This window comes from Spodoptera frugiperda, chromosome 31 (assembly GCF_023101765.2).
Source record: "Spodoptera frugiperda isolate SF20-4 chromosome 31, AGI-APGP_CSIRO_Sfru_2.0, whole genome shotgun sequence".
Taxonomy (NCBI): domain Eukaryota; kingdom Metazoa; phylum Arthropoda; class Insecta; order Lepidoptera; family Noctuidae; genus Spodoptera; species Spodoptera frugiperda.
The window spans coordinates 11293217-11354164 of NC_064242.1; the positions used below are offsets into that span (position 1 = coordinate 11293217).

Below are 60948 nucleotides of genomic sequence, written 5' to 3' on the forward strand. Positions count from 1 at the left end.
TTTAATCAAATCATACTGCTCTATGCTCCCTTTGCTAGATACTTTTATGCTTAGCTATTGTGCAGTTAATATGTGATGTAGGATAGAGTTTTATTATTATTGATGAGAATAGCAAGCTTGGTTTTTATTTTTTAATCGGCTTGTATTGATTTCAAGTGAATCGATCGAAAATCGCTGCACAAAAGTCTAGGGAAATCAATATTCTGTTTAGTATTCATCAACAATTGTCTGTGGACAACTAGTGGTTCGCAGAAGACAAAAAATGGTTCGCAAAATGAAAAACTAATACACATAACTATATTACCTGTGTCCTGTAAATACCATGGCTAAAGCTCAAGTTTACTTATCAAAGCAGACAACTGAGAGGAGCAACTGATTTCAATAATTCCAAAATCACAATTGTTGAGTGAAAAACTGATAGTAATAGTGGTCCCCAACATACCAAAAAATATAAAAGTGGTCCTTGACAGGAAATAATTGGGAACCCCTGATCTAAGTGAATTACTCTCATTTATAGAACGTAAAAATATCACACCTATCAGGTAAACACCAAAAGAAGGAGGCAGAACAATACATGATTTATTATTACAAAGTTCAATGTTCTTCTAAAGCCAATGTTCAGTTAGAAGACATTAGATAAGTTATATCTGCCAGCGAATTCCACCAAAAACTAATGGGAGCAAAGAATTTCTAGAAAATATTAGTGTCCCTATAAATTCTATGTGCACAAAGTCGTTGGCCAGCGTTCTCGTATAAAATTGCAGTTACATTGTATGAAGAAGCAATTTGTGAAGCCATGGAGCAATTCTTACCAACAAATGAGAAATAATTGCATCTTTAAATTTTTAAAATGGTTTCTTATGAGAGTTGTAGGTGTTTGAAAAACCAACCATATTATATCTTTGGTTTTTCATTTCGTTTCATGATTTTCATGGTGGTTCTCGAAACAGAGTTTATTAATAAGATTACTCATTAATTTCGATTGCAAATCTCGAAACTAGGACACCTAAAAACACTTTTCATAATCATCATCATTATAAGTTGGACTCGGACACCTAAAAATACTTTTCATAATAATCATCATTTTAAGCTTGTAAAACTTGTGTTTCAGGTAAAACAATATTCACCAAAGGAACTCAACAATCTGGCTCGGACAGAACTTCTATCAACTCTCAAAACTAAAAATGAACAAACCAGTGTAACGCAATCAATTAAAGTCAGTGATGACAATGACGAAGATATTGATGAAGATGAGGATGAGGATGAAGAACATCCTACAATGACTACCAGGAGCAATGTGGATACGTTGAAGGATTTGGAGGAAGAACCAGTTGGAACGCCAAGACCTAATGTACCAGAAAATTATGTCGTCGTTGTGACTACAGCTCCTACAACCACGTAAGTAGATTCTAAAGAAGGATAAGAATATTGACATCTTAGAACATAAATTGGAAACTAAATAATATATCAATACTTAAGATGGCACGAATGGGCCATATGAAACAACGCTTGTTTTCATTGTGTTTCATTATGACTGTGAGTGAAGTTACCGGAGGCCCAATTACTCCCCTACCCAAATTTCCCAATCCCTGATTCCCTAACCACCTTTTAAATTCCTAACCCCTAAAAGACCGCCAACGCACTTGTAACGCCTCTGGTGTTTCCATTCAAATGTCCATGAGTTGCAGCGATTGCTTACTTGCATCAATTCCAGAACCCTATTTTAATATCTTTCTTTATATATCACAGAACAACAGAGAAGGAATTCGAAGGTGAACTCAAGAGTATGGACGACGTTGTACTAGCAGTTGCTCATGGTAGAAAACTGGGTCTGCACAAACATCTACCTAGACATTTTAGATCCCGACTTCATCATGCAGTCAACAGGATACAACGTAAGTTATAATTTATTTTACAAGCCCTTGAGAAACTAATAGGGATGATGACGAGATATGAAAATTTTAATTCTATTTAGTTCGTCAGTTAAGTAACGATAAAATATTAGACACATACTTTTTTAAATTTTCATATAAGATAATAACAATACTCAGATAAAACGAATCAAAGTTAAGGAGAGCAAATACGTCATTTCTACGTATAAAACGTACCTAGAAGTAACGTAACGCGATATTTCAAATATATCTTCGAAAGTATTTGTTTCCGTAAGAAAAAATACGTGTCTAATATTTTTAAATAATCAACCCTATTGCAACCACTTTGTTAGAAATTTTGTCATCGTCAGTACCTACTTAGTTGGGGTAGTTAGAAATCGTAGCCATAACATGATCTTTACAGTCCACAAGGGATAGCACACCACATTTGATTTATCCATTGTGAGACTATTTGGAACTCTAAGTACTCACAACTATTGTCGTAATTCGTGTTTTATGTGCTCTGAGAATAAGGATTGATTTACTACTAACACCGGTAATCTACTGAACTGAACACTAGAATATAACAGATTTAATTTATAGGTAATCTTCTTTTCCTTCTGCGAAAAAATGAAGAAATTATTTGGACCTATTTATTTATTTATTTATCATTATCACTACATAGTATAGAACAAAGTCACTATTTTTTTCTGTTTGTCTGTATGCTTAAATCTTTAAAATTACGCAACGGATTTTGATGCGGTTTTTTGTAATAGATAGAGTGATTCAAGAGGAAGGTTTATATGTATAATACATCCATAGTATATCACCACCACTGCACCCATGCGAAGCTGGGGCGGGTCTCTAGTAAATTATAATAAAAGAAATACAACATTGATCAAAAAACCGGTTTAGCTAGACCTAGATCTATCAGTGCACAGAAAAGGACAGATGATGATGTCAATCTTCTGCGTTTCTTTGTCTGTAATTTCTATTTAACATACTTTTTTTCGACTGTTTCCAGCTAACGACTGCCTCGTCTCAGAATGGAGTGATTGGTCCCCATGCTCAGTCACGTGTGGCTTTGGCGAACAACGTCGATCCAGGAGCGTGGTACGTGAAAAGAAGGAAGGTGGTCGCGACTGTCCCACACTGACTGATAGAAAACACTGCGGCAACGTCAACTCCTGCGCACATATCGATTATTTTGAATGGTAGACTGATGATTGAATAAATTTTGTGATTTGTAGTTTTATTTTTATGTTATGAGTTATTTTTTTAATCCCCGAAGGGGTAGGCAGGGGTGCACGTTATGGCGCATAATGCCAATGTACACCCACATTTCACAATTTATGTTATAAGTCCCATGTCCAGACTCCGTGCTACCACTGAGAAATTTTCGAAAAACCGAAAAAAGCCCAGTAATACTTTGCCCGACCCGGGAATCGAACCCGAGACCCCTTGTCCGGTAGTTGCACTTGCAACCACTCGGCCAACGAGGCAGTCTATATTGGTACATAAAGTAAGTAAAGCACTGCACAGGGAACTATCAGATACCCACCTTAACTCACAACTGTTTGACTAAAGAATTAAGGAATTTCATTCTTTACTCAAACAAAATGAGTTCCTACCTACCGAGTCCTTTGTCAACAGCATACCTTTGTGAATTAGCAAAAATTCTACCACACACAACTAGCTTAATTCCCTTTGAAGGTCTTTCATTATTAAATAATTAATTTTAATCAAATAAAACTGTGCAAAAAGTTTTAGTTCGCTTGTTGTCGTAAAGGGGAGAAACTTTATAGAGGTCTGGCCGTGTCAATAAAAGACGAAACGCTGTATTGCGAGATTACAATATAAAATATTTAATGGTACACTGACCGGAGAAATATTTACAGCATTTCTCAGGTGACACTACATCGCTACGTTTAATTAAAAGTTTTGTTATAGAAAACTTTTAAAGGAATTGCACCCCAGACAGGACCAGTTAACAAAGTAGCTGAATTAATTTCATCTGGCTGATAGTACAGAGAACGAAAGGGAAAATGGGAGTTTGCTTTCATTCTAATATTATTTGTGTATCTTTATTGTTTAACTTTTAACTGTAAAGTCAATAATAGAGTCTAGACTTGTAATAAATGTTTGGTTATATGTTTAAACCCATTATCACCAATACTGAATAGTTAGGACTATTCAGTATTGGTGATAATGGGTATTTTAAATACATTTGAATACTTCTTCTAGAAACATGATTAGTGTTATGTGATTTTTACATAGTCTATGTATTTGTATATGGTGCTTAATAATCAATTAAGATACACATAATTCATATTTCACCTTATTATTAACAAAAAACAGAATATTTTTTTATAGCTACCCAGTAACCGCATTTTAAGAATTTAATATAGTTTTAAATGCTTAAGAAGTGCGGTCGTAAAGCGGTAGATGGTGTAAGCTTGCCTCTATGAAATACTCTCGCTATGGGGCAAGTCGTAAATTGTGGAACGAGAACTTAACTTTTTATTTTATACCTTTTATGGGCCAAATCCCCTGTGTTTATTGTGATTAGCATACACATATAAAACCGTCACTCTTTAATAAGTAGACCTTTGTGAGGTATATTGAGTTAACTTATATGAAGAAAATAATACCTATGACTGATGTATTTGCGTCTGTTTGCTTCTCATTTAAGGTAAGTCTTAAAGAGGACTGGCACGTACACGTAACCACATTCAATGCTAAAGCTCAAAAAGTTCAATAATACTTTTCCTGAACGAACAATCAAACTTCACATCACAATTGACAATTTCACCGTTAAAGCAATATAACGTAATAACATGATCACACTAAGACTTGCAAAACCAATAATACAAAAAGAAAATTATAACCCAACGAAGACCAAACATAGAAAAAAGAATATCCTTTTACAAGACGTAAAGAAATAGCCAATAGCACGTGCGGTGTTCAAAATTGCGTACATCTCAGATTATGAGGTAGAGGGCGCGCGCGGCAGTAAAGTGTTACTACCCTCCGTTCAAAGTGACGCCATGTCATTGGTATTCCGATTGTGATCTCCTCAAAATCAAGGAGTATGTGATTCGATTTCTATACAGCTGATGTAAGTTTATGGAGCTGTTGAAACCCTTTCCTTTTTAGAACACCATTGGAATTTTGTTAAGAATACGTTATGAGCTTGTATGTTAGAAATTATTACTTTTTTCATTTTATTTTGTTAGGTAAGTTTTATATTTTATCTTGAATTTATTACATTAAAGGCCACTAATTATTTTAAGAGGCATTAGATAACCTGCACAAATTCGCTGTTTCAGCGTAGTGTCTTGTTTTCCGATATACAGGGTGACTTTGAATTCGACGTATTCCTCTCGGGAGGTGATAATACAACTAATTTCCTACAAAAATAGCCCTGAGGTCCTTGGGCGGAAAGTGGCTAGTTTCTGAGATATTCAACATTTTTGGTTTTGGTAAAAATATCCCGAATTGATTACAAAAACATCAATAAATAAAAAAATACTGGTTGGATTTTAGTTATTTTAGTTTTAATCAGTTGCCAATACATCAGTTATCTATAATATAAAAATAAGTCGGGTTTTCCTTCCTGACGCTATAACTCCAGAACGCACGAACCGATTTCCACGGTTTTGCATTCGATGGAAAGGTAACGGGTTCCGTGATGTTTATAGCAAAGCAAAATTAAAAAAAAAACGAGAAAAGAGCAGATGGCGAAACGGAGTTCGCTGGGTTTGCTAGTCATTTATAAATACTAATAATGGCAGAGATATCATTCGTTTTAAAATAGCAAGTAATTTCCTATGAAATTTTGTTTTGTTTCACTAATTTGGTCAATAGATAACTGGATTTATTTCGAAAAAAATATATGACACTAAGCGTACAAACTATTAGAAAAACTTCCTTGGTTTATTAGCTACCCAGAAACGTAAAATTATTTACAATATTCCCAAAAACAAATGAATTAATTGATGATAAGTAGAGTGTAAAGAGAAAAGCGCAATTTCAAAAACATCTTAATTTGCAAAATTTTGTTCAAAATGATCTTCCCTACGACGAATACATGCCCGAACACACTTCCTTATCTCTATGACGTTCACTCTTGGGCTGAATATGCGTTTTATTTCGTCACTATGTTTTGGAGAAGAATTTCGATACACGACCAATTCCGTCTGTATAAACAAGGGACTTCATGTAAAAATCAACCAGCGTTAGATTCTGGTCACCGCGCTTACCATGTAGTTGGACGCCCATGCCAATATAACGCCTGGGAACTAAGGTATCCAACCATTGCCCCACAGTAGTTCGATAGTGCGCTGGATAAATTATCACAATATCCATTTTTAGCCACAAAAAAGTCAACAAAATCCGAAAAAAGTAAACCATCGTTAGCGCAGCGTTTGCAGGGGTATCATAAATAATAATTATTTGATTGGGCCCTACTTTTCATCCAACTATTTAAATGGTGAGAATTATGAAGAATTTTTAAGGAATGAGCTAGGGTCATTGTTTTAAATTTGAATTTAGAAACAAGATGAATGAACTTATTCTACTTATTGAATTAATTTATTAATTTGATTGACGAATTTATTTCACACGACGATTGTCAAGTGCATTATCGAACTACTGTGCGGCAATGATCAAAAACATTGATTCTCCGGCATAGGATTAGTAGGGCGGTTCAACTACATGGCATGCACAGTGACCAGAATCTAACGCTGGTTGATTTTTACATGAAGTCTCTTGTTTATACAGACGGAATTGGTCGTGTATCGAAATTCTTCTCCAAAACATAGTGACGAAATAAAACGCATATTCAGCCCAAGAGTGAACGTCATAGGGATAAGGAAGTGTGTTCGGGCATGTATTCGTCGTAGGGAAGATCATTTTGAACAAAATTTTGCAAATTAAGATGTTTTTGAAATTGCGCTTTTCTCTTTACACTCTACTTATCATCAACTAATTCATTTGTTTTTGGGAATATTGTAAATAATTTTACGTTTCTGGGTAGCTAATAAACCAAGAAAGTTTTTCTAATAGTTTGTACGCTTAGTGTCATATATTTTTTTCGAAATAAATCCAGTTATCTATTGACCAAATTAGTGAAACAAAACAAAATTTCATAGGAAATTACTTGCTATTTTAAAACGAATGATATTTCTGCCATTATTAGTATTTATAAATGATAACTGATGTATTGGCAACTGATTAAAACTAAAATAACTAAAATCCAACCAGTATTTTTTTATTTATTGATGTTTTTGTAATCAATTCGGGATATTTTTACCAAAACCAAAAATGTTGAATATCTCAGAAACTAGCCACTTTCCGCCCAAGGACCTCAGGGCTATTTTTGTAGGAAATTAGTTGTATTATCACCTCCCGAGAGGAATACGTCGAATTCAAAGTCACCCTGTATAACAAAGTTTTTTCTATACGACACACTACCAACTGCAACTTTTCTTATTTATTGTAACAGGCAACTATAATTAACTACACTCACTAACCAAAACTCATTGTTTTACCAACTCTATGTAGATAATGTGTTCACTCAATCGGAAACATCAATAGAGTGTCTCATCGCGACTGACATACTAAACACGAGTCCCTTCGCTAACACTGCATTGTCTTGTCATAACAAACCACCTATTTATGATAGTTATAAGTGCCTGTGACCACTATCATCGAATTTCTTATTGGATAGTCTTAATGCCAAAGATTTTCCTCATTGTACTGTTGATACTAAAGGATGCGTGTCAATATTACATATTCTTATTATGAAGAATATTAAATAGAGTTAGCGATTCTTCTATTACGTTTAACTTAACATTCTTCATGCCAACGCCATTTGAAATTCCTCAAAAATAAGTTTTATTATATACTGGTTTACGGACAGACATAGAACTAGTATAAAACATTTACCTATTACTTATTGCTGTTTCACAGGTCTTGTATTTTAATAATTAGTACAAAAGTATGCAAATCTTTTCAGCCTTTTCAGAGACTCATAATACATTATTTTCTAAATGAATGCTAATTTGAATTGGTGTGTCTGCTTGTAACATTTAAATACTTAAATGCTTTTTACTTTTACTACACACATATAAATAGGTACACATATGATACATACACCAAAAAAATATTTTTACAATTTTTGTCTGTTTATCTGTTTGTTCTAGCTAATCTCTGAAATTACTGGTACTGGACAGGTAGCTGATGTACGAAGGAGTAACATAAGCAAATTTTATTAGTCACAAATCCATAATCCACGTGAGCAAAGTCTGGGGCATCAGTTAGTATATTATACCATGTACCTACATTACATATTTTATTCAGTTTATTAAGATAAGAAATAGTTTGATTAAACATACTACCTACCATTTATCAGCTTTAGCAAAACAAATGTGGGATATGTCTGAAAAAAAGCAATATACAACGGCAAAATTAATTTAGTAAGAAAAGTATTTTGGATGGATGCCTGTACAGTTTTTGTGGTGCCGACAGAATAACAACGAAATGCCTCATTTTAGGGGTAAACAATTTCATTCTGCGAGGCGTGTGAATACAAATTAAGTTCTGATTAAAACGTCAAAGAGATAATGTAATACCAATATTTCAAAGCTGAATATTCGCACGTGGAATCGTGATTTTGTGTACCTTTTCTGCCACTAAAATCAATACTTATTTACGGTTGTCGACACCCTTCTGATTACTCTATTATAGTATATGGTATAAGCCGGTAAACAAGCAGACGGATCACCTGATGGTAAGCAATCACCGCCGCTCATGGTCACCTGAAACACCAGAGGCGTTACATAAGTGCGTTGCAAGTCTTTTGGGGGTTAGACATTTATGGGTTGTTGGGGAATCCGAGATTGGGAAGATTGGGATTGGTAATTGGGCCTTCGGTAACCTCACTCACACAACACAAGCGTTGTTCTCCCACACAGTATGTATTACGCCCACCATAGCATTAAATGTTTGTTAAACCTTTTTGATCTTTCGTAAAACTCAATAGGTACTTGTTGACTTTTAAATAAATCACCTTTTCATACCAGAGGCGTAGGTTGCAATGTATAGAAGAAAAACAAAAGTTTACTTAATGTAGGTAAGTAAGTAGGTAGTGATTGTCTACCCACGCCATTTTATCCAAAAATATCTAATAGACTTAGTGCCACCAATAAAAATATCGAAATACTATAATATGCATTACTTTGAGGCGGTGAAAATAATCAGTTTTTCTGTCTTTTCTTTCTTTCTTTCAAAATAGGACAGGAGCAGTTATTGTCACCGAATTACTAAATAAAATAAATCTCCGAAATGTTAAAATCTTACACAACACAAACTCAATTTTAAGTCACCACCTCTCAGTATTAATCTAAATAAAAATAAATTCAGCCCACGACATAATCAGCTTGCGACTCCAAACAAAAATAAAAGCACGTTGAAAGTTCAATTTTCCAATACATTAGGATTTTGCCGTTTGCGAGTTGTAGTGATTGATTCACGGTCCGTGCAAGCAATCCCGGTGATGGATATCTGAACGATGTGTTTCGTGTACAATGAAGTGCGGTCTACCTATACATATACCACTATAGTACTCAAATATGTACCCAAAAAATCAGTCTTTTTAGAGGGGGAACAATCATCCAATGACTTCTCCCGCCTTGGGCGAGGCGAGAGGGAGTGTCAGACTCTTACTGCCACACTCAGAGTCATTTAATGGTTACTTAGCCCAGTCCTTAACAATTGTTTTCTATACAAAATCGTTACTAAGGAATGGTTTAAGTAACCATTAAATGACTCTGAGTGTGGCAGTTACTGACTAAAAACCACCCCGTTCCTTCTCCTGCTTTTCGAGCTGGAGCCCCGATAAACCTGCTAGGTAGTCCGCAGTTAATAAATTAGCCTAAACATGTATTAGCGTAAACAGCGATTAGAATATTGTTATGAATAATTCAATGTGTTTTTGTAATTTTGTAATTGCGTAATAAACAAATACTTAGGTATGTAAGAGGCTTACTAAATTTTGGGTAAATTATCGACATTGAGCAATCTTTATAAATGTTTTTTGTATGCAAAATTGCGTTTTCAATTTCTACATTGACTCTTAATTTCTAGTTGATAAAGAAGTAAGTACTGGCTTCCATGTGCTGTATCTGCAGTGCAGGCATGTCTTCAGTTTTTTTTTTTATAATAAGCCCTGACATGCGATACCGCAAAATATCAATAGATATAACGCGGTCCCCTTTCGCGCAAAGAACACAATAACTGATTTGAATATACTCCGATTGAATACAAATCAATTCATAATGGACCCGGCGAGGGTAGACAAACAAAAATTTTATGGAAATACAAATTCCTTCGATTATTGTCTTTTTTCTATGCGACCAGATTGTTAAAGTTTTACTAGGACTTGGGCGGAATATTTAAGTGAACGTCGTATCCGTTTTTTGCGATTATTTTCTGGCACCGAACTCGACCTTTGGTAAAAACATTTTTTTTGCCAACCACTAACCTATATTCCAGTTTTCCACCGGTATAATATCTGTACCTTTGGCAAAGTCTTTCTTATTAACCAAAAACGAGATCAGACTAATAAAAATATGAATTTCATAATGACCTTTCAGACAAATGTAAATAGGCAACCAGGAATTATAAAAAAACACTGACGTCCCCTCCCTTTATTTAAACCTAGAACAGAAAAACGAAAACAATATTGCCGTTCTTTTCTTTCATCACTAAAGACTAATTAGCCCAAAAAATATCCATATCAAAATCACCTTTAAAAATTACAGACTCTCTTTCCATCAACCCTGTACCCAGTGATTGGCCAACTAATACCACTGTCAGCTAAATTTCCCCGTCACGCACAACACGATGGGGCAGCCAATTCTTCAACGTCGTGTTGCATTATTTCCATGTTTGTGAAGAAATGGGGAGATTGAAACGCTACAGCTGTTTGTTTCCCATAGTGAAGACTATTGCGTGTTCTCTACATACCATCAGCATGGCTATAAGGATGTTAGCACTGTATGTAGCTATGGTGTAGTATTGCGGCATATTTATGTGCATTGCTATGAAAGTTATTGTTGTTTTTGTACGGCATCCACACCTTACTAAATAATCCTGTAATCGTAAGAGATAATTATGAAACTGCACGATAGGCTGTAGTGACTGAGCGACCGATATCAGCAGCTGTAGAACATATCATAGATCCTAAATGTTTCTGTGTGTTATTAAGATTTGTGTTATTAAGGACTTAATTTAATACTGTATTCATCTACTACTCGCTTACTATTTTATCCCCAAGTGAAGTGAAATTCAAAATACAAACTTGCTTTAACCACAGTGCAATTATTTACATGACCAAAATACAACAAATTGTGGTTAGCATTTATCTACTCTATGTTCTATGTCGCAAACCGCACATTACTTAGTCCTTTGATCACACAAAGTATAACGTTCAACACAAAAACTTTTACCAACATAACATCAAAAACATGGGTCACCATTTCGGTCCCCATCTACTCTTTTCTACTTATCTTCACGCTCATTAGCTTTTCCCGTGTAAGCAGAACGGTCCGTTTAATATGGTGGGGTAAATAACAAGAATAGGTACCTACAGTAAAATATGTGAAAGATATAGGTATACATGCTGTGTTAATATACGAGAAAGATTAAACACAGGGTGTTGAATTTGTTATCTCATAAGGAAATCCGCTGCCTGTTAAACCAAGGGACGTTGCTTGGCCGAAAGTACGGTTGACAAAAATGGTGCAATAAAAGAGCCTACGTAAGTGACTCTAAACATTCATCCGGCTCTTAACAGGACTTACCGTATTTTCCTGTTGACAAATATTGGATAAGCTAACTAAGAAGTAACCTTGGCCTTAAAACCAAATTGGCCATTCAGAAAAAGTACCGACATAGAACTAATAGGGGATGAGTCTATTGCCACATACCGGGTACGATTCCAGACTCCCTGCTACTACAAAGAAATTTACGAAAAATCGAATAAAGCCCAGTTATACTTAACCCAACCCGGGAATCGAACCCGAGACCCCTTCGCACTTGTGATCGCTCGACCAACGAGGCAGCCATAGAAACAATAAATCTGAAAATACGACAACGAACGCACATTAATGACAACAATCGATTAAGTCATTAATATGCAATATCTTAGAAAAACCAATATCGTTACGTAACATAACAAATCACACACATTACCTAGACTCTAGTACATTCTCCATCGACAAGACTCATTCGTCATAACGATTTTATTATGTAATACGTCCTCCGTATTGGATTCTATCAAATATTAATATAGCATTTGATTTATTTGCTTCATATAGTCTGTATTTAATCAAAGTTGCGAAGTCACTTTTATTTAGTTTCTGAGAGCAATAAAACTTGAATAAATAACATGTTGTCTGTTGACGCTATCTCTTTGATCACGATTGATATAAAATGGCGGACGACAATTTTATCACCGTCCATGTCAATTGAGGGGAGGAAAAAACAGCTGTGCTGTGACAAGTGTCTTGCAATAACTCACCCATTAAAATATAACGTTCTGTAAAATGAGGAAAGATTATGCACATATTTATAGTAAGTAAACGCACTCACAATACACGTTTCTAGGACACACATGAGAGTTACACAGAGAACAATCACTTAGTTTAATATCAAACATTAAACGGTGCCCCACAAAAAGATATCAGCCATTTTATTTATTCCTGGCTCACGTCTCGAAGACGCACCAAATCTTATTCTCCTGAAGTTTTTTTTTTCCATCCAAGTACTGGTTTTACTGTCGGGCACATCGTATCCGGGCCGACCTTTCTTTTTATTCCGTTCCGGTCTTGTCCCATTTCGCTTTATGTGGTTCCTATGCGGAACTACAAAATTCTGAGTGTCTCCCCCACTCTCCTAGGGTCGAGTGTTAAAAGTTTTACAGCCCATTTTAACAGTACGGATGGATGGATTGACAAATTGTGCGCGCTACTCTTTTGTCAAGCGAGAAATTGTGAACAGAATGAATAGTAGGCTGCTGGGCGATCTTTAATCTTTATAGGCAGTTTTATTTCGTTTTAGCTTAAGCCGTTTTATTTGAAGGATGGTGGAAAATTAGGGAGAAAAGCCGTAATGTACTGTAGTTTTTTATTTAACTTTCTATATCACATCACAAGCCTGTAGTTATGTAATTCGAAAAGAAACTGATTTATTTTAAAATAAATACGCATTACCTAAACTAGGACGACCTAAAAAGAAAATAAAACTGTATACCACAATCATCTCAGTACACTGAGTCCAATTTGCAGCGAAATAGACACTTGTGTTCGGGCGAAATATGTGAGATAGGCACTCGTGAAAACCCTTTTCAATAAATTGTGTTCAGAAATAAATAACAAAGCAAACCTCTGCTATGTCGAATACAACTCACAAACATATGAAACACATCTAACCCTATAACTGCGCGCGTGTATTATTGAATGTTTATGACGAAGAAATGTCTCCAATGAGTCACAAAAGCGAAGTCTTGTCATTTTACGAACTTTTTATATCATGAAGCCACTTGATTACCTACTTTCTTTTGACGCACTTGGAAATTCGCCAATCGCAATATCAGATTCTATGGGAACGACTTCGAAGTGAGTATTTACATCAAAGGAGCTGAGTCGTGTCGTGACATAATTTTGACAACAGCGATATTATTCGTACCATTCATAATATTATTGACTTCAGTAGAATAAAAACAGAATAAGGGAAAGGTACTTGTACTACGTGATTAGATTACATTAATGTCTCGTTAATGTACAACACAAAATATTTTGCTGAGAAAAATAAAATCCGCAATTTTGTTCAAAATTATTTCGTACCTACTAAGAAAATTTTGTTGAGTCTTATTTTTAGATGATTTTAGTAATTTCCGCTACAATGAATAATGAATCCAACATCACCTAGTCTGTCAGAAGTAAATGAAGGACCAGACGAAACAGTAATAGAAAATTCTTTGTTACGAAACGGAATGATAAATCGTTTATCAAACAAAAATGAGTTTTTCACAAAAAAATATTACTTTTTTTTGTAAAAAGCAAGCTTATCTTGTATTTATTCACATAGAAACCGACTGAAATACGTGGCATACATAAAAAACGTCTGCTAGCCACCAAATATTTTAAATGCTATCTGAAATATCTAAACTAGATCAGACCACTGGTCATAAATCAATCTGCTGTGTGTTGGAGGGTTAGAAAAAACATCGGCGTATACACGGCTGCGGCGAAAAATTGCGGTCGAAAAGGCCCCACGGCACGCGTGGAACGGTGGATGTTGGTGGCGTGGCAGCTCGAGGGTTTTTTGTCCTGTTTGCTATCATCTGTATCAACTGTCTGGATAGTTTTTGTGTAAAGTTAAAAAAAATGAAGTGGTTTTTTAAAGCTTTTGTGGATGAAAAAGGCAGTTGTTTGTTTTTTGTAAGTGTGCTTGAACTGTTGGTGTAGATTGCACTTTATTTTTTCACTCAAAAATGTACAAACACAAAACAAAAACCAACAAAAACAATTTTCCGGTACCGGGAATCGAACCCGAGCCTCCTGGGTGAGAGCCAGGTATCCTAGCCACTAGACCATACCGGAGTTACCGTTTCCAAACAAAAACTGGAACCAATTAAACGATACCAATAAAAATGAAACACCAAAACAATAATGGTATAATCTACAAACAAAATGTTCCACAAACGAGCAATTTCACATTTCGATCAACGGAATCCATTAATGAAGGCCTCAGATTGCGTATCCCTAAGTAATAACAGGTTTGTATGACAAGCAGGTGCAGATGATTTCATTCGCTAACACATTCCAATCAGACGGAACAGGTCCCCACAATTACCTTAGTTGCTATGATTAGGCACTTAGTTGAAACAAGCAAATTAAAGGGAAAAACATAGTTTTATCACTGTTAACAAGATTAGTTCCCAGGCTTCAATACTTTTTTCTTTGACGACACGTACGAAATAATGAACGTGTTTAAAAATACGGTTTGAGTTAGTTAGATAAATTACGCATTAAAATGAAAGATTATTAAAGTTGCGGTTATTATACGTACATACTGATATTAAGTATCTTTTTAAAGACATTTTTTTTAAATATTGGACTTTGCCCAATCTTGTATTTTCTCCTGTGTCATGAGTGCGTTTACTAACATACCAGTTCACATACACATGACACCCAGACTCGAAACAACAATATGTGAATCACACGAAGAGTTGCTATGTGCGGGAATCGAACCCACTGCTCGTTTAGCGGCAGTCGGTTGCCCAGCCACTGTATTAACCGTGCAGTCACACATACTTATTAGCAAGATAACAATTAAATCAAAGTATTTTAAGTGGTCCAAAACACTATTTCAGTTTTCTCACTACCAGTTTGGCTGTAAATGGCAATGTTTCTAAACTTTACGTTACAGCTTAAGTGTGGGAGAGCCATGCTTCGGCACGAATGGGCCGGCTCGACCGGAGTAATACCACGGCCTCACAGAAAACCGACGTGAAACAACGCTTGCGTTGTGTTTCGTTGTGTGAGTGAGGTTACCGGAGGCCCAATTCCCCCTTCCCAATCTTCCCCATCCCCATTCCCGAACAACAACCCTTAAATTCCTAACTCCCAAAAAGCCGGTAACGCACTTGTAAAGCCTCTGGTGTTTCAAGTGTCCATGGGCGGCGGCGATTGCTTACCATCAGGTAATACGTCTGCTCGATTACCGGCATGTCCCATAAAAAAAAAAAAAAAAAAAAGCATTTCAATAAAAGTGCATATAACATGTTAATACTCCCATCGCCCGCTTCATGGTAACAAAAAGTCAATTCTTCACGAATTTTACATTGTACAATAAACAAGTGTTCACAAAAGTGGTAACAGCTCACAATACGCGAATTATTTCTGGCATCTCCCGCGAAAGTTGGCTGATAAAGAAACAATTTGTATTCAATAAGCTTCGCGAACCCACGGGGAGTAAGTGCCGAGCCGAAATATCGCATCGTTGCGAATTTTTACAACACCCATTGACGTAGATATAGTTTTACTAGAAGACACACTACATGTGGGAGCAATACGCGTCTCAGTTCAGATACAGGCATTATGTAAAGTAAATAAAAACTGATTAGTTAGGGAGAAATTAAGTTTAGAAATACCTACCTTCTTGGGTAAGAGAATGAAACCAAAGTTAAGAATATAATTATAATAAGTACCACAAAGTAACAGATTATGGATGACATGACAGGAAACAAAAAAAAATACATTATTTTAAACGAAATTAAAAGTGGTGCTATCAGTTTGACCTGTATGTAATTTTGATGCGGTAGTATTTTTATTTATAGTATTTTTTAGACTTAGGGGTTATTACCTAACTTAAAAAAATGGAGGCAGTAAGGAAAGCTGATGGTGGTTACTTTTTTAAATAAGTTTTAGTCAGTCAGTTAGATAATGATAAATGTTAGCCACATACTTCTTTTTTTGTCAAAATAATAATCGTACAACTTTGTCCATTCTAGTTTAAAGAAGCTAAAGAAAGAATGGGTTTGTTACAATATTCTAACGCCAGCTTTGTTGACTGGCAAATGGAATACGACGTAGGTTATGAAAGGGACCCTGCCTGCGTAAAATGTAATTTGAAACGTATTACAAGCATATAAAGACCAAATTCAATACTTAACTGAGAAATAATCGCTAAATCTATTTCTATTGTCTTACTTAATTACTTTTTATCCAAATAAAATAATATATCTTAACGATTAGACACTATAGAACGATAGCATTTTGACATTTCGTTTTATTAAAATATAAACAATAAATAAGGCTGTTACGTATACGCTCAAGAAGTAAATACAAACGATAAAGTTTAAAATGAGCTTTCATTGCCAAAATTCATTGACTTGTGTTAAGGAATCAACCAATGCAAAATAAAGAAAAATAAAATGGAGAAGTTTCCGACTCCATTAATATTATATCTAGATAAACTCTAAAGTTTCATAGAAACCAAACATTACAATATATCTCGAGCGAACAAGAGTCACAAATAACAACTGAAGAAACTAACAGAATAAAAATGAATAATGTCCTTTGAACTAATGCGTCTCGCATTAAGTATTCGGCCCACAATCGGGCACACACGTGCAAGATGAAACTGCAGACTGCAGGCAAACTTAAACCATTTACCGTGCGCACGTATAAAGGGAAAACATCGTGAGACGCCTGTTCGGAAAATATTGCGGGGGAAGTCATTAGTATGGCATGGCAGCGAGAAATATTAAAGAAAATTCAAGTCCTTTAGTTTGAAACGCAAAATTGGGGATAATTTCTTGAATCAAAAGTCACAATTTCGCTCAACTATTGCTATGTAAGTTTTTAAACTGACATGGTCACTAACACTAACATTAGAACTTGAGACGGGATAGTTCATCCGTGATCATGGCGCTTGCAACAGCGCCGAAATATCGGAAACTCATAAAAATGGATAAACATGGTAAATATTCCGTCTCAAGTTCTAACTATTGCTAGCTTACCGGGCAAAGATGAAAACAACACATGGATTTAATTAAGAGCATTTAATAGTATTCAAAATGAAAAAATACAATCCGAATATTAAATAATATTATGTATAATACAAACGGACGCAATCATCTGCGAACAGTTACATGATCGCACAGAAATAGTACAATACCATATGATAAATTACTATCTTGATGGAACTTTTATCATCAATTGTAGAGTTTTAGTGCGATATTTCAGACTACAACCATTACGATCTCCTCAACAAAACGTATGCCATCATCGATCATACAAAGTTAGGAAATAAAATGGACGACACACATGCTTTGTTTTTATATTCAATAAATGCGACTAAGTACAAAATTTATTTGAAAAAGCACATACAGTCATACATGTCAATGCTCGTATTAAAATACATTTGTTTTTGTTATATGCTTACTGATGATAGACCAATACAAAAAAAAATAATCGATTTTTAATGATAGTCAAGATTCAAGAAAGGTGGGAGTTGGGGTGGTAGGTAACTTAAAGAATCCCATGCTTGATGCCCTTTTCCTTCATTCGGTATATTGTTAATTGCTTCGAACTCAATTTTATTTTTACTCGGTTTTTTGTTTGGATTACATAACCCTGTAATTTCCAATATCTCATTGGATACATCGTCATATATATGCTGATGGTACGGACAAACTGAATCAACTAAAAAGTAACATCCAATATTTTTGGATTTCGGCTCGCACTCACAATTTGGCTTAATAACAATATGTGGTGGCTTATCTCTGGAACTTGATTTTGCAACGCCACTCCGTTTCTTTGCATGAAAGGAGCCACTTTTATGATGTGATTTGGTTTTCTTCGGATTAAAACCAGTTAACCAATCAAATGTGTCTAACTGCAATTCCGAACAAACGCATTTGGTTGCATCGCAATCACAATCTTCCGGATGAGCGTTGCATGTTGTTGTAATTGCTTTACTAACAGAACAGATTAAGTCTGTAACCTGCTGTGATCTCGTATCTACATCTGCATGGTTTTCCTTATTTTTGGCGCGTTTAGTCATGGATTTCATGACCTCTTCGTCAACGACCACGTATATATTGCCAGATGAAGTTATTTTCAACGTACCGTTATGTCCTTTGAATTTGCCACTACTATTGAGATCTATAATTATTTTTCCGGAATCGGATCTCTTTATTGGAATAAGTCCTTCTGAATTAGTTGACAAAAAGCTCTTTAAATTATGCATGAATACCTTTTTTGAGTCTTTATCTAAAATTGCGGCGTATTGACCCGACTCTGTTTTTCTTAGAACAGTTTGAGGTTCTGTAAATATTCCTTTCTTGTCCTGAACTTTTAAGTTATCATAAACTTGTGAATCGCTGCTGGCTAATTTTGATTTTCTAAGATTTCCTCGGTGAATTTCCCTACTTGAAGTAGGGAATTTTCCAATGGCATGTGAATAATCGTTTGGTAAACTGTCTAATGAAACCAAGTTAGCTATTGATTCAAAGATATCTTTTTGAATTAATACTTTTACATCACCTGATGATGATTTATAAATCAAGGCTTTCTGTTTAATTAAATCACTTTCATCATCAATATTCAAATCAATAATATAATTTCCTGAACTTGTTTTATGCAAATCAACTACAAGGTCCTTTTTGTCCCGCATAAATTCGTTTAAAAGTTCATTTTTTTTATTGTTTTCATTTAAACCGATTATGTAATTCAGCGATGGTGTGGTTTGCAAAATTGCGGGAAGTGCTAACGGTTGAGTTTGCAACCCAATTATTGTAAGTTTTAAGTCACGATCATTTATATGACTCATACTGTGCATTTCAATAAAAGTTCTTGATTCAGGGATTATTAACATTCCTCCAGATGGAGATTTTCTAACGATTGCATTGAAAACTCTACCATTCTTATCAAAATTTACAAAATAACTATTAGAAGAAATCTTAGACAAAAATACAGGATATTCATTATTCATAAAGCTTATGTATTTCAAAGAAGTCATGTTATCAACATAAATAGCTATAGTACCCGACGTTGTTTTAGTAACAACTGTGGAAAACGTCTGGACTTCACCGTCTTTTCCTTTAATCTGGACTGCAACATCTGTATTTCCTTCTTTATATAATTTCTTTAATTCTGATCTAAACTCAAATACACTTGAAATATCTTGCCTGGGTAACTTTTGACGATCTATTTTGTCTGTTCTTTGAAGTTTTTTCAATTGGAATTCCTCTGAACTCTTTAACATTGAGTCGACTAATCGACTAATATCTTTGTGGGATTTCTTGTCTTTTTTACGCTCACTCGTATGTTTCTCTGAGTTTTTGTCATGTGGCTGAGAAGTGGAAGCCTCAGCTCTATCTTTTCTCACTTGATTGGAACCGTCTTGTTTTTTAGGAATCGTTGCTAATTTGATACTTTTTAATATACTGGCATCTGACTTATTGTCCAACGAGCCTTTTAGTAAACTGATAACATCTTTATGTATGTCTAACAGTCGAGTTCCAGAAGATGTTCGTCTTATCGATACTTTGTGAGTATTATCAACCTCGTTTTCTTTTGCATTGAAATCGACTAAAAGATTACCGGATGAGGTCTTTTTTAATGAAATGAATAAAGAAGGATCCTCAAGACTCTTTTTTTCTATCATGTCTATTAACTGTTCATTTAGTTCCATAGCTAGCCTGCCGGACTTTGTGTATTTGAGTTCAGTAAATTGATAATTTGACAGCCCAGTTTTATTTTCAATAGATATTTTAAATTGATCTTTATTAACATTTTCATTTCGACTAATGTTATTTCTAATTTCTGGTATTGTGCTACTTTGTTCCTTTTGGCCTTTAGGATTTAATTTAGAATCAGCAGATATTGGCTGGGACACCTCAAGATTCCGGGTATCTTTTTTTATTTTTCGATAGTGTGCACATGAACCCTTATTGCAATTGCCTGTAACTCCTGCTCTCAGTTGTTTTGTATCTGCAAGTTAATTGAAATATTATGAATTTGATATAAATAAAAAAATGTAGGCAATATATACATAGGTATTTAAAATTGCATGGGAGTACAAAACAACTGAAAACAATAACTCTTATAATAAAGTTACATAAAGCAAAATAACGCGTACTAAGGTTTGATTTACCAACTCTAGATAATTTTATTGTAATATTTTAAAATTCTTGACCATTATTCCTAAAAAAATACCTATGTTGATTGAAAAATTGAAAAAAGAGTATAAAAAACTAATAACGAAGCCCTATTTCCACATCAATGCTATTTCAACGGACACGTACTTATTTATTTCTATATCTTTTATTTTTATTTTTGTTTTGCTTTATATGATCGAGTTTACTTCTGACATGTTTGTGAAGCGTTACTTTACTATTCTTTTCTTTGTGTTTATTTTTATGGGTATCATTAATAAGTACTGTACATTTGTCTGTACTCTCAGTATCAATATTTAGATCTTGGACTGAAAAATAATTGTGAGGCTTTCTCAAATTTCTCCCATATTCATTATTCCATTGCGACTTTATATTGGTACAAGTACATTTCTTTGGTTCCGTTACCGTTTCTTGCAAACTATGTAAGCATTTGCTCAAGTGTATCAAGTTGCGTGTCTTGTCCAGCTCCTGAATTTGCTCAAGGGATGTTTCATCAGAAATATTATATGTGTTGCGAATATCCTCCAATAATTTTAACTTTAATTCGTTGGCAATCTTATTTTTAGGTCTTTGAGTGTTACCAGTCATTACATCAATGAACGACATACCAATGTTGTCTTCTTCTTCATTTAAAGTAATACTATGTTCCATGTCAAGTTTTTCTTTTTCTAGGGAAATAGCTTTAACTTGGTTTATATTATCCTTAATTAATTTAAAATCTTTTGAAGCTTCCAAAGTCTCACATTTTACTTCCACTTCGGTTACAGTTTCTGAACTTAAATCTTCCAACTTGGCTAGTGAAGATATCTCTTTGTACAATGATTTTAATGTAACCCATTCAACTTTTGAAGGAGACATATTATTAGCAGCAAATGGCATCTGTGGGACAACAATTTCTTTCATAATTTCCTTAACATTATCGCAAACCTTTCTTCCCACAAGTTTAGCGTTAATATCTTGATCTACTTTCGAAGACGACTTAAATTTCATCTTCAAACGTACACCATCATCCATATTACTAAAATTACCCATCGATGTCCCTATTTTATCGTCATTGCCTTGAGAAAATTTAGGACACAATATCATTTGTATATCGTTATCAGATTTATTTCCTGATTTTTCATTTGTTCGAGGTATATTGTTGTGATCACTTTTATTATCTGTGCAAATTGTTATACGTCCTATTTTCTGCAGCTTTTTTATGAAAGGCGCTCTATTTTCTCGCGATACGTAATTTGATGAACAGGCACAATATTGGTTTATTTTGTTTATGGAAGATTTTGTGGCTAGCAAATATTTTACTGGTAAATTAGAGCAATTGCATTCCGTTTCTCCTCTTCTGCTCGAATTGATTACATCATCAAGCACCGCCACGGGTACCTAAGGTGAAATTGTGTATTTTATTTTTATCTAAACATGGTGGCTACTTTACTCGACTATGTGAAATAAAACCACCATGTACAATAAAATAGTTAACTTTATTGCGAAAATTTACATTTATAATTTATCAAACAAATCGATTCGTATGATATGATGTTTGAAACAGGCGCAGCCGGTACTATTCACATGTTTCGTAATTTAGATTGGAGGACTCGGTGTCTATAAACGTGAAACTTACTTTTTCTATAGGTGATACCTCAGAATATCTTCCCATGACTTCCTCGAAAATTCGTTGGCGCTTTTTACATCTACGACCTAAAATAACACGACTTTAGATATCTAGTTGCACTGAATTGTACTCCCACGCAAATTCTACACCTGTACTGTTATTTAATCACTTACCTTTACGACATGGACATGGTGTTGCCACCTTGCTTCCACAAGTGCATGTAGCCTGAACATAAAAACGATTTAAATTTATTTTACCTTTCAAACATTAATGGTTTTATTTCAATAAAGAGAGAAGAGATTATCACCAGCAAGATTTATATCGATATGTAGACGATATTGCTGCTCCAACCATCATATCAAAAATTATACTTAAACAATTTTCTGTTTCTGGTGGTTTTATTGACTCATTAATATTGACATTACATTAGTTACATGGATGGCTTTAAATTTACTACTGAATTGCTGAATTTTCTGATGCCATCGTTAATTGATATACTACTTCTTTCGAGAGACAGATTAACATTAAAGTTACCTGTTTAATTAAAGACACACTATAGATTTGAGAGCTATTAAAAACTCACCGTCTTATCTTGTGGTGACTTCTTTGGTAGGTTTGATGGTAAGGGGTGAACTTTTTGCGCTGTGGAGAGCGGCTCAGGCCCCAGAACACACTGAGCGGCGCGCATATTCTTGGAGAATGGGCAGCTCTGGCCGGCGCAGGGCTCGCGCCGCAAGTTGTCCGCCGCACCCGGCATCCCCAACATACCACAGTCCGTACTGCATGCCAGCGACTCTCGTTGCGGACACGTATTTTCACTCGGACTCGCACCCTATATTAATAATTACTCAAAGGTGAATATTCCATATACAGAAGAAAAGTAGACATCCGAGTTCTACCTTCCAACAAAAACAGTTCCTGTCTATCTGTTTTGTTCTCCCAAAACAGTTCCACCTATACCTACTGTAGGTGAAACTGTGACGAAAGAAATCATGCTGGGCACAACGGGCTTTACGTTTAAAAGCACAAATTAACAAAATATTTCATCTTTATAGTTTACCTCATCTGCTGGTTGTAATCCACAAGAAGTAGGGTCAGTTGGTGGTTTTGGGGCTTTATTACAGATACAGGCTTTGGGACCTTTTGGACAATTACATTCACCAATCCCACCCCAGCGATGACACGGATCCTGTGCAAAAAAAAACAAAAAGAAAAATAAATCACAGACAAAGGTAGGTACATAATAAGCGCAGTTATCAATACTAAAGACAATTAGACACTTACCTTTTTAGCCGGTGTGCCCCTATCTTCTTTCACTGGACGTGGTATAGTCACATCTCTGAGACACAACATCAACTGCTTGTAAGTTTCTGGGTCCATCTGGAAAACAATGGTTAGCATGCAACATGGTATTAATACAAGAATTCCTACTGAAAGTTTATCATCACATCTTACTTACCTCGCATCTTGTCTTCACCGCTCCACCGACAATCGTTAAATTCAAATTCTTCTTCACCGTACTCAATATGAAGTCCTGCAATACTTTCCTGGTTTCCTGATTAAGTTTCCCATTCCGACTTCTCTTCAAGCAATTTAATATACAATCAGCAACAGCTTTACCGCCACAAGTTTTAGATTGTCTCTCCAAAACTGTGTACATGTTATCAAAAATATTGTCCAAAAATTTCTGTTTTACGCTCATACAAACACAATCCATAGAGTGATCAGGACTGCAATGATCTTTTGAGTATAAACAGTCCCTTTTTGCTAAGCATCTTGGACAGTCGGTACAGTATTTCCTTACATCTGCAGTGTCAATACATTGATGACATTTTATGCATTTCACCTTAAATGCAGCCAGATCCTTTTCAACCTTTGCCAATTCTTCGGCAATGGATTTTTCTCTCTTCTCACATCTTTCTTTACAAGTATCACAGGTCTGCTTTAGAAGATCAATCTCTTGAAATAGTGCTTCTTTCTAAAAATAATTATGAAGCCCAAATGAATATTATAAGTGAAATCATACGAAAACAGAGAAAAAAAAGAATATCATATTATATATTTATAATAAACCTTTAACTTTTTTTACCTCAGCAAGCAGATCTTCATTTTCAAGTTTCTTCTGTAAAAGGACTCTACAAATTTTTTGCAAATCCTCTCTCGCCTCTTTTACATATTTTGAACCCTCATTCTCTTTTTCTGTTTTAACTTTCTTTTCTATTGCAACCTTTTGTTGAAGTCTCTGCAATTGGGCAGCCATAGTTTCCATTCTTGCCTGAAATGCCATTTAAACCATTAGGTAACCATATATAGAAAACAAACAATAACTGTATAGTTATGGAACTGTGTTGGAAGGTATGTTATGTTTCAAATCCTTGTAACTTTGCTCTGTTATACCATTTTCACCTAACTCTGACACTTCGAACTTCTTTGTTGTGCATATGTAGGTATTACTTACATCAGAAGATTCTCTCTTCGATTTATATGAATTCTTAGCAACATCCAAATCTTTAGTATTACTTGCAATTCTTTTCTTAAAATCTTCAATCTCCATACCCATCACTTTTAGGTCATTATTCTTCTGATATATTTTCTCTTTGATTTCATCGCCACACTTATTTATATTCCCTAATTGAAATTCTAGATCTTTCTTGTGCTTCTTCCATTTGATACAATTAGTTTCTATTTCCTTAAACTAAAAATAACCAATAATTGCAAATTAAACAAATTGCATCAAATTCTGTTCTAGGCAATCTAATTATTGTAAGAAGAATTGTTAGCAGTTTTACCTCTTTCTTCAATTCTTTGTATCTATCTTGAGATTCTAATATTTTCTTCTTGTATGAGTCCTCCATACAACACCACATGCAATCAGCCTGTTTCAACAATTGCATGCCCTGTGCTTCCCTTTCTTCCAAACTTTGAATCTGCTCCACGAGGTCTCTCTGGGTTAACCTGAGCTCTTCAAGTCGCACGTGGCATTGTTTATCTAACGAGGCCGCCTTTAATAAAAAATAAAATTAAAAAAAAATGTAGGTAATGTCAAAATAATCAATCTCCGTATAAAACTAAACGAAAGTATATCAGTAGCCAGACCCACGCTTCAGTCATAAAAGTCTACTCAGATAAATGGCTTACTTGGGTGCTCGTAAACTACGGGTTAGGAAACTGTCCACTTAGGTACCGTGTGTAATGGTGTCAATATAGGCATCTTAGACTAAAATATCCTGCACGCTTTGCACGTCGTTAGCAACTTCTTTAGGTAAAGTCAATTTGATATAACTAATGTTCCTACAGTCTACTAACTGACGATCTTATTATACCTACAAACCAAATTCAACAGAGACTCGGGTGTTGCGGGAGGCGCTGATCGCTTACCATCAGGTGACCCGTCTGCTCGTTTGCTATTACATAAAAAAAGACTCAACCATTCAGTAATTATTATGGAACACTAGTTTATGTGCAAACACAGGGGCACTATCTGATCCTCTAGTCATTATACTCCGATGGGACGGGATTCCATTCCAAACGGAAAAAAATTAGGTTTGGGACAGAATACTTTATTGGCTGTCCATAAAACTTACAAAAGTAGGGTTGGGTTCAAACTCCAACCGTTCACAAGCTGAGAAACATCACGAAGTTATTAAGACTCGTTACCATTATGTGTACAACAGATTTTATGTCCACTAACCTCTTTAATATTGAACAAAACTTGAGTGAGCGGTATCTTTTCACCATCCTGGCAAACTTCAGGGCAACAAATTTTTCTTTTTGATTCTTTCGGGACATGTATCCTATAAACAGAATTAGGTAGTAATAGAAATATTGTAAGTATTGTGACTCTGCCCATATATTAAATCCGGAGATCTCGATCGACACGAACGCTCGCATTAGGTATCTATTAAATGCATATAGATGAACTCTTTTGTTACCGAGTAGCTGACTGACAGACGAAACTTCTGGACCTAGGAAACTGAAAGTTAACATATAATGTTCCGTGGGGAGCGTACAGGAGCTCTAAGAGAGGAGGATGTAAATTCAAGTTGACGAGCTTAGGTAGGGGCTACTGAATACAGCTCTGAATGTTATCTACATGACAAAGAATTTCAAGATACTTTATCTGTTGCCCATGCTCACCCTATAAATCGACTCATTTGATCAACTTTTTTAAACTAAACTACATACGGTTGAAAGGTGACAGTACCGTTTAACTCGATTCATCACCGAGTCTATCTTCTGCTTTACGATACTCTCCTTCGACTTACTCTTGCAGGCTAGGTAGCACTCCACTTGCTGGGAACCGTACGGTCCCACGCTATCCTTACCACATAGGCGCTGATGTACTTCTTGCTATAAAATTTGGGACAACAAAATGCCTAGACTTAGTAGGGTACAAAAAAAATATCCATCTATTACATAAAAATAAGTCGAGTTTTCCTTCCTGACGCTATAACTCCAGACCGCGAAATTCAAAAGAAAAGCAGGAAAACGGAAAATCATTTTTCACATACAGCGCCATCTCAGATACAAAAATAATAAGTGAAGCTATTTGGTGGCGAAACGGAGTTCACCGGGTTGGCTAGTTTAAAGGTATAAAATTCTTTTGTATTACAAAATGAACATGACATGTAAAAGATCTACAAACCGGTAGGTCACATTCTGGGTCTTCTTTCAGAATGTTCCAGAAATCACACATTAACTTGACACCAACTTCATTGCCCGCTGTACTGGGGTTCGGTGAAGCTGCTCCTCCAGAAGGACTGGCGGAACTCAAGTCCTTGATCAACTTGTCCAACATCTGGTAACGGCGATTCAAACATTCTGGTATCTCACGCATTATGAGAAATTTCTGAAAATATTCTAAAATAAAAGGACATAATTATTTTACCGGGCGTCTCGAAAACCAATCTCTATTACTGTTTAAAGATTGATGTCCCCGTAAGATGTGTAAGATGAAAGTGTATCATATCTCTCCTATAGACGGAACAGTACTTTTTGTCCTAAAATTGATCGTAGGATAAGTAGTTGTCTTATGAAAGGAACATAGGTCAAAGAACACTCTTAGGACAAAATTTGTCCTCTCAATAAGACTGTATCAACCTAAGTCCTACTCTCTACTCGTGTATAAGCTATAGCTACAATCCTTATGAAAAAGTACCCAGTAAAAAAACTTACATTTGAAAGATTCTAAATAACTATACTCAGCGATCTCAGTCTAACGATTTATTTAAATTTCTTTGTCATGGTCGATAACATCAGCAAACAATTTTTAATAATTTTGATGGGTACCTTTTATTGCTAGAATTTTGACATAAATAATATATTCCACTGACAGTACACCGAAATATGGATAAGGAAATGATGCGCAAATAAAAATAGAAATAATGACGTCTCAGATGCCAGTATTTTTAAACTGCAGTACGTATATATTCCCACCATAATAAGATATTCGATTGGTACATTATCATGTACTAGCTTTTGCCAATTACAATTTTTAAAATCGGTCCAGTAGTTTTTGAGCCTATTCATTACAACCAAACAAACAAACAAAGTTTTCCTCTTTATAATATTAGTGTAGACAATATGTACAACTTACTATAACTTAAAATTAAAATAAAGAAAAAAAAAATTCCCGCCTGTATTTTACATTCCTTATTTTACACTTATGTACTTGCGCTTAACATTCGCCAAAGGACTTGCGACAAAGGACAAATATTCAAAGATAAAGCGTTGTTCTATATTAATTACCCAGATCAGAATTTTATTAGATTCCGAACGTTTACAATGAAGATAACAAATTGTCAAACAAAAGTCAAGATGTCAGATGTCAATGTCAAGTCAAACAATATTTTGTTGATAAAATGCTGAGCGCAATTTCTGTTTAGTATTAGTAGTTTTCTACAGCGGCCGAGATAAGATAAAACAAGTACATCAGAAATTATATTATACTTCCCAAGTTTGCTAACTGTGACGCGAGAGAAATCATGGCAGAATTTGGTCCGGTAAAAAAATATCAATTTAATTTCAAATTACCAAAGAAATACGTACATACTTTACTTACATTATTATAAGTTTTTAATTGTAATTGAGGATCGAAGTATTATTTTTACCACGTAATATTATTGTAATAATCATGTGACCAGTTTAATGCAAATAAAATTCCATTCATAAAACAGAGTTGAACCAGTGTGATATAAAAATAAATAACTGTACTAGTAAAAGTAAAGTACTGTAAAAGTAGATTTTTACTATCGGAATAATTAACTTACCACCGTACTCAGAGTCATTTAATGGTGGCTTAATCCTGTTCTTAGCAATATAGGTACCTTAGTTACTAAGGAATAGTTTAAGTAATCATTACATGTCTCTGAGTGCGGCAGTTAGCCAAGTAATAATAATAATTAATTTAAATAACTTTTTAATTTTCAGGAACACCCTAGGAATTTGATTCCGGAATTATGCAATCAGTTTTATCATTTAGGATGGGTCACTGGAACTGGAGGAGGTATCTCTATTAAACAAGGGTGAGTGATCATGCCTACATATTTAATTAAATAAATCAGACTTATTATATAAATGAGAAAGTTTGTTTGTTTGGATGTCTGTCGGACAATCATGCTGAAACTATAGAATTTTGATGAAATTTGGTACACAGACAGAGTATGAGCTGACTTGGGTGATAGAATACTTTTTATCCCTCAGGAACGCCAGTGAAGTCGCTGGCAGAAGCTAGTAACATATAATTAACTGAACATGAAAGTCACTGGCAAACACCTATACTTAGGTACTTTATCCAGCCCACTTAAGCTCCTCAACAGACATTAATAAATCAAATATTAAAATGATTGCTGAAAAACATTAGGTACTTACTTTATATGCATTATTGTCATAAAAACATACTCATTACTATTCCAAGTGAAAGACCGGATACATTATACACTAATCATTAAAAGAAACCGCAATTAAAATTAGAAATCCAATGTTATTTAAAATGTATTATGTTTGACAGGGACAAAATTTACATAGCCCCCTCTGGAGTACAAAAGGAACGCATGAAATCTGATGACCTGTTTGTGCAAACTATTAATGATGAGGATCTTGAATTACCACCTCCGGAGAAAATGTAAGTTTGACTTTTTTTATATAACTCATTTTATTAATGTCCGATTTTTATTATAATTGGTCACTGCTGATCTCTGTTTAAACTTATTTATTTATCCCATACCTACCAATAAATTATTCAATGTTGACAGGATAGCTTGTGAGATCATCACTACATAGTATAAAACAAAGTCGCTTTTTCTGTCATGTGTCATGTTGTCCCTATGAACACTTAAATCTTTAAAACTACGCAACGGATTTTGATGCGGTTTTTTTTAATAGATAGAGTAACTCATGAGGAAGGTTTTTATGTATAATACAGGTATAATATATCACCATTGCACCCATGCGAAGCTGGGGCGGGTCGCTAGTAAATAATATTTAAATACATAGAACAACAACCCAAAGTAGAACTCAGCCTCCGATACAGGATCTCACAATTCCTTCTTGTCATTTTCTCGCCAATTTACCAACTAAAATCGTCTTAAAATGTACTACATCTTTTTATTCATCATACTTATCAATATTGCAGGTTAAAGAAAAGTCAGTGCACTCCTCTATTCATGCTGGCGTACCGAGAGCGCGGCGCGGGCGCAGTCATACACACACACTCGCCTCACGCGGTGCGCTGCACACTACTGTACGACAAGGAGTTTGTCATCACACATCAGGAGATGATCAAGGTAACTTATTGAAAAAGAGTCACCATTGGAGATACCTAATTATTCTACTATATAGGAATTTGCACTTTGGAATGGACAAATAGACCCATCCTCTATCTGTCTCATTCACCTTCTGGGTAAAAACTGAGTATTATAGTGATAACTAGCGACCCGCCCAGCGTCGCATGGGTGCAATGGTGATATATTATGCATGTATTATACATATAAACCTTCCTATTGAATAACTTTATCTATTAAAAAAAACCAAGTTTTCAAGATTTTCAGATCAAGACAGAAAAAGCAACTTTGTTTTATACAATGTAGTGATGTCAAAGCATTTATTTCAATTAATCCTAAATAAGGCACTTTTGAAACGTCAAATTGAATTGTCCGTCAGTCTGTCTATCAGTGAAGCTAGGCGCTCGTTCCAAAGTGTTGCTTCGAATGGAGAAGAACGAGCAAGAAACTCCATCATTACTCTTTTAAAAAAAATGTTTTTTACTATATCTCTGATACATTATTTGATCATTTACCTATTGTATATATATGTAGGAACTGTATCTAATCCTTCAGGGAATTCACGACGTGCTATTGTCTATTTTAATGTAAAAATGACTTACTTTACATTTCGTTATGTAAAGCGAGTTATTTTATATCACATAACTTGCTAAAATGAACCTTCTTCTCACATCCACAGGGTATAAAAGATGCAACTCTAGGCCGCTATCTCCGCTATGATGAGAAGTTGGTAGTACCGATTATAGAAAACACTCCGTTTGAGAAGGACCTGGCGGGTTCTCTTGGTGAAGCGTTGCGACAGTACCCAGGGACCAGTGCGGTCCTGGTCAGGAGACACGGAGTCTATGTGTGGGGGGATACTTGGCAACAGGCTAAGACTATGTAAGATTATATTCAATTATTTGTTTGTTTTTTGGAATCAGTCACCTTCATTCTCACTAAACGAGGGGGCTCCATAAGACTTCCACCTTGTGCTTAAAGTGCCCAGTGTCTCTATAAATATTATTATGCATGAGGTACTGCCTCATAATTAGTATTAAGTTCTATTCATAGAAAGTTAAAGGAGCATATAGAGGTACAGTCAGCACAGATATTTACTATGCAGGTAAGTAAATAAAGGTTAAGTTAGTACAGAGTTAGTAGCTATAATTGTACTAAATTATAATATGGTTTTTAATCAAGCCACATCTGTAACCATATCGGTAAAACCAACCAATTGCTACTGCCTCAGTACTGAATCAATATTTAATTTCTTATCTGCATAGTAAATAGGTGTGCTGACTGTACCTATGCTAATCTCCGGTATAAAACCGGTAATAAGCTTTAAAACCTTTAGTTTCTTGCATTACTGATCTTTTAAATTCTATCTAAACAATTTTCTTTTACAAAACAGGACCGAGTGCTACGACTACTTATTCGAAATGGCTGTGGAAATGAAGAAATTAAACCTGGACCCAGCCTTTGTGCCAAATAAATGATCCAAAGATTGCTCCATTGAGATCACATCAGATCCACTAAGTAGTTTATAGGTAAACAAATAATTAATTATGAAGTACAAACTGGAAAGCGTCGTAAGGATAGCTGTGAAATCGTTGTAGCTTGTATACCACAAGTTTTAATCAATTTTTAACTTTATTAGAAGGTAATAGGGCTGAAAATCTGTTTAAATAAATGATTTGATGTGTAATTCTATACCTTACCTTGGGAAAATCATAGCTATAAGTATACCATAAACTTCGTCTCCGAGGTAAATATGGGATGATGTTAAAAAACATTTTGTTAAATATTTACAAATTTTATACAAACTCCATGAATACTGTTAACTATTTTTATACTTTGAAAAAAATATATAAAATACAAACAGAACACAACTCTTTCATTGCTAGACATAAAGTTTGGCGTCATCTCGCAACAGTTCAGCCACAATGGTATCGGATATAAGACTGAAGTCTTTTCCGGAACCTTTTTCCTTCTTTTTAATACTTTTTCTTCTAATACCATGGACACTGGACGTACACCTATGAAGTATCAAGTCCTTTACTTCTTGTAGTTCCGCCTTCGAGAGTAAATTCGCTCCCGAATACCCACAACCGACAGACGACACATCCTGCTTCGCCATTTGATATAAAGACTCCAAATCCAACGTCGTCCTATTCTTTTTAGCATGTATCACTTGTTTCCGTTTCAATATGCGCCTTAAGTCCTCCAGATAAGATCTGTTTTCTTCTATCTTTCCATCGATAATTTCAATCTCTTTGTCCGTTAACTTTTTCAAATCTTCATCTAGGATGTGGAATTGGTGTTTAATACTCGAAGGTAACCTTGGCAACTTGCCGGATTCTGTGAAATATGTATTAAGAGAACATTAGCTAAAATGTTCTACAGATCACACAATATTTGATATTTTATAATCATATTTTTTCATTGGAAAACAGCTATAGCGGAAGAAAAGTCTCTTCGACTAGTAATTGGGTTATCATATTCTAGAAGCTTGGTAGGCGGATTAGGACTCGCGGTTAGGTCACTAAAAGTTTTAAGGAATCCTGCTACACCATTACTCCGTGCATACGACCTTCAAACTGTCAAGAACAGAGCGTACTCATTTTTAAAAGGCCGGCAACATGCCTGTTTCTCCTGTGGTATTGTGGGTGTCCATAGGGGGTGATTGTTTACCATCAGGTGACCCGTCTGCTCGTTTGCCTTTATTCCATAAAAAAACAACTAGGTATTTTTATATTTAGTCTTACCGTGATTCGGACTACCATCTTCTAGAGCAGGCTTGATAGAGAAGAAAGCCCTCATCCTCTGTACAGGTTTCAACTCATCTTTGTTCGTACGATCGTAAATGCCGTACTCCACACAAACCACCTTTTCATCAAGTCGACGTAGTTCGATATTATTTTTCTTGTATTTAGAGAATTTCTCAGCGATTATTTTGACGCGCGGCACCTCGTAAATGTAAATGTGCTTTGGTGTACGTTCGCACACTGTTGGAGTATCTGGAGTTAATGAGGTACCTGCAAAGATGATTAGGTATTTCTATGGCTGCGTGGAATGTAAGGGACCTACTACTTTCCACTACATATTTTATGTTTGTAGCGTACATTATTAAAGTTATTTGTAATTATATAAATTTGTAGAAGAAATAAACTGTACCCCAAATATAAACAATATGTTAACATTATATAAAATCAATATTATTATTATATAGTAACGAATATTTGCATACGCGAATATCGTCAACAGATATTCGCTTTCTCGAATGACCTAAATATGACATTCGTCACATCACTAATACCTATCTATATTTACAAATACAAATACTATATACAATGCTTAGTAAAACTAAATGTACAATAAAATTGTCAAATTAAATATTTACATACAAGCGACACGGACAAACTTTTCTTAGTTAATAGTTATCGGCGAGCGCCACAGCGCCAGTGCACGCGCACCCCGCGTGCTGTGGTGCGAGCGAGACCGCGCAGTCGCGCCGGAGCGCGCGATGTGCGAACGAGACAGCACGAGTGCACCGGACCACGCGCGGCCCGCGTGATGCGCACCGGGGCATGAGCAACCCGCGCGCCGCGCCGGACGACGACTCAGTCTGCTTGACGCCTCTGCCTAGACTACTAGCTAGCTTTGCCTTATATAAACTCGCCGCGCTTTAATAATTATATGTATTTAATTCAGTGCTTTCTATCGCTTTATCTATTTGTTCTCGCCTGTATAATAATTCACTCCTTCTAAGAACTGTACTGGTAGTGTGTCGAACGCCTAAGTCTGTATAAGACAATAAACGTTATAATACCGCTACCGTGTGGGACTTTTACTGCTTATCCACTTCAATACCCGCAAGTCATCCTCCACTACCTACATTGGTGACCCCGAACGAGCACGATGGCGGAGAACAAAGGAAACACGACGCAAGATGGCGGCCTACCAGCAGCGGAAAGTTTTCGCGTCGGAGTACGCGTACCACCTTTCAACCCCGAGAAGCCTGGTCTATGGTTTCACCAAATGGAAGCCCAGTTCGTCCTGGCTAACATCAAGTCAGACGAAACTAAATTCTACTACGTGATCGGCCACCTAGACCCACAGTACGCAGACGACGTAGAGGATATCATCGCCCACCCTCCAGCGACCGACAAATATACGAAGCTCAAAAGCGAGCTCATCAAGAGACTTTCGGCGTCGCGGGAGAAGAAAGTCATGCAGCTTCTCAGGCACGAGGAGCTAGGCGACAGGAAGCCGTCGCAATTCTACCGGCACCTCCTCAACCTGGCTGGCCCAGGTGTTCCAGAGGAGTTCCTGAGGACCATCTGGACGAGCCGTCTACCCGCAAGTACTCAAGCCATTGTGGCGTCACAATCGAAGAGGGATCTGGCTGAGCTGGCTGAGTTGGCGGACCGGATCCATGATGTCGTCGGCATCCAGGTGGGATCTACGGCAGCCATCACCACAGCTGCAACCTCTCCAGGCCATGCAGGTAACAGCGCGCAATCCGAGATTGCTGCGCTGACAAAGCAAGTGGCAATGTTGGCGGAACAAGTGGAACGATTGTCCCGGCCAAGGGGTAGATCCGGCAGTCGTACGCGTCAACGTTCCAGGTCAGGCAACAGATCGGCGTCCAGCTATAAAACGTCCCCGCTCTGCTGGTACCACAAAAACTTTGGGGAACGCGCGAGGAAATGCATAAAGCCGTGCGACTACCCTACTTCGGGAAATGTGCGGGGCAATCAGTGATGGCGGCCGATGATTGTCCAAGTGCGGGTCGCTTATTCGTCACCGATCAAAGGTCAAAGGTGCAGTTTTTGGTCGACACTGGCAGCGACCTCTGTGTCTACCCCCGATCGGCACTTTCTCGACGAGTACAGAAGACCAATTTCCAGTTATGTGCCGCTAACGGAACGCCGATACACACATACGGCTATATTAACGTATCACTCAATTTAGGCTTGCGCCGTGACTTTGTCTGGCGATTTATTGTTGCTGACGTAACAAAGGCGATAATAGGCGTGGATTTTTTATGTTTTTATAATTTAGCTGTCGATTGCAGGAACCAACGCCTCATCGACAACTATACAACGCTCTCCACCCCGGCTTCGTCTGCGCGTCGCTCTGATGACGTCTCGTCGGTTAAAGTAAGTCTTGGTGAGTCCGCATACACGCACATACTACGGGAATTTCCCGACGTCACTCGTCCATCAGGCATACACCGCACACCCAAACACCAGACAGTACATCACATCCGCACTACTCCTGGACCACCAGTAGCCTGTTCACCCCGCAGACTGGCCCCCGACAAACTGAAAATCGCCAGGGAGGAGTTTGACGCCATGATCAAGTGTGGCACTTCACTTGTCGTCCGTCAGAATCACCCTGGTCTTCACCTCTACATCTGGCTCCGAAGAAGAACGACGGTTGGCGCCCCTGCGGCGATTATAGGATGCTGAACGCACGGACCATCGCAGACCAGTACCCTATCCGACACATCCACGACTTCGCCCACAGCCTGTCTGGCTGTACCGTCTTTTCACAGATTGACCTGGTGAAAGCGTACAACCAGATTCCAGTCCATCCAGACGACATCCCGAAGACTGCGATCACCACGCCGTTCGGTCTTTTCGAATTTCCATACATGACGTTCGGACTTCGAAATGCCGCACAGACGTTTCAGCGCTTCGTGGATGAAATGCTCAGGGGGCTGGACTTCACGTACGCATACCTGGACGACTTCCTGGTCTTCTCTAAAGACCATAAGACCCACGAAGTCCACCTGCGTCAGCTTTTCACCAGGCTCAAGGAATACGGTATGGTCATCAACAGCTCAAAGTGTGCCTTTGGTGTTTCAGAGGTAACCTTTCTGGGGTATCATATTTCAGCCCAGGGTACCAAGCCCCTGCCTTCAAAAGTCGAAGCCGTACAAAACTTTCCCGCTCCTAAGACCGTAAGAGAGCTACGGAGATTCCTTGGGATGCTCAATTTTTATCGTAGGTTCATTCCTGAAGCAGCTACGCATCAAGCACCCCTGAACGCTCTCCTTACTGGCTCAGTAAAGGGTTCACACCCTGTACATTTTACAGCAGAGGAACATACAGCTTTTCAGAACTGCAAGAACAGCCTATGCCAAGCAGCATTACTGGCCCATCCTGATTGCAACGCAAAGATGGCGTTGGTCACGGATGCGTCAGACAAAGCCATCGGAGCAGTCCTGCAGCAGCTGAACGAGGGAGCATGGGAGCCACTCGCATTCTTCTCACGCAAGTTGACTCCAGCACAGGTAAAGTACTCTCCTTACGATCGAGAGTTGCTCGCCATTTACGAGAGTGTCAAGTACTTTAGACATATGTTAGAGGCTCGTCATTTCGTCATTTACACTGACCACAAGCCTATCACATATGCCTACCACTCTCGTAAAGAAAATAGTTCTCCCCGGCAATCACGTCACCTGGACTTTATTGCCCAGTTCACAACCGACATTCGACACATTTCAGGGAAGAACAATGTCGTGGCGGACACCCTTTCACGCGTGGAGGAGATTACTCAACCTGTGCACGCCGAGAGGATCGCCGCTGCTCAACTTGAGGACCCTGAACTGAAGGAACTCCTAGCTGGTGAGACTTCCTTACGCCTGCAGCAAGTTAGGATCCCAGGTACAACTTGCCAATTATACTGCGACGTCAGCACCTCAACGCCGAGACCTTTTGTGCCCAAGGAATTGCGCAGGTCAGTTTTTACAAGCCTGCACTCCTTGAGTCACCCAGGTTCCAAGGCATCTGCAAGGCTGGTCGCAGACCGGTACGTTTGGCCTGGAGTTAGGAAGGACTGTCGCGAGTGGGTTCGTTCCTGCTTGGAATGTCAACGTGCGAAAATCACACGTCACGTCTCTGCTCCAATAGGCAACTTCAAACTACCTTCATCAAGGTTTGCCTTCATCCACATTGACCTCGTAGGTCCATTGCCTCTGTGTCAAGGGTACCGATATTGTCTCACCGCCGTCGATCGCTTTACGCGATGGCCTGAGGCAATACCGATAGCAGACATAACTGCTGAAACAGTGGCAAAGGCTCTACTGAGTGGGTGGATAGCCCGTTTCGGCTGCCCATCCGATATCGTAACCGATAGAGGTAGGCAGTTCGAATCAGAGCTCTTTAAATGTTTATCTGGTATTGCTGGGTTCCGACACCGCAAAACCACAGCCTACCATCCAGCCTGTAACGGACTGGTGGAGAGATTCCACCGTCAACTCAAGGCTGCTATAACCTGCCACGCCAGTGTCAGTTGGGTGGAATCTCTTCCACTAGTCTTACTAGGCGTTCGCAGCGCTTATAAAGAAGACGCACAAGCCTCTGTCGCCGAACTAGTCTACGGTCAACCACTGCGCCTTCCAGGTGAATTTTTTGACCCGCAGACGGATGAGACTGTCGACACAGCAGACTATTTGTCCAGGCTCAGGAGTTTGGTTAGGCAACTGCGACCATCACCAGCTTCCAGACACAACAAATTCAACAAGTTTTTTATATTCAAAAATTTACCTACCTCATCACACGTTTTCCTCAGGGACTGCACTGCTGGTGGTTTCAAACCGGCATACTCTGGCCCTCACAAGGTCATCGAGCGAGGGGACAAGGTCTACAAGATTGTGGTACACGGGAAAGAGGTTACAGTATCGATAGACCGCCTTAAGCCGGCCTTCATACTACGTGACCCAGACACACCATACACACCACCTACCACAATAACTCATCACAACAACAACACTCATCACGACACTACAAACACGGATAACCGGAACTTACCCGACCCTGACGGTGGCGTCGTCAAAGCGACGCGGTCAGGCCGCCGTGTTAAATTTCCCGACTATTATCGCCCTTGACGGGCTCTGGAGGGGGGTGATGTAGTGACCCACTACATATTTTATGTTTGTAGCGTACATTATTAAAGTTATTTGTAATTATATAAATTTGTAGAAGAAATAAACTGTACCTCAAATATAAACAATATGTTAACATTATATACAATCAATATTATTATTATATAGAATCAAAACTATGTACAATAAAATTGTCAAATTAAATATTTACATACAAGCAGACACGGACAAACTTTTCTTAGTTAATAGTTATCGGCGAGCGCCACAGCGCCAGTGCACGCGCACCCCGCGTGCTGTGGTGCGAGCGAGACCGCGCAGTCGCGCCGGAGCGCGCGATGTGCGAACGAGACAGCACGAGTGCACCGGACCACGCGCGGCCCGCGTGATGCGCACCGGGGCATGAGCAACCCGCGCGCCGCGCCGGACGACGACTCAGTCTGCTTGACGCCTCTGCCTAGACTACTAGCTAGCTTTGCCTTATATAAACTCGCCGCGCTTTAATAATTATATGTATTTAATTCAGTGCTTTCTATCGCTTTATCTATTTGTTCTCGCCTGTATAATAATTCACTCCTTCTAAGAACTGTACTGGTAGTGTGTCGAACGCCTAAGTCTGTATAAGACAATAAACGTTATAATACCGCTACCGTGTGGGACTTTTACTGCTTATCCACTTCAACTCTTGTCTTTACCTGCAAGTCATCCTCCACTAGGAAGAAATTATGTTGTCGAACTACTACCCAAGATATTTATAACGGACACAGGACAATCTTAATATACATATAATATCTTTGAAATGTACATAGCTACTGTATTTTACCGTCACGCCTTTGATCCCGGAAGGGTAGGCAGAGGTGCACATTACGGCACGTAATGCCACCGCAACAATGCAAGTCCCATATAATAATAAGTGGTGAGCCTTTTGCCGTACTGGATACAATTTCAGACTTCAAGCTACTACGCAGAAATTTTAGAAAAACCGAACATAGCGCGGTAATACTTTGCCCGGTTCGGGAATCGAACCCGAGACCCCTGACCTAGCAGTCGAACTTGCAACCACTAGACCAACGAGGCAGTCATATAGAAAGCACAGCTACCTATTTGTTATATATCATGTGTAACACATATTACCAAATCAAGGTGGTAAAAACACATGGTCCATGCAGACCAGATTTTAGGATATCTTCAAACCAGGAATTTCAAAGAAAAAAACAAATGATTTTTGTAAAAATATATTATTTGATTTACATATTAAACATAGCTACACAAGCAGTCTATATTATTTACATTACCATACAAATGTATAATAAACATTATTGCTATTCCTCTTTACTTACATAAAAATTATAATACTTCAAGTCTTAGTTATAATACTTTCTAACTACACAAATGATTATCACTGTATCAGTCACGATACATTCTGGTTAAGCATAGGATTCCCCCAGTTCAGTTTCAGTCCCAAATAGGCCGGTTAGAAGCAAATATAAAAAAAATAACAGTGTCTTCTGACTAACATAGTGATCTGCCCTATTGAGAGTGGTAGACTAAGTGGGACTTACCCAATCAGTACCCTAAGTATGAGTTTGCTTTACGTTTAAAGTAATCGAAACTAGAGCGCGTGTGGCGCTCTGATTGGTTGGTTTAGTGTTGGTTTTTTATGGAACGAGCAGACGTATCACCTAATAGTAAGCAATCGCCGCCGCCCATGGACACTTGAAACACCAGAGGCGTTAAAAGTGCGTTGCCAGCCTTTTAGGACTTAGGAATTTAAGGGTTGTTGGGGAATCGGGGATTGGGAAGATTGGGAAGGGAGGAATTGAGCCTCCGGTAACCTCACTCACACAATGCAAGCGTGAGAATTCCACACCACGCGAGCGTTGTTTCACGTCGGTTTTCGGTGAGGCCGTAGTGTCACTCAGGTCGTGCCGGCCCATTCGTGTCGAAGCATGGCTCTCCCACACTTAAACTTAGTGTTCCGCAATGGATGTCTTGCCGCCGATGATGATGATCAGGATCTGCGTTTGATTAGTCCATGTAAGTCTCTTCATCAACAGTGTTCCTCTTGGGTTTCTTCTTGGGCCACGGTACTTTGTCGTGCACGTATTTGTTGTGTTGTTTCAAATCACACAAGTGAACGAACCCTTTGTCGCAGATTGTGCACTTGTAGGGACGGTGGCCGAGGTGGGCGTACTGGGGAAATAAGTGAGGAAAATTATTAGGTAACTGATAATTAGTGAATGATATTTAAACACGTGATTGTACTCATGATTACAAACAACTTTCCCAATGAAACGCGCGCGTCTAGTTCCAAAATACATACTAGTATCCCGAAAACGCGGGCGCGGGGCGCCTCGCTGCTAACAGCTGTGAGAGCACACGCGCGAGAAATTTTGTTATTGTGTCAAAAATAAAACTAATGAGTATATAACCCCTCCCCCCTCATTCTGAGTTTAGATTTTCATGAATAAAAATATTATTTATTTTTAAGACGTTCAGATTCATAACTTATAACATTCGAATATAAATTCTCAATAACTACTAGGTACCTAGTAAACCACCACCAAACAGTTCGACAATACCTTCATGTGCTTGCTGAGAGCGCTCTTCAACGTAAACCTTCGGGCGCACAGGTGACACTTGACCGTTTTCGGATTATGCGTACTGCGGTGTATGCAGAGCGAGCCCGACGTCTGAAACGTTTTGTCACACTCCGGGCATTTGTACGGACGCTCGCCCGTGTGTTTGTGCATATGGTACTTCAGGAAGCATTGTTTCTGGAATGAGAATTTATAAAAAATCGGAGTATGGAAAATATAGAAGACTTCGAAAGAAACACCGGATATCTACAATATTCGGGTTTTCCTTCCTGACGCTATAACTCCAGAACGCATGAACCAATTTCCACGGCATTTTGCATTCCTTGGATAGGTCTCGGGCTCCGTAACGTTTATAGCAAAGAAAATTCAGGAAAAAATTCAAGAGAAAAGCAGGAAAACAGAGAAAATCATTGGTGGCGAAACGAAGTTCGCCGGGTTTGCTAGTTGGTTATAATATAGTATGAGGTCTATTTCTATGTACAATAGAGACATACCTAGCTAGTGTCAAACCATTGTAAAATCGTTGCAAAATGAATGGTAAAATATTAAATTATTTCATTGATCTAATCAGTCCTCTAAGAACTAATTGACTGCACGGCTGGTGCGGTGTCTAGCAGGTTCGATTCCCGGAAGTCTTTGTGTGATCCATAAATTGTTGTTTCGGGTCTGGGTGTTGTGTATGTGAACTTGTATTTTAATAAACGCAGCCACGACACAGGAGAAAATCCTAGTGTGAAAACATTATAAAAGAAAATACATTACCTACTCTAGTGCACGAAAAGTTATCAAAATAGAATCATATTATACCTTAAATATCTGACCACACAGTTCACACACAAATGATGTTTCTTTTTCAATGAAGATCTTCTTCGCCTCGTCGGTGTCAGGATGGTCTGACGTCACGTGGTTCTGGTACTCCGCGCGACTTGTCAGCCATTTGTCACACTAGAATCATAGTTTATAAAGCATTATAGCATTATTAAAACTTATCACTCTAATTGTTTCATTATAACTTTCGTGAGACATACTAAATTAATTATTACGGCTTACGGCTTACGGTTATCGGCTTACTCACGTAACTGTTTGACGAAAAACTCGACTAGTTTCAAGCCATGCTAGAGGCTCATATTCATCAGCAACATTTCATTAGCCTTGAAAAACCAGAGGCGTTAAGCGCGTAGCCGGCCTTATGGGGGTTAAGAATTAAAGCGTTGTTTCACTGCCGAGGCCGTAGTATCACTCCGATCGAGCCGGCCCATTCATGCCGAAGCAGGCTCTCGCACACTTAAAATAATTTGAAGAAAACACTCGAATACTTACAATGTGACACGCGCCGGGCCATTTCTTCACCCTGGGTCTGTAGACTTGTGTTCGAGAGTGCACCAACAAGTGAGCTTTGAGATCTTCCTTATTCGAGAATGTGTCGCCACAGAATTTACAACCGTTACTGAAATGTTAAAAAAATATATTATTGCAACGTCACGGTTTTTATCATCGAAGGGGTTCGCAGATGTGCACATTACGACACTTTATGTACATTGTGCCACTGTACTTCATCCACTTTTCACCATTTGAGTTATAAATCCCATGTAATAGGGGATGAGCCTATTGCCATATACTGGACCCAATTCCAGAAAAAAAATCAGTCGGGTAAAAAGCCCAATAGACTCGGCCGACATATGACTTTGCCCGACACGGGAATCGAAACCGATACCCATTGCCACGGCAGTCGCAATTGTGACAAAACGACTAACGAGGCAGTAAAAAAAATATATATATTTTGTAATAATTTGACTTATTGAAGTTTTACTTCTTGGGAGCCTGATTCACTGGCTCTATGTAGCAGCATGAATCAAATTATTATGTCAAGCAAAGTTTGCCACACCTAGCTTTCAAATGAATATATCATTTCTATTCTACAACAGTTTTTCACATAGTTAAAATAAATACTCATGAACTTATTAACTAAAATTCTCTATTACCTGACTTTATGCTTAGAAGAAAGCACTAGATGTCGTTTCCACGCTAGTTCTGAAGTAAAATGTGCATTACAGTCTTCGCATTTAGGTCCCAATTCGTCATTTTCAACCTACAACAGAAAGCAATCAATGTGCAATTTGAATAACATACAAAGATTTTCTTGACAACAGCAATATTTGATTATTGAATTATTGTTTTTTTTGCGTTCATCTATTGGCGCTAGTGCAGCATTCAGTCAGGTACACATTAGCAAACAATCGATTGGTCAATAAATCAAATAGTTGAGAAACGTCTCAAGTGTTCATTAGCGCCAAAATATCTTTTTACACATACTAAAGAGGACAAAATCTGTACGAAACGAGAGCGCGTTCGGGGCTCCGTACCCTTAGTATCAATTTACTTTACGTTTAAAGTAATCGGCACGAGAGCGCGTTCGGCCCTTTCATTGGTTGATTAATCTGCGCCAGCCAATCAGCGCGCCGAACGTGTTCTTGTTTCGTTTTCGTTCAACGTAAAGCAAACTCGTACTAAGAATATTAATTGGTTAGTTCAAGGCGGTTAGAGGCAGCCAATCAAAGCGACGAACGCGCTCTCGTTTTGATTACTTTAACCGTTAGGCAAACTATACTAAGGGTACTATTGATACCTCACCTGTTTGTGCACCTTCATATGATGTAAGTATAGTCCCTTCGGTCCTCCGAATACGTCGCCACACAGTTGACACACACTCTCGCGGACTGTAGACTCCTTTAAATGTTTTATTCGGTTGTGCATAAATAGAGAATTGGGCATGCTGGAAAATACAATTTATTTATTTTTTTATAGTCTAATTTTATCTGGTCCAATACAATGTCATACAATGTTGAATGTATCCTTTTACTATCTTATACTTCAATAGTATAAATAAAGTGTGTGTGTGTATACTTGATCACGTCAAAATAGCTGTAGGTATTAAGATGAAATTTGGACAGATTTGATACTTTTTAACTCACGGACAGTAGCAACATAAATTTATTTCCTGCTTTTAGTTTACACGAAGACATAATTCCACTGACCTGAATATTTCTCCACAATGTTTACATGGATACTTTTTTCCTTTGTGGAGACTCACATGGGTCTTTGCTTGGTGCCTGAAACAATAATAGGGGAATGATATTTCACCTAAAATTTTAAACTATGTAAAGTGAAGGATTGAAGCACTTTACACATGCTAGTGATATGTCTACTCACATACAATAACAAACATAAGAGCACACTTTGCAGCTAAACTTCCTCTTATGTGTCCTGATTCTATGTTTACACAATGCCACTTGTTGTGGAAACCACAGGTGACAGATATCACATTCATAATATCCATTTTCCTGCAAAAAATAATTAATATTGCCTTATTCACATGAAAAATTATCATTAAGTAAGTTTCATAAAAATTCTTCAAATTGAGCAAGGTCCTCAAACAAAAATTCTTAAATATGGGAGCGCCATGCTATGGATTAATGGGCCAACTTGACTGAAGTGATACCACGGCATCACATCTTCACTACATAGTATAAAACAAAGTCGCTTTTTCTGTCATGTGTCATGTTGTCCCTATGAACGCTTAAATCTTTAAAACTACGCAACGGATTTTGATGCGGTTTTTTTTAATAGATAGAGTAACTCATGAGGAAGGTTTTTATGTGTAATACAGGTATAATATATCACCATTGCACCCATGCGAAGCTGGGGCGGGTCGTAATTATATATAAAATAAAATACTTACAGCTCTATGTTTCTTAGTATGATTCTCAAAAGCAGATTTAACCTCAAATCCTCTATAGCAGAGCTCACATTTAAACTTACACATTTTGTAATTATTAGACTCTTTTCTAAGCAAAAGCTCCTTTTTAGCATCCTCTGGGGTGAGATATGTTACAGTTCCATAGTCATCAAAGATACTCATGTCCATCTTCTTCCCAGTACCTTTTATTACGGTATCAGTCTGAGACATGCTTTTAGATAGCGGTTCATCATCACTAAAATCATCTTCACTCTTCATAACAGTTTTAAACTTTCTCTTTTTAGTTTTCGTTTCCTCTATTTCAAGTGTTTCTTCAGTAAAATGTACTAAGCCTGCATTGTTGTCAATAGGGCTTTCATCAGATTCATATTGCTCATCAAGTTTTGGGTCAGCCACTTCAGTTTTCACACTGACTTCTAGTTCTTTAGTTTCTTCAGCTTCATTTTGTCTTATTTCTATTTCTGTATCTACATTGATCACTTCATGTACAGATAAAATATGAGTTACTTCCAAATTGGATTCTAATTTGTTCAATTTCCTGTCAATGTTGTTAATAGATTGTTTTGTAATCTGTAATGTAATTTTTTTGGGTTGGATTTAGTATTCAGTATCACAAATTTTGATATGAAAATGGTCACAGATTGTATTAGGTACCCTAGATAGTAGGTCCCCAATGATGACCATGCCATTCATAATACAATTAAAGCATATATTAACTAATTGATACATTTTCAAACTTCAAAGTAAAAAAAAAATACAGAACACTGTGATTGTTGTAACAGATGATTGACAACTAAATTCACATAAAAATCTTGAAATGGACGACAAATTAGGATGTAAGAACTCCTTGGGGCATGACAATATAAATGGCTTAGGTTACCCTTAACACAACATACATCAAAATTTGTTGTAGATTCCTAAGCAAACTCTTGATTGTTTGGAGACCTTTTTAGATTAGCTACCTGATCTTGGCAGTAGTATTAGGGGGGAGGGAAGACCGCTTCCCCTACACCCCTTTCACCCTGTACCCAAAATTCTGTGACTGAATGAATACTAAATTTTTTATCTTCCTTAAAACATTAGGTATTTGTATGAAGCTAAAAGATTATAATAGGAGTAATGGTTGCCAATACTTACATGACTAAGCCCAAATTTGAATCTAGACAAAATATGGTGGGCTCTGAGACATTTGGATTTGAATTCTTGAAACTTGTACAAGAGACTGGCACATTCAAAACAGACATGTTGGTCTTTGTCAAATATCTGTAAAGATTATAAGTAAGCTTAAACAATATTTCATATATTTGTTTGTAATGTCTAGTGTAAAGCTTTAAATTCAATATGTTGTTGTTTATAAACACGAATTGATGCAAATTGAAAAAAAAAGCAATAAGGAATGCTGTCGATGTTTTTGAAATAAACACGAGTAGAGAACTGGTCCGTGGGTCATTAATTTGTAATTACATGTTACAACATACCTAAATACTTTAAAATAAAATTGAACAATATCGCAAATATCCTTACCGGAATCTGAGCTAAATGTGAGTAAACAGCTCCAATAGAATCACTTGAAGAAGTTTCTAGGCTGAACATCTTCACGTCTGTCACAAGACACACCCTACAATATTTGAAATTACCCATTTTTTTATTAAAATAAGAAATTACTTCGAAAATAAACAGAAACTACACAAGTGCACAACACAACAGAAGCCGTATTCCAAAAACTGAACTGAACTCACTGACAGATTTAGTGATGGGAAAGTAAAATCGAGTAACTAACTAGGGTTGGCGGAACCCACTCGAATTGAATTATCTCTGACTCGAATAAGAAAACTTAATGAAACCGACACTGAATTATGTTTACCACGCATGCAACACTGGGTTATATTATTAGTATACAATTAAAAAAAATGAATTAAATAAATAAAAAATAGGCTTACATTAGATAGAAAAAATTATAAATAATCTGTTATTTTTGTTACTATTAATGTTTTATTTACTCTTTTATTAGGTTAAATCATGTTAGGTGATTTTGAACCTAAAAATATAATAATATAAGAAACATAAAAAAAGAAAAGAAACAAAATCAAGTTGAATCGTGTTTTATTTATTCTGAGTTGGCCATCACTAGTCAAATGAACATTTACATTGACATATTTGTTGTTTTGACATTTTTGTCTTTATTCTTGAACTGTCAATAAGTGATCATAGACTCAAAAATCATTTTTTGACAACTAGGAATCATGCCTTACACGAATAATTAAATAGGTTGAATAAAATTCGGCTACGCAAGTCGCAACGCATTTCATAATTTTCATATGTAGGTATGTGAACAAAAGGACCAAACTCTGTATTCACAGCGTGGATTCACCTGCAAATTAGTTTCTTTTTGACTTACTTCTACCCTACTCAAACTTTTCTTAAAAACCACTTCATCCTACTCCTGCTTCGTGCCAGAGCCCCGGTACCTCATTAGGTACTCTGCATTTGACTTTTTAGTTAGGGGGGGGGCGTGATGGGCCGGCGGCCCAGGGCGACAAAATCTGGGGGGCGCCGCTGCCGCCGCCGATGAGATCCCCAAAAAAAATTAATACTTGATATTGCTTCCCTCAAGTGGGCGTCACAATATTTTCGCCCGGGGTATCAGTGGCCCTTACACCGGCACTGACTTTAGTTCACTTGGTAATGCGAGAATATACACTTATATTGGTCGTGCATATCCCAAAACGACGTGTACTGGCAGGACAACGTGTAAATAAACTTTATATTTAAAGGTAATACTACAAATAAAAGACATTATAGAACGACAAAATTTTATTGTCACTCGAGATCTGTAGATAAATTATTGTAGCTACTAGCCGGATGCCTTTGGGACATCTTTGGTGATGGTACATACGAATTGTCAGCAAAAGCTCATTTATATTCGGCAAGCATGTCATTACGGCAATGGTTTTCAATGGTGTAAGGATTCTATACAGCCCGTCCGTCGCAAAGTATCTGGAAATGAAATAATATCATTTTATAACTCGGTTATCATATTGAACATTTTCATCATTTGCCGTCCACTGCTGAATGAATTCCTTACCCTTCGTATTTTCCCTAAAATTACCTAAAATTTTATGCTTAGCTAAAACCAAGTATGGGTACGAATAGGTCCACTAGAAATTACTCTAATATCGTAATTTAAGAGTCGACATAAATTGCATCATACAAGTACGTACATTACATCATACCTACATTATTTGCCGAAATTCTTTAGGTATTTTGAATTGACTACTTTTTCACACTGTCGCTACGCTATTTGGCGTATCTGTCTTTTATATTAAACTCCATTAATTCTAAAAAATATATACAATACCAATACCTATCTAAATTATCTAAAAAGTATACTTACAAAACAAAGTTCGCAATCAGTTTTCTCAGCCAATAAAAAAAAAATACAGAATGAAATAAAATAACATAAAACAGCAACCCACCCATTAGGTATTGGTCCACATCACGCACAAGACTCCAACATGAATGTATTGACTAAGGATTCTTTAGATTCCGGTTCCATTTTGTTCTGAAAGATTTTTAAAGAGTTTAGAGACTTACCAACCAGACTATAAAAACTAATTTTGAATGTAACATAATATGTAGGTACTGTTAAATTGCAAATTACTCCTCTGTCCACTAACTCTGGCCTCTCTTTGTTCTCCGATTTAATAACATTATTCTGAAAGCCAATACACATAAGTTTATATACCTACTTATTTACTATTATATATGTATAATTCTGAATAGTTTGTTTGTTTGTGGTGTCAACAATAATCTGTATTATTGCACTGTACATTGCCAGCATACCAGAGGCCTTAGTCTGCTATTACAATTGTGTCAGAATGGTCGATCACTAAGCAGTGCGAGAGGGACGGAGCTATGTAGGTTGTATAGCTACGTCCCTCTCGCACTGCTTAGTGATCGACCATTCTGACACAATTGTAATAGCAGACTAAGGCCCCAGGTCGATTCATTTCATCTTCAATCAAGAAGGTAAGGTAAGAAAGAAGCGCGTGTGCCTCCCTTCTTTTAAATCTATTTTAAAAGGTACTCTGCCATTTAACAACTGATATCTATATTCCATACGATAAAATGACCTTATGAAACAAACCTCGACACAGCAACACACTTCTTCGTCCACCATACTCCAGCTTGAACTTAACGATTCTGGAGTTTCTTCGAATTCTGATTTCATTTTTCCCTGAAAGAATTTTTTATTAAAAAACGTGACGAAAACATGCATACAGCTGCTGTTGGTGCGGGTCTGCGGACGGTGAGCAAGGGTAGCTCGCCGCCCGACCAGAACCAGACCCGTGCGTACGGCGCGTCGCGTCGCGTTCTGCGCGCGCCTCAAAGAGCCATCAGACCAACACAGATGGGGCCCAGTAGGGCTGATGCCTAATCCGGAGCTGCGGACTACCTAGCGGGTTTACCGGGGCTCCGGCTCGACGGGCAGGAGTAGGAACGGGGTGGTTTTTAGTCAGTAAGAGTCTGACACTCCCTGTTGCCTCGCCCAAGGCGGGAGAAGTCATTGGATGATTGTCCACCGTCAGAAAAAAAGCTGCTGTTAGTGCTTTGCAGTGTACATATTTTTGTTCATAATAATCATTATTTTTATTATAACTTTCGTGTGACATACCAAATTAATTATTATGTTCTCGCTCACGTAACTGTTTGACAAGGAACTTGACTTTTAAGCCATGCTAGAGGCTCATATTCATGAGCAGCATTCCACGACAAACAACACGGCGATTGTCGCGCTGCTACAGTAGCAGCAGTAGTATCATCAGTTACGTGATTAAGCCGAAAACATAATAATATTAATTATTTGTAATAGATAAATTTATGAACGGATCAAATAATTCCCCCTTATTTTTTCGAGGGGGAAAATCATCCAATGACTTCTCCCGCCTTGGGCGAGGCGAGAGGAAGTGTCAGACTCTTACTGACTAAAAACCACCCTGTTCCTACTCCTGCTTTTAACCCGCTAGGTAGTCCGCAGCTCCGAAATAATTCCCACTGGTTTCATAAACAGGCCTATCCATCCGATAAAATAAATAACATACTTACCGCGTTACTGCCACCCACTCCTTTATCCACCTCACTCCTGCGCGACGACTCCGGCATTTCTTCAACCTTTGATTCCGTTATTATTGTCTGAAAGAATTTCTACAATATGGCTACTTCATGACAACAGTACAGATGCGAAGAAAACAGGGATTGTGGATTGATACTATTGTTTTATTTCAAGTGTGTCTACATCTATATAGAATTACATTAGCGATGATAAGTACATAGAATTTATGTTATTTGTATCTTATGAGAGGATTGTACTAAACACCGCCGGCGCATCAGACGGAAGACGTATAATTTTCAACCAGAGTGTTCCCGTTGGAGAAGTCTGCAGAAGGATCTTATGGAAAATTTGTCAAGAATCTCGATTCCGCCTGAAGATCATTCCGTTTTATTTTTCACAAAGCCCGAGGTTATTGTTCTGCGTTCTGTGTGATGCGCGCTGCGTGCTTGCTTCAAAATCTCAACAGTGCATCTGTTGTGGTAAGATAAAGCTGGAGTTAAGGAATTCTAGTCTAATCTAACCGAAATACTAATATGTAAGTACTCAGTAGATTCAATTCCATTAAGAACGTTTCTTGGTCTAGCTATAACAGAAGCGCAATGAAGCTGTAACCAGGAGGCCTACTCCGGTTCTCGAATCCGAAGTTTCGTTTGATCTTCGGCCGTAGGTTTTATTTTTAATTTCATATCAAAATATGTTTATTTTTATTTTCATTTCATTCGTTAATGTTTGTTCACGAAAGTTCGCAATAAATAGAATTGTAGTATGCAATCTGCGAAGTTTTTTCGTTCGTTCGTTGAATTAGAGTAGGCCCCCTGAGTAGGTAAATGGATCGAGCAGGAACATGCTTTAGAACAGAATTGAAACTTAAGTAACTTCTGATAAAACTAGGTAACATAAAAGGCGTAAATAACCTTGTGTTGCTTATTCAAGTTTTCTTTCGGATGTTGGTTAGCCTGTTGCGATTGTAATATTGGCATATTCAAGAGTTTCTGCACTTCAACATGTAGACTGGCCTAAAGTTGATTAAGAATTAAAAACGTATTTTTAATTATACCCTTATATACGCTATACGCCTTAGTAAGTCCATACAGCTGCAGTTAAAACTGTACAGTTCGACAGTCAGATAAATCTGCACAGTTAAAACGTAGTTTTCTTTTAAATTTAAGTTACAAGAAGTTTTTAAATGACAATGCCAAATTCTCTAGGTATAGAGCTTTGCTCCACCAAAAATATATTGTACAGGCATGCCAAATGTAGCATTCTATTGCTGCTCTATTAGTTTCTATATAAATCTAAGAACAAAATATTACATTTAGGTTAGGTACCAGTTTAGATTAATTGCAGTTATAATGGTAGAAATAATTAAATTAAGTGCTTTATATTATTACAATGCTATCATAGGGTGTTTAACTATGAAAGGAAGGAATGTCATCACCAATATCACCTTTAGTAATCCTACTTTTAATTAATAGTCATAACGAAACAACAATGTAAACAGAACAGACAGAGCGAATGTCAAATAATGACTTTTTGAACATAACTGACACACGCACGCCAATGACGTTTCGTTACATCTATACCTAATGCGCTCTAACAAGGTGCGGCTGACAGATTCAGTAACGTTTCGTATCACTCTTGAAAGTTGCTGTGATTTAAAAATTATGCCTTAATATTTTAGCTGTATCACATTCGTATTATGTTAAATCATTCGGAAGCGTAGTTAATAAAATTAAAACCAACCGGAATGTTCTAGTATTAAATTAAAATCTAATGAAATGAAAAATAAAGTAAAGTGTTATGCGTATAACGTAAAGCCATAGTCGTGTTTAGTGATGGGATGTACGGCTACGATGGATAGGTAGTCGATGTGTTTTTAGAATAAAAAACGAAAATCGTGCGTCGTTCAATTATCATTCTTAAAAAACCTTTAATTATGTGGGTAAATCCACTGTAGACGCGGCTCTCTCTGCCCAAACCACAGTGACATTATCTGAGCAGAAATATGTAGTAGGCATTTTTCTAGACATTTCCGGCGCCATTGATAATGCGTGGTGGTACTTAATCTAACATATACAAACTAATATATCCTTGTTTTCTTCACGGTTCTGTAAAACTGTAACTCTGAAACACCTCAGGGCTCGGTCATAAAATATTTATTTTGACAAGTATATACACGTAGTTAGACTGCACAACTAAATAACACACACATTTAATAAAAAATTAAAGAGAATTAAATATATGCTGCGAGTATCGATAGCGATAAAAAAAGATTTTTCTAATGTCCATCCCTAAAGAAAGACGTCAACGTCATACTGGCATCTGTCAGCCGCACCTTGTTATAGCGCACAAGGTATAATCACTAACGTTCAAACACGAAATAATAATTAGAATATGCATTCATTATAATATATATTATTATAAAAAAAAAATTAACGAACAGTATGTGTTTATACCAAATTCATATTAAAATCCGTACACATTACATTAATAAATCTCTTTTTTTATTGAATGATTCTTTGTGTTCCTTGTGTAAGCGTACTAAGAAACGCAGATAGTCGCGATAAATACAGGAAATTCAAATTCAAATTCAAATTTAAATTCAAATTCAAATTCAAATTCGAATTCAAATTCAAATAGGCCTTAGGTTTTTTAAATTCTTTTTATTTCCTACTTTTTATCCGCAATTTTATCAAAATAATAATTAAGTAACCAAGGGTCTTATTTTCATTGCATAATATTGATTAATTTACATTTCTTGTACATTAATGAAATTAAGTGGGGCAGGATCTGGCATTGCCATTTATTGTATTTAATTTTACTTCTTTATAAGAAACCACCCATGTAACTGTTCATTAGTTTCTAATGAATAAAATAAAATAAATATTACCAGATTGCAACGGTATCAACATAAAATGAACTGTTTACTATTTATAACGCAATAAATTAACTTACTAATGCTTTATTTTCGTGACGTCTCTTCCTGATTGTAGCAGTCTGTTGTGATATTGACTGCACCCTTTGTTTTATTTCAAGGTCCAAAGACGGAAAATTAACCATTTCATTATACTTTGATCGTGGTCCAGCACTCCAACTGAAGTTTTTTCTTAAAATTGGCCAAGGAGTTCTTTCTCTAACTTCCTAGCGGTATATAGAAAAGTGATTAGGATTAGAAAACCTCTACATTCAAGTAAGTAAATGTATAATAAAAAGCAATTTTGGATTCAAAACACTCACATGGTTGATTCCAGTGTTGTTGGGCGCATAGTTATCCGTGCGGTTACTAAGTTCATTAGTTTCAGTAGAAGTCGATATAGGAATATGTCTGATACCTGCAAAAATGCTCTCTATTTTCTTCATAATCGGCTTTAAATCATTGCAATGTTCTTGTGCATTATGCTTTTGTTTATCATCTTTTTCAGAAAATTTAACCGATAGATTCGTATTGGGCTCGTTGGCTCTCTTTGTAGTGTTATCAGATAGTACAGTGGTTGATGTTCCAACGGTTACGCGATGTTTTATATGATATGATTTGGGTTTCATTTCATTCGAGTTTCGCACATTAATCCTTTTTGTTATGGTTACTTTACGTTTCGACATTTTGTTTTTTTTAATATTTTTCTTATTTGTTTGCTCTTTTTTTCTTATGGCTTTGTTGTTCTCAGCTGGTATCTCTTCTGTTTGATTGAAGGAGACATTTATAATGTCTTCTTTCGTTGCAGTATTTTCTGCCGTTTTATTTTGTTCATTGGTTTCTTGTTTTGCCATGTCCTTACAAAGTTGTTCATCTCTATTTAAATTGGACTCAATTTCCTCTAACAGATTTAGTTTTCGTGTTCGAGTTATATCTTGAGACAAATTATCTTCACCTCTAACTATTTTCAAATTTGAAACATTCTTGTTAGATATGGTGGTTTGCAGATCTGTATTAATTTCACCAGATGGTGGTACTGAGTGCTTTCCATGTAACTCATCTTTAATTAAGTTAGAGCACTTTTCTTGATCTTGTTTTGCCTTTATAATATCCTTTTTATCACCGTTTTTATCTCTCCTAACTTCAAAATCACCACTAACCAGACATGCGTGGGATAATTGCAGCTTATCAGATATACTTTCAAATTCTTTATTTGCATTTTCATACATAATTAGAAGCCTCATCAACTCTAAAGAAAACTCCTTTGCTTCCTTAAGAGTTTTGCGCACTCTTTTAAGGTCAGCTGCATTTATAATGTCAGTATTATTAATTAAAAATGGATGCGGTACACATTTTGGGTGCCACAAATTATGTCCCTCTCTAGGCACAGGCAAAACAGCGCTGGCGGTTTTTTTCTGCACTATGTTAGAATCAAAGACTTTTCGAGTCCGATGAAAATCATTAAATTTATTGTTTAAATTAAAATCGTTTTTCTTCTTTCCATCATTTTTTAATGAATATCTGCTATCTGTAAGATATCTAGGATCTCGTAAATTATCCTTGTCTGTAATATGTTTGATATTTTTATTCTTGTGATAATTTGACTTGTTTTTCATTTCCAATTTGTAAAATTGAGAACTTATAGCAAGTTCATCTGCATGTTCTGGTAGGTCACGGAAAGAGGACATTTCGTCACAGTTGTTATTGGAATCATAGTATTTTTGTCTTTGTTGTGATTTTTTAAATTCATTTTGTTTATTGGAAGTCCTCTCGAAGTTAAATGTATTAGTGTTTTCCCTAGTGGATACATCATCGTGTGATAATTTATCAATATTATAATTTGAATATCTTTTTGGAGATAAATTTGATTTATCTGAACTTTTTGTTTGGTTACTGTTTAATTCCATAACATCGTTTAAACCAGTATCTAAGGTTGATTGTGGAAATTGTATTAAATATTCCGGGTAATCGTGGCCAGAACTATTGCAGGAGCTTTCCCAAGACTTATATTTATTTCGCGACATCGGACTAGTACAGCCACCGGATTTTCTGTGACCAGATGCGATAGGGGATGTATTAAATGACGAATAACCAGAGAGGTAACTTGATATTTCATTATCTATAGAGTTATTTTTATTTATAATATGTGTCTTCTTTATGTCGCCTATATTTGCATTTGTTATGGAACCTATTTTTATTGACGGACTCATTCCAGATGATTGTTTAGAAAGCCGTGGACTTTCATTTGTCAATTTATGACAAATACTAGTTATTGGAGATTTTTGCCTTGAACTTTTATTTGATGTCACTTCTTTTACTGACACGCTTAATGCATTAGAGTTTTCTTTTTGTAAAGCTTGATTTTGCACTTTGAATGTATGAGTAGATGGAGTTAATACTTCACCCTTTTTAATAAGTGGCTTAGCAATACCAAGCATTTCTTTTTTATATTTATTACCAGGATTGGGATTTTCTTTTATGCTTTGACATGTCATATATGACGGATAACGGTCAGATATTATATGTTTTCCACAATTTACACATTCACAGGGTTTACACTCGCAGTCGTCGGTAAAATAGGAAGCGGAGGTGTGGCTGTAATCATACTGTCTTTTACACAATTGGCAACTACATGACCTTAGCGATTTACAATCTTCATAAGAGTTTAATATAGATTTGCTTGGGACGTTCAGATCGGACTTTGTTATTGTTCTATAAGATGAAAACAGTTGAGACGATTTTGTGTTCATAACCTTCCAAGTTTCCTCTTGACAAACGCAATTTAAACATTCGCATTCATCACAATTACACATTTGATCATTGCTTGATACGTCATCATTAGAAGTTAAGGCATGGTAATTCGTTGGTACTGCTGCATACATGGCTATGGTATTGTGGGTTGACGATTTTCTTCTTCTGCGTGAATATAGGAGTTTGTTATTATTCGTTGTAGCTGTTCGTATATCGAAATCATGGGTACTTTTTTCAACTGGCTTACTCATAACCTTATTTCGCCTTTGACATGAACAGGAATCAACGCCACGATCACAAAGTTCATTAAGGCAAATTTCGCATCTGCATAAAGCGTGTCTATTTGTTCCCGTTGACACTTCATGCATTACGTTAGAAGGCAGGGGGTGTACGAGTCCACATTCGATGCAATCACACGGCGAACACGAACATGCTACACGTTGAACATTCTCTTCTCTTCCAACAGGCGCAACTACTAAAGTTTGTCTCTGGTGTATACTTCTTGTTTTACATTGCAAACACTGGCACGGTTCGCAAGCACACAGTTTCGCCATACTTCTCTCACAATCCACACAATTACAAGGTTTGCAATCACACATTTGATGATTAATTGTTCCATGCTCAGACCCGAAACGTGTGTTCGTGGTGCAACTTTGGCACTGATATTTGCTGTTAATGTCCATGCCAATATTTGATTTTTTTGTTTCAGTTTGATTTCTGTAGCTTTGACATTCATTGCATTCACAAGGCTCGGTTTTGTCCTTACCGGCAATACATTCACAAACTTTACAACTACAGGCTTTGTAAGCTTCTTCTATTCTTTTTAAAATATCATATTTAGAAAGTTTTGTTGGTTTCTCCATATCGGATTGCTTGGGGCCTAACGAATCGTTTAATTCTGTATAAGGCATATTCATCACTTCTGCACTAAGCATTGCTGTACTAAGTAAATTTGCAGCTCCGTCAGCTTCAGCTTCTGTCATCTGACATTCTTTAGGGCATGCGACTTTTGTTTTATCATCACTAGGCAAATTTTGATTTTTGTCAGGTTCATCAGAGTTTATGGGTGATTCTTTTTGAGGTAAATATACCTTTTTTAATATTTCAATTGCTTCTGTCTGTGTTTTCAATATATTTTTACATAAATCAGTACGTCTCATTGGTGTTGAGCATGGGGTATAAAAATGTTTAAGCAACTCGTGTGTATCCGATTGTTTGCCAAGCATATTATTGCAAATATTTTGTGTTTCCGGAGTCATGACAGTTGTCTGAATTCGGTACACTTGACTGGCTTTTGATATTGATTTCTTTCTCGTTGTACATTCACATTTGTCAGGTTTATGAGCCGTAGTTTTACATGGAGGTAGTTCTAACACATATCCGGCTAATTCGGATCTATTTTGTTCTGACGGGTTACACACACAACCTTTTTTTGATGATGCCTTCAAATCTAACACGAATCCGGACGAATCCATTGCGAGTTCTGGTGTTTTAGAAATAGGGCACTTACACGTGTCTATTTGTGACTTTGGTTTAGATTTACATACTACCGTTTCGCGAGGGCATCCACAGGTGGCTTTCGGCTTAATCTCGGGACATTCGCACTTCGTCTTGGGTGTGCGCGGTAGTTCCGGTAACACATATACATATTTGGTTAAATCTACCTTATTTTCTGTATCGGGACATTCACACCTTCTTTCAGGTTTAGGCGTACATTTTGGTTGATCAACCTTTTTTGCCTCACGACATCCACAGCTACTTTTTTTTGTTTCTGGTGTGGGTTTATTTTGTTCCGTTTGAGGACATTTACAACAATTTGTTTGTGGCTTAGGTTTCGGTATCACGTATATGTATTTACTTAAATCTATCTTTTCTTCTGGTTCGGGACAATCACAGCTTTTTTTCGGTGTTTCTGGCGAAGGCATACATATTGGTTGCTTGTTTGCCTCGCGACAGTCGCAATCATATTTTGCTGGCGTGGTTGTCGGTAAATCTAGAATATATCCAGGTCGTTTAACTTTACACTTTGAAGCTAATTTTTCTAAATCTTGACTGGGACATAATTCTTGATTGTTATTTGTTACATTTTTGCTTGCATCATCACAATCACATTTTTTTTCAACAATCGGTTTTAGTTTTTTAGGACACTCACAACATTCCGTCTTACTTTTTGGCAAATCAACCACATACCCTGGTATAGAAGATTGTTTACATTTGGCTGTGCCTTTACACACACATTTCTCATTATTTTTATTCGTAATGTTAGATGACATTTCAATTCGATTAACATCAAACATGTTTTTTGTAGATTCTGGACACTTACAACGTTTTTGACTAGGCTTTGGTAAATCAAACACATTTCCATATGATCCTGCCCTATTTTTGTCTAGCCCTTTACATCCACAACTATCTTTCCGAGCTGATGGACAAGGTATGTATTTCGGTAATTCAAACACATACCCAGATGATTTACATTTTGCTGTTGCTCTACATTTACAGTCTATATTCATATTTGAATTATTTTCAGTATATGCTCGTTTATTTTTTTCAAATTCTGAACATCCGCATACGTCTTGAGGTTCTGGGTTCATACAATGCACAAGTCTAGGTAACTCGCATGTAGTCGAGGATGAATCAAGTTTTGATTCACTACATTCACACTTTTTCTTCTCAGGTGTCATTTCATATTCTGGCATTTCGTTTTTATTTTTACAACTACCACATTTGTCGCAACATACAACATCGTCATATTTCGGTTTAGGTATTACATCGGTACATATCTGTTTAGGTGCATTGTTTGGTACCGGACATCCAGATAGTTCGCACTTACTTTTTGGTTTTATTTTACACTCGCATTCTTTTATCCTAAACATATCCATATTTGGTAGTTCATTCACAACATTTCCTTGTGTCACAAGTACATCTTTAACTAATTCTTGTGCGTTTTTCGTTGGTTTATATTGTTTTAGTTCTAAGACGTACCCACTAGATTCATATTTCATTTTTTTTGGTACATTGAATTCACAGCCTTCCTTTTTACCTACATCTTTATGTACTTGTTCAAGCTGGGGTTCAAGATTAACTTGAAACAGTTCTTGTGTATTTTGAATCTCCGTATTCTCTGAATAGAACTGTGATTGACTGGTTCCCTTCGATTCCATTTTCGGTTTATTTTGTTCAACTTTATGTAAAGGCTTTTGTTCCTCGCAATTGTAACTACAAAAGGTTGATTTAGGAAAACATTCTTTTTTCAATTTATCAGCACAACTTTCTTTTATTGGTACTTTGTTTATCGGTAAATCAATTACATATCCAGCAGTCTCTAGTTTAACGTTCGTACTTTCCGTACATTTCATACATTCATATTGCTCTGCTTCGCTCGGCTTCGGGTTATCACATGTACAACCTTGTGGGGATTTAGACATACTAGCACACTTTTGTTCCTGTTTCTTAGGTGACTTTGATTTCTCACCTTCACAACTGCAAGACTTCGAGTGGGGAAAATATTTCTTTGGTAATTTAATTCTCGGTAAATCAAGTATATATCCAGGAGGTTCATTCATTAATACGAGGGTCTCGTCCTTAGTTTTCTTATTTTCCACACAAACAATACATTCACAATTCTGAGATGCATATTGGTTTCCGGGTATTTCAATTGTATTCCAATTTGAATCCAATATATGTGTGAATTCGAAATCTGTTTTGGCTGGTTTGATTGGCTCTTTGATTGGCTGAGTGGCTTGAGGTATTTGTTCGACTTGACCTTTTTTATTTAAATTAATACTATATCCTTTGAGTTTTTCTAACATGTATTTTGAACATTTATCAAAAGTACAATTTTGTTCCTCAGGTTTTTTATCTGAACTTGAAGTTGGCACATAGATAGGTTTAAGTGCTTCCGCAGTCAATTTTTGTTTTAATATCTCAGTTCTATATATTTCAGTTGTGCGATCACTTGGTACAGTTTTTTTGTGTATAAAATCTTGTTGATCTGGTTGGCAGATATCTGTATTGCACGCTAAGACAGGTGCGTTAACTTTCTTTTTATGGGTCAAGTATGTTTTCTTTATCTGTTCCATTTTACATTTCGAATTTGGCGAATTAAGTTTTCTATACAAATCTATTGTATTAGTACCAGTGTCATTTGTAGCTGTCGATGTCGCACAACATGTTGAATTGATAGTTTGAGGAGATACTAACCCAACTACACTGGATGCTATGTATCGAGCTACATTGGACACCACCCCCGGCAATGTTCTTGAAGGAGAACGAGCGTTCGTTGCGTCCGAGTGACTCCCATACACGCCGACTGATGAGTAGAACAGGCAGCTCTTGGAGCCTGAGCAGTCCTCGCATGAGCAGGACTTGGCATCATTCTCCTTTGCCAAACAAAATACAGAGTCACATTTTGTGCATGAACATGACACATCCACTTTCTTAGGTGTTACGTTACACATTTTTTAAATTATTTTCTACGTTTTTTTATTTTGATTTTGACACGGGTTCGATGTTGAAGATATCTTCGCTGAAATCTTCGACCCCCAACTGCCGCAAATCAAGCTTGCTGATTTTAAAACCTGATGGAAAACATATCAATTACTAGACAGTGGTTTTAGTTACATTTTTATAATTAGACGTGACGAACTCACTAAATGTTAAAGATTATATAGTTTATAGGGAGGTAAATTACTTATAATGGCAGTACATGGCTGTTACAGTAACTCGACAATTAACTCCAAATTATTACCTAATATTACGATAATCTACGATAAGGATACTACATGACCTAGGTACTACCTACGTATAAGTAGTAGTTACCTCAATCCATCTATCTACATCGCAATAAGTGTTATTACAGGTAAACACGTTTTGTATTTCATTTTTCTTATGTAGTTATTTATTGAACAAATTATTTAATAAAATTATTTATAAAATCTCCGTAACCTGACAATCCATTTTTTAATTTTGTGACGGCTGTCATGAAATCAAATTATTTCTATTCTTCTTTTTATTACTTTTTCGTGGTTGAGTACAAAGTAAGTAAAACTTTTTTATCTAAAAGCGTTTGTGGAAGGTCTATCTACAAACCTATTTGTTTACCAACTGCTACGATACATTTCATGTGGAAGTTTCTCTAGAAGATATTACTATTGTAACATCACTACATTCAATAGTAATAAAGCCCCGGCCACACTACGGCGAAACCGCACCGGTTATCAACCGCGTATTTTTGTGTCAAAAGAAAGAAGAAGGTTTTGTCCCACGATTGGTTTAAAAACTCAATGTTGAAAATATGGTGGGCGGCGGCGCGGTTTGAAGCCGCAGTGCGTTGACCTCGGCGGTTATGCGATACCAGGGGGAAAAGCCGTGGTACGGTCGGGGCCTAACACGTAAAGCAAACTAGGTTAACCTCCTGACAGCGCTTGACAGTGTTACAAATATCGGAGCGTATGCCGGCGGGGCGTTCGTCAGACCTTTCGGTGCCACAAGTGACGGTATCGGTTTCGGTGTCGGTGTCAGTTTCGGCGATGCACGCGCAGCAGACGGTTTCGCGCTCGACGACTGACGCGTCGCTTGTATCGCATATGTGCACAGACGGTGGTTTGGAACATGGGGACGACTAGAGATCGACAGGGAGCAGCAGATAGAAATTGGAAAAGTAGTTTGTAATAAATGGTAATGGTACACCTACTACATTTTTTTACCTAGGTCAAATCCAGATACGTGTAATAAGTATTGCTTGAAAGACTAACAAACAAATATTTTACTTAGGTACATAATCACAAACTTTCATATGTATTAAATGAGATCTTCTATGACTCCATATCCATATAAAAGTAAATTTTGGTTTAAATTCCATAATTTAAACCAAAGGAGAAGGGAACTTTTCCATACATTCCTGGGCCCAGGTGTTAACTGAATCAA

The 60948-nt window shown here is 36.9% G+C and overlaps 6 protein-coding genes and 1 non-coding gene across 22 annotated transcripts in view; 2 read left to right on the forward strand and 5 right to left on the reverse strand.

Moving 5' to 3' along the window:
* The window catches only part of LOC118276453 (spondin-2), a 13147-nt gene extending 10027 nt beyond the window's left edge, over positions 1-3120 (forward strand). The window contains exons 5-7 of the mRNA XM_035594775.2: positions 1112-1398; positions 1750-1895; positions 2896-3120. Coding sequence (XP_035450668.2) covers positions 1112-1398; positions 1750-1895; positions 2896-3089 — 627 coding nt within the window. The 3' untranslated portion in view covers positions 3090-3120. The remainder of the gene's footprint in view (positions 1-1111; positions 1399-1749; positions 1896-2895) is intronic.
* Positions 3121-14467: 11347 nt separating this feature from the next.
* Positions 14468-14539, reverse strand: Trnae-cuc (transfer RNA glutamic acid (anticodon CUC)). The gene has a single exon. It is a non-coding gene; the product is annotated as a tRNA-Glu (tRNA).
* A 2947-nt stretch (positions 14540-17486) lies between these two features.
* On the reverse strand, positions 17487-27590 carry LOC118276193 (uncharacterized). Of its 5 annotated transcripts, none has more exons than XM_035594420.2 (13): positions 27410-27588; positions 26880-27094; positions 26439-26584; positions 25926-26028; positions 25024-25236; positions 24693-24929; positions 24324-24509; positions 23694-24212; positions 23519-23614; positions 23295-23423; positions 22818-23066; positions 22408-22459; positions 17487-20440 (listed from the first exon to the last, which is right to left on the reverse strand). In XM_035594420.2, exons 2-13 carry the CDS (start codon positions 27069-27071, stop codon positions 17925-17927), a joined length of 4638 nt encoding a protein of 1545 aa, XP_035450313.2. In that variant the 5' UTR covers positions 27072-27094; positions 27410-27588; the 3' UTR covers positions 17487-17924. The 5 variants fall into 5 exon arrangements, with proteins under 5 accessions (XP_035450313.2, XP_035450314.2, XP_035450315.2 ...); XM_035594423.2 differs by lacking the exon at positions 17487-20440 and adding an exon at positions 22085-22320 and having other exon boundaries at positions 27410-27581; XM_035594421.2 differs by lacking the exon at positions 23295-23423 and having other exon boundaries at positions 27410-27590.
* A 478-nt stretch (positions 27591-28068) lies between these two features.
* On the forward strand, positions 28069-31886 carry LOC118276195 (probable methylthioribulose-1-phosphate dehydratase). Its single transcript, XM_035594426.2, has 6 exons — positions 28069-28236; positions 28664-28758; positions 29244-29357; positions 29868-30018; positions 30695-30897; positions 31409-31886. The coding sequence occupies exons 1-6, from the start codon at positions 28219-28221 to the stop codon at positions 31491-31493; spliced, it is 666 nt and encodes a 221-aa protein (XP_035450319.1). The 5' UTR covers positions 28069-28218; the 3' UTR covers positions 31494-31886.
* On the reverse strand, positions 31830-33295 carry LOC118276194 (uncharacterized). The gene is made up of 3 exons (XM_050707190.1): positions 33283-33295; positions 32763-33032; positions 31830-32355 (listed from the first exon to the last, which is right to left on the reverse strand). Exons 1-3 carry the CDS (start codon positions 33293-33295, stop codon positions 31898-31900), a joined length of 741 nt encoding a protein of 246 aa, XP_050563147.1. The 3' UTR covers positions 31830-31897.
* A 5812-nt stretch (positions 33296-39107) lies between these two features.
* LOC118276295 (zinc finger protein 83) lies at positions 39108-46010 on the reverse strand. Of its 2 annotated transcripts, none has more exons than XM_050707542.1 (11): positions 45770-46010; positions 45383-45508; positions 44228-44815; positions 43699-43829; positions 43524-43598; positions 43120-43261; positions 42471-42577; positions 41809-41935; positions 41296-41433; positions 40471-40665; positions 39108-40081 (listed from the first exon to the last, which is right to left on the reverse strand). In XM_050707542.1, exons 1-11 carry the CDS (start codon positions 45884-45886, stop codon positions 39917-39919), a joined length of 1911 nt encoding a protein of 636 aa, XP_050563499.1. In that variant the 5' UTR covers positions 45887-46010; the 3' UTR covers positions 39108-39916. The 2 variants fall into 2 exon arrangements, with proteins under 2 accessions (XP_050563499.1, XP_050563500.1); XM_050707543.1 differs by having other exon boundaries at positions 44228-44783; positions 45770-45936.
* Positions 46011-47041: 1031 nt separating this feature from the next.
* LOC126912950 (uncharacterized) lies at positions 47042-60656 on the reverse strand. 11 transcript variants are annotated; one of them, XM_050707533.1, is made up of 9 exons: positions 60434-60656; positions 52596-59600; positions 52314-52499; positions 50273-50374; positions 49352-49438; positions 48393-48482; positions 47907-47960; positions 47722-47834; positions 47042-47242 (listed from the first exon to the last, which is right to left on the reverse strand). In XM_050707533.1, exons 2-8 carry the CDS (start codon positions 59478-59480, stop codon positions 47742-47744), a joined length of 7497 nt encoding a protein of 2498 aa, XP_050563490.1. In that variant the 5' UTR covers positions 59481-59600; positions 60434-60656; the 3' UTR covers positions 47042-47242; positions 47722-47741. The 11 variants fall into 11 exon arrangements, 10 of the variants coding, with proteins under 10 accessions (XP_050563490.1, XP_050563491.1, XP_050563486.1 ...); XM_050707534.1 differs by having other exon boundaries at positions 47722-47807; positions 49352-49450; XM_050707529.1 differs by having other exon boundaries at positions 49352-49450.
* Positions 60657-60948: the final 292 nt, after the last annotated feature.

Excerpts from the sequence above, each read along its gene's own strand:
- LOC118276194 (XM_050707190.1), bottom strand. Across the intron at positions 32,356-32,762 it reads AGATGGTAGTCCGAATCACG|AATCCGGCAAGTTGCCAAGG; the intron begins GTAAGACTAAAT and ends CATATTTCACAG.
- LOC118276295 (XM_050707542.1), bottom strand. The coding sequence starts at position 45,886 with ATGGGTAATTTCAAATATTGTAGGGTGTGTCTTGTGACAGACGTGAAG. Across the intron at positions 45,509-45,769 it reads CACATTTAGCTCAGATTCCG|ATATTTGACAAAGACCAACA; the intron begins GTAAGGATATTT and ends TAATCTTTACAG. Across the intron at positions 43,262-43,523 it reads CATTGTGGAGAAATATTCAG|CATGCCCAATTCTCTATTTA; the intron begins GTCAGTGGAATT and ends TGTATTTTCCAG.
- LOC126912950 (XM_050707529.1), bottom strand. The coding sequence starts at position 59,480 with ATGTGTAACGTAACACCTAAGAAAGTGGATGTGTCATGTTCATGCACA. Across the intron at positions 50,375-52,313 it reads GTCACGAAAATAAAGCATTA|GCCAGTCTACATGTTGAAGT; the intron begins GTAAGTTAATTT and ends AATCAACTTTAG. Across the intron at positions 49,451-50,272 it reads ACTTGAATAAGCAACACAAG|AAATTCTTTCAGACAATAAT; the intron begins GTTATTTACGCC and ends GCCATATTGTAG.
- LOC118276193 (XM_035594420.2), bottom strand. The coding sequence starts at position 27,071 with ATGCGTGAGATACCAGAATGTTTGAATCGCCGTTACCAGATGTTGGAC. Across the intron at positions 24,213-24,323 it reads ATGAAGATCTGCTTGCTGAG|AAAGAAGCACTATTTCAAGA; the intron begins GTAAAAAAAGTT and ends AATTATTTTTAG. Across the intron at positions 23,067-23,294 it reads GATTACAACCAGCAGATGAG|GGTGCGAGTCCGAGTGAAAA; the intron begins GTAAACTATAAA and ends TTATTAATATAG.
- LOC118276195 (XM_035594426.2), top strand. Across the intron at positions 28,759-29,243 it reads GGTATCTCTATTAAACAAGG|GGACAAAATTTACATAGCCC; the intron begins GTGAGTGATCAT and ends TATGTTTGACAG. Across the intron at positions 29,358-29,867 it reads TTACCACCTCCGGAGAAAAT|GTTAAAGAAAAGTCAGTGCA; the intron begins GTAAGTTTGACT and ends TCAATATTGCAG.